The sequence below is a fragment of the Periplaneta americana genome, chromosome 16 (genome assembly GCF_040183065.1).
Source record: "Periplaneta americana isolate PAMFEO1 chromosome 16, P.americana_PAMFEO1_priV1, whole genome shotgun sequence".
NCBI lineage: Eukaryota > Metazoa > Arthropoda > Insecta > Blattodea > Blattidae > Periplaneta > Periplaneta americana.
In genome coordinates this window covers 138,573,153-138,645,241 of record NC_091132.1, presented here as the reverse complement: position 1 = coordinate 138,645,241, position 72,089 = coordinate 138,573,153, and the positions used below count along the sequence as shown (strand labels likewise).

Sequence of the window (72,089 nt, the reverse complement as noted above, 5' to 3'; positions counted from 1 at the left end):
TACTGCTAGAAGTACAGTGTAATTTATCAAAAATTATGAAAGAGAGAAATAGAATATATTTGAGTAGAAAAGTACCAAATTCAGATAATGCAATTAAACCTATTCGTAATATTATTAAATTTAAACTTGTAGATATCCTAAGAAAGAAAATATTTTTTCATTAAAACCAATGATTATAAAGTAGAGGATCCCAAATCTATTGCAAATTCTTTTAACGTATTATGGTATATAGTACATAAATATTATTGACAACTTAAACATTCAAGATTTTGCAAAAGATACTGCAATTGGTTACTTAACAGATGTATTTAATAATTATTATTAATATATGTAATTAGTCAATAACTGCAACTGTGCTTATACATTCAATCATAACATGAATAAAATTGAATGCAAATACGTAGATAAAATAGTTAAAATTAACTGCAGGGGTGAGAATGAAATAATCCAAAGCCATACTTTTAACAAAAATTGTTTTGTGCGAGTGCATTTCTTACACATATGAGAAAGCTATTAATAAATTATTGTAATAATTACCCAACAAATGACATAGCCTAAGGACTCTAAACCTTTGTAAAAGTTTGTCTATTATTATATATTTTTTTAATTTCATTTTAATTGTTAGTTTTTAATATATATGCATTTACATTGTATATATGTGTGTGTATAAATGCATTCATTAGATTAACGTTTATAATATTATAACTTGTAATTTTGTATTGTTTGCGATCATTAACACTTAATCTCAGGACTTTGTAAAACTATATTTCAACGTGACTTAGCTATTTCAACGTTATTTAGACAAAAAAAAATTGTTGTGAAGACTAAGAATCGAACTCGCACTCTTCTACACAACACGCAGAAGTCTTACCGTCTGAGCTATGGAAACGACATGAAAGCTTTCCTTTCTGTGCGGAGTGTCGATCTAGTCATGAAGGTCCATTGTCGATTTAACTACACGATTTATGTATATATTTATATTTTATTTACGTAATATTATAATATTTTTTGCAGCATTTTAATTGAATTTCGGAACGATGCTAGTAACAAACCAAATAGCCTGAATTTAAGTAACTCAATATTCGTTATCTTGTGTATCGGTGCTCTGGTCTCCGATCATGCGCAGTGTCTTACATCTGAGACTTAGGAATATTCAATCGTTTCATCCTTTTCCAGGGAAACTGTACATAGCTTGTAACTATTAACAGAATCACGATAGCTCTTGAATAGTACATAAGCATTTATAGTACTTATGTCAAGAATAGCGAAAAAGATCGCCATTGGCCATCTTCTTGTGCGCCGAATGAGCTTTAATTTGCACATTTTTTATTAAGACTACCATTATAATATTCTATATAAATAATCCGTGACGCTACAGCCCGTGAAGGGCCTAGACCAACCAGCCGGCTGCTGGCCTCACGCCCACATGCCGAAGCAGAGGTGGACGATCATCCAACCAGAATGGAGGTATCGTGTGGTTAGCACGATGATCCCCCCAGCCGTTATAGCTGGTATTCGCAACCGGATTTCGCTACCTATCGTAGCTCCCCAAGTGCATCACGATGCTGGGTGGGCACCGGTCCCATACACTGGCCGAAATTTCATGAGAAAATTTCTTCCCCCATGAGGACTCGAACCAGCGCGCATTCCGTAACCCGAGTCCTAGGCGGGATGCCTTAGACCACGACGCCACGGCGCGGGACTAATATTCTATATGAAGAAATAAAAATGATTCACCCAACAATATTATAGGTTAAAAACTACCAAAACTCCGCTGTAGGAGGTTACTAAACCTTACCATTGAGCTGGAGGAGTCTTCCGCCATTAATCTGAACCACTGTCGCACTGATTGACAAGTCATCTGATGCATCACTGCTATCACTTAAACTTCTAACGAAATTATTGTCAGTTTCACTGTCTAATAGATTATCACTACAAAAATATTGTTCTTAGTTATTTTTAACGTGATCAACACATTTCTGCCACTTGTCTTTTCCATATTCAGCGAAAAGACGGCGACAGAATCGTTCCTTTACGTTAAATGAGATTTTTAGGAATTTTGTAAATCCAATTGAAAAGACTTTAGTCTGGTCCTTAAGTAAATGAAACCATTAAAACAATAAATACTTATTTTTAAAGCAGTGTTGGGTTTTGGAGATAAATAATGTTTATGTACGCTTGCGCTATGTGACGGACCGCGAACACTTAGACATAAACCTTTAACAAGTCATAATATCTTGTAGACTCATTCTAGTAACATGGAGTTTTTTCAATATAAGTATAATGTATTTAGACGATTTCATACACTGCAACTACTCACTTAGACACAGTGCAAGGACATTGAGTATAATAAGATGCAACAATTGTAATTATTAGAAAAAATTGATATAAATCATAGTTAGAAATAAATTAGAATAAAAGTGAGGTGAAAGTTGGAAAGTAATGTAGACATAGAGGCTCGCCAAACTCTAGAATACAGGTCGCCCATACTTCTTTATTTGGACTGCCAATAACTATAAGAATGTTCGATCGAGGGCCATGTGTTACATAAAAGGTAATTCCTCGAAATACAAATACATGTATACCTATATAATAATTTTGATCCTGCCTCAGCATTTTGTTTATGCATATGTCTCCACTATGGCCCACAGTATCCTCATGCATGCAGCAGATCTTATGGAATGTTTCATTTTCGTGCAAGAATGACCTATATTACTCACTCACTCTCTCCAATATAGCTCAATAGACACTATAGCGATTTGAGGAACTATTGAATCCACTGGAGAAAGCAGCTTGGCAAGCATTCGAAAAAGTTACTCACAGTTTATTGAGAAATCGAAAGGCGGGAAATTACCATGATATTGTCAACGATCTTATAAACATTTGGGTTGTAATATGTCCTTAAAAGTACCTACACTTCCTACATTCGCACCTAGATTTCTTCCCGGAAAATCGTGGCGCAGTGAGCGATTAACACTGGGAATACTTTCATCAGGAGATTTCAGCTATAGAAAAAAGGTACCAAGGCAAATGGAATCCTAATATGCTGGCCGATTATTGTTGGACCATCAAGAGGGATGCTCCACAGGCGAAATATAGCAGAAAATCTTCATTTCTTACTTTCTAGGTGAGTCAGAATGTTTGAATATATACTGAATATAATACGAAATATACAAACACACAAAAACACATCCAAATGAAATTCTCAACACACAACTCAATTTCAGAACATACACACTCTTTGATCCACATTACACTACATAAACACACCCCCACAGGAAACAAAACAAAAAAAAATATTTTTTGTTCCTCGGTGTAATAAACATTATTTACTCAAATTCTAATATAATGGTGTTTCCGGGCTGGTGTTACTAACTTTAAGGGTTGATGGGGAAGGACACATGTATCAATTTGAGATAAGGAACCCTGGTCCGAAAATGACTGAGTCGAAAGTTATAAGCAAAAATAGTTGTGTGGAAATGAAATTGTAATTTGGCACCATGTGCCCTCCTTCCGTTAACCTTTGGAACAGCAGTGGAAAGATGGTATGGGTCAGATGTCTCCTACGTGGGTACTTGCCCCGATACGAGCTTGTTTACTGTTCCATTGGGCTCATCCGTATTCGAAAAACATATCTGCATATTCCGCTCTCATGTACTTCTTCTTTCCACTAGGACTGATCGACTGGACACCGCAACTTGTACACACACACTGCTGTCGACAGACGTGCATATCAGGACCGACCATATCCTTTACACATTACGCCATCTGCATTGCTTTAGTGTAGTTTCCTGTCCCCACCCCTTAGACAGCGCACTGAACGAAATACTGTAGGTAGAAAACGCAGTGGCGGCTCGTGACCAAATTATTCATTCATTCATTCATTCATTTATTTTATTCCATAGATCTTACATGAGCAATGAAGCTTTAAGATGTGGAACATGTCAACATTTTACAATATTACAATTACAATTTTTACACATTTTTATAGTTTTACAATTTAGTAATTTTCTACAATTTTTACAATTTTGTACAATTTTTTTACATTTTTTTTACATTTTGGCGAGATGTAGTGAGATGAGATGAGGTCCGAGGATTCGCCAAAATATTACCCGGCATTTGCCTTTTCGGTGGGGGAAACCTCGGAAAAACTCAACCAGGTAATCAAATCAAAGGGGTTGATGCCAAGGACTCGCCATAGACCATCCGGCTTCAGTCCCACGGCTGGGGAAAACCTCCGAAGAAACCAAAGTCCAAAGGGGGATCCAACCCAAGCCCGAACGCAGCTCCGGATCAGCAGCCCAGCGAGTCTGTCGACTGAGCAACATCGATGGCTCTACTAAAAGTATACAATACATAGCCAATCAGATTATTAAATTTACAAACGCAAACGATCATTCATAAGTTGAGCTATATTATAATACAAAACAATTTAATTAAATTTAAGGCATAAACAATTCAACCAGTTGTGATATACAGAAATTGATAATACATATCATGCAAACTACTTCAAATTACAAACACAAACAATTTATCAGTAGAGCTATATAGATTACTATTCAATTTAAAGCATATACAATTCATCGGCCAAATCTATACAAATATATACAATACAAAGTAGCATACTTTCATTAAGCTATACAAATTTGTGCAATTAATATCAAGTAGATTAATTCAATTTATAATCATAAACAATTCATCAGTTGAGCTATACATATTACCATTCAATTTACAGTAGGTCTATATACAATACATCAGTAGAGCTACACAGACTAGTAATCATTTTAAGAACATATACAATTCATCAGCCAAACTATACAAACATATACAATCAAATTAGTATTTTCGTTAAGCTATACAATTCATATGAAGTAGATTATTTCAATTTATAAGCTTAAACAATTCATCAGTAGACCTATACAGTATACTATTCAATTTACAGTACATACAATTCATCAGTTATGCTAAACAAAAAATACAATACATAGTAAACAGATTAAGTCACTATAAAAACATATTTTAGTTGAGCTATATAAAATTGTACATGTCATTTAAGTAGAATAATTCAATTCACTAGCATAAACAATTCATCAATTGTGTAGAAGGTATGAGTATGTAGAAATTTGGTTAATTCTTTTCTGAACCTTTTCTCGTTGTTCTTCAAATCTTTAAGATAATTAGGCAGTGCATTGAAGACTGTTATACATGAATAGCGAACTCCTTTTTTAAAACAGCTTAGACTAACAGAGGGTAGATGAAGATCTGATTTATGTCTTGTATTAAAATGATGAATGTCTTGATTAGTACTGAATTTATCTTGGTTCTTAATATACAGCATCATTAGGGAAAGAATGTATTCACAAGGTAAAGTCAAGATTTCTAAGTTTCGGAAAATATTTTTACATGAGGTCCTTTTATGCACACCGGCCATTATTCTTATAGCTTTCTTTTGTAAAACAAAAACGTGTTTAGCTTCAGACGAGTTACCCCAGAATATTAATCCATATTTCATTACAGAGTGAAAATATGCAAAGTATGACATTTTAAGTAAGTTTATATCACCAATAGTAGATAAGGATCTTAATGCATAACAGGCAGAGCTCAATTTACGAGTAATACATTCTATATGCGTTTTCCAGTTCAAGTGATTATCCAATTCTAATCCAAGAAACTTTGTGCTTATAGATTCTTTGAGATGAGTTCCATTTAATCGAATACTGTAGGAAACCTGAGCACTATTGTGTGTACTAAATTTGACTGCACTGGTTTTATCAACATTAAGTGCTAGTTTATTTGCATGGAACCATTCATTCATTAGATTCAGCACTGTATTAGAAGTGTTTATAAAATGATCGTATTGTTTGCTTGAAATAATCACACTTGTATCATCTGCAAATAAAATTACATGGGATGAATTGTTTATGGTCAAGGCTAAATCATTAATATAAACTAGAAACAACAATGGACCTAAAATTGACCCCTGCGGAACACCAAGTTTAATATTTCTAAATTCTGAATAAGTAACTTTATGACTATTTGGTACATTTAGTGGGGTACAACTTATAACACTAATATTGAATTAATTGAACCAATAGGTTCCTCACTACACGAATATAGGCTTGCCATACGGAATAATTGCTGAAAAGTTCAATAGCAAAATGTAAATATAAAGAATGCGTTATAAACTAACCTTTCTATTTATAGATGAAGTCCATTCTTCGATCCTTAGCTCGAACAAATACTTCGATAACTCGCTGATTGAAGTTGGGTATCAAACGCACCATTTTACTCTCAATTGAAAGCATTGCTAATGCTGTCAGTCTTTCTTGGCTCATTGCGTTCCTGAAGAAGGTTTTTATTCGACTTAAAGTAGAGAAGCACCTTTCACTTTCCACAGTTGACATAGGTATTGTAACAATGATGTTTAGTAATCGAACACACTCGTGAAATGTTTCTTGCATATTGTTGCGCAAAAAGAGTTGCAAAAGTGCTGCAGACTGCCTCCGTGGTCTGTTGGTCAGCATGCTGACTTACAGATCAGGAGGTCCCGGGTTCGGCTCTCAGTGAATTTTTCTTGAAGAAGAAGAATTCCCTGGGTGTCTAGAGTCTGGAAATTTGTATGATTGTGAGTGTGCCCGGTTAATATTAACCAATCATCACAAATATTAACAAAAAAATTACATCAGGACTGTCGCTGGGCAGTAACCTGAACACACGTTTCAGCGTCACATTGTTGACAAGTAACTCCATCTGTTAGCACAACCATAAAGCATCTAATAGATGCTATAGAGGTACCAACAATGAAAAAAAAAAAATTAAAAAAGTGCTGCAGCTCCTTCGGCTACACGCAAGTCTACCCTGGAATATAGCACTTCAAGCTCGGTTCTGAGCGTAGATTTGTTCACTTTTGAATATGTGTTGACAGTTGTCGCAAAATCTTTCTCTGGGAACCGATTACAATATTCTTGAAAACTAGATACACGGAAAAGTTTGGCAACCGCCAAGTGGCCTGTGAAACGAAATCGTTCTTCTGCTTGCGACACAATAATATCACAAGTTTTCAATGCACTGACTCGTTCATGTTGATCGATATTTCGATTTCGTTTAGTAGGGACCGGATTGTCATCATTATGTTCTCCTAAATCAGAACGAATCCTTCTGATGTTGCGTTCTTCTCTTCGCATCCACACAACCATTTCGCTTTATCATACATAGAGCTATTAAATTTTCTGTTGAAATTTCTGTTTTTGCCTTCCGTCTGCTGTATAATGACCATATCGGGCCGGGGTGTGCCTAAATTCTTGGCGCGAACTCTGCTGTCGAAATCTAATTGCTTTCCAATAAATTAGTTCACTAACTTTATTCATATTGAAATGAACAAGCACACAACGAACACTAATGTAACTAACTTCACTACTTCACACTTAAATAAAAGGAAGAGAATTATTAACACCACTCAGAATGTTATTATTGCCTCTACGAATAAAAACGCGGTAATCGAGACATGTATTTCGTACTATTGTCAATGTTGCCAGCACTCTTAATAAAAAAAAAGCAGCCTACGATAATTTTGAATATAGGTAAACTACTATATTAACAATGTTAAACAAATTAATTTTAGTAGTTAAATTAATCAGAAAACATAGTTAAGCATTGCCTCTGATATGAAGTATAACAATTATAGTAACTAATCTAAGAAAGATAGATCTAGCTACAGAATAGCTAAGATGGCAACTCAATTGGTTCTTCGGGTCATGGCAGTGTTACCATCATAATTCATACTTCTATATGTAACGGTAGCTTCAAGAGGCCTATATATATTATAAGCAGTGGCGTATACTGGTTAAAGGGTTTGGGCTACCGCTGACCCTATTATTACACAAAATATATCTAACAATTACTTTAATTTTAATTACTATGGTAAAACTAATAATACAAAATTATTACATTATGTTATATTATAAACTTTTTCTTTTGTAATTTCCTTGGACTACCGCCGGTAGCCCGCAAAATACGCCCCTGATTATAAGTCCTCTTGGGTAGCTTCCGTCTCGTCCGCATAGCGTTCTACACGTTGTTAAAAACATTTGCGCATGTGCAAAGAATGACCACGCGAATTTCTGTGCCCTGGCCGACGCTTCCCCTCTCTTCTTCTCGCCCCGCATCCATCACATCACACCGCTCTCCACGCGCTTGAAACTCGAGTTCTCTGTGCGCATGTGCAAAAGATGGGCACTAGAACTACGGTGCCCGAGAGCTGAAATCATTCACATTTCACAGTATGTTTATACCTCTTAAGTCATTACGTTTTGAGCAGATAATTTTAAACAAAAATTGCTTTATTTTTTTGTAGGAAAATAAAACGAATGGGGGGGGGGGGCAATAGTCGACATCTAGCAGTCTGCTGTGTCTATGCGAGAGTGGAAGAGAGGAGTCAGATACATGACGCTACTCCCCGGTAACCATGACAACAGCAGTTCAACCAATAAGATAGCTGGTTAGAAGAGTGTTTAAACTTGATAGAACGCGCGAGGGGAGCCGATTTGGAGACGTCCTACCCACCGCTGACAACTGTACTGCTTATAGTCATGGCTGGTTTCGGCTATATTGGGAAGCTCTCTCTCTTTCTCTCTTCGTGGTTTTAGAAAATTGAGTCACGTGTTGTTAGGTTTATCTCCCTGCGTAAAAGTTTTCATTTACGTTGTTAGATTTTATCTTATTTGCGGGTGTTCTTGTTATTTTATTCTTTTGTGTTACGAGATGTGTTTACTTATACAGTATTTTAAAAATAACTTATATCGAGAGTTTAGAAACAAATGCAGATTTGTCTCTAGCTTCTTCTAGTAGCAGTTGTTCAGTATGTTGTGACCTATTTGATCGGTTTGCGAAGAAAGAAGAACGTCCAGTTAATTTGCTTTAAAATTAGACTATGTAAGTTAATAGTAATGAGCAAGCCCCGGATTCTTAGGTTCGAATCAATTTTGTTGCTATCTCGTTACTCTCGAAATATTGCTTTTCTTGTTCGTTTTATGTAGCAAAGAGAACATTCTTAAATTCAATATGACCTAAAAGACCTAATTCGTAGGTTAGGACTTGGAGTGTCCTAAAGAGAGGCAATCTTTACCAAGTCGTCGTAATATATTAACAGTATGTGGTTTATTTTTATTTCTTCCCGTAAAATCATATAAATTCCTAAACATAATATTTAAAATCCTAAAACATAAATTGGAAAACCTAATTTTAATTTCTCAAAATCTATAAATTCTGCGCTTGGTAATAAGGTACGTCACAGGTCTTATATTTTTATATTCTCATCATTCACGTCTTGGCCTCCTCAACTTTCAAACCCACCGTCCGCTACTGATTGTAACAGCATGTTGGTAAAGGGAACTAGCTGATCTATCTTAACTTACATCTCTGAAGTGAAGAAATCGTTCTTCTATGTTACCAGTTTCACTTAAATAACTAAGAACTGAAGACAATCTACAGTTCATGGATATATCAGAAGTTTCGTCCAGTAGTAAGGCAACAAATCTTGCTTCTGATATTTCGTATTTCACGGGTTATCATCTCAGAGACACACACTATTAAGTTATTCTGTTTATCGGGCGAAAAACCATGAAAAACTGTTGAGTTTTCAAGTGGGTCCGAAGCTGATTGTCATAACATGCCAACATGTTCAAAATCTCAACATAATCACCTCGGTTCAATAACAGACTGTTTTCATACTGACCCCTAAAAGAGAGTCCCTGAGAGCATAAAAAGTAAACTGCTGTTATCAGGTGACACATAATAATCTGTGTTATGTTTAACAGTTTTACTGAACTTTTTCACCGCAATTTTATGCTGCTAACTTAAACAAAATTCAATTAGCTACGTAAATATTAATTTTTTGGTCCTACAGAATACATCTATTACTGTAACAATTAATATTAGAGGAGAAAAATTCGCTACAGTGCCAAGGATCGAACCGGGTCCTTGGTTCTACGTACCAAGCGCTCTAACCATTGAGCTATGCCGAAGTTCAATCCACAGCACCAGATCGAATCCCTCTCCTCCACTGTTTTTCCCTTTGTGGCCAGACTCCAAATTTGGCTGGAGCAAATTTTTCTCCTCTAATTTTAATTGTTACCGTAACAGATGTATTCTGTAGAACCAAAAAATTAATCTTTACGTAGATTCTTCCCCCAACAGTGCATATTACTGTGGAATCCCGGCCACCAAGTCACTCAACTGAGTGCGCTCCTTGTATAATGGCAGTTGACTTAATATAAAAATGTCAACATGCATGTCGAACTTGGAGCCAGGCCAAAAAGGGAAAAACACTGGAGACGGATTCGATCCGGTGTTGTGGATTGAATTTCGGCGTAGCTCAATGATTAGAGTGCTTGGTACGTAGAATCAAGGACCCGGGTTCGATCCCTGGCACTGAAGCGAATTTTTCTCCTCTATTATTAAAACTCTATTAGGCCTAGTCTGTTTTTACCAAACAACTGGAGCTGTTTTAGACAAACATTATGATTGAAGGAACACTTCTATGTCATTTGTCTGCTTCATAAATATTATTTAAGTCATCATATCCATGAATGTTCCAAGTGTTCCCTTTTTTTTTTTTAAGTACAATCAATTTATTTCAGGCAGGCCAGAAATGAGGCATTGATTGTGCATTTATGTGCGCGGATCGCCGGTCTGTGCGGACTGCAATCATTCAGGCGTTGCTCTTACCCATTCTTAGCTGGAGGGGTGTACAATAATCTCTTCAGTGCTTCTAGTGTTGGATTAAATAGACATTTGGACATCATAAACACACTTAGCAGAAGGAAAAAAAAAAAAAAACACAGTTATTATCAGTGTCTACATTCGATACTTGTAATACAAGAAACATTAGGCTTATTCAGTTATACTTTATAAAGTAGTGGTTTGTAAAGCATAATTTATTAACATGATTTTTATACAGTATTTGAAGAAAAAAAATATTGCAGTAATTTAGAAACAAAAAAGAACAAGTATTTCATTTTACGTAGTAGGTACTAATTATTTTAAAATAACAGATCATACTCTTTCATTGTTCCTCAAGCTTTATTATTTTTTGGGACCACTGGTACACAAATGTTGAACATATTATACTTCCAATTATTTACATGCAGTAGAACATTGTGAAGTTTTGACACTGAAATCATTTCCTTGCTGTATGTCAATATAAATTAACAATAATATTAATAAATAATATAAATTAAGCTTAGAATTTAAATTCACAAGTTAGGAGCGTTACTGAAAGAAATTAAAAGTATAGTTCACAAGCTGTGACGCAATGACATTCTCTTTATGTCAGGTTTAAAGATTTATTAATGAAGTATATTAACATAATATAGATGGAAAATTTTCCATTATATATTTTCCCACCTTGCAAACAGTTGCTTTCTTCACTCCTTACAACCTCAAGAGCCTCGTATGTATTCCTCACTATATTCTCATCACTTAGCAGCTTATGAAATAAAAGTCGTCAGTCGCCTGATCTTTGATGCCTGTGTCAGTACAGACTCCAAAACAACGCCATTGTCAATTTCGTTTTGCCGCAAGAGTACTGATTAAGAAATAAGGGTTGGCAATATCATATTTTGAGAACTTTACTAATCTGATCTAAACTGTCACAAGGCTGTTACTTCGACATAGGCTGATGAAAGCCTATCATTTTAAAACAATTATTGTTGGCTGAGGAAAACATAACAATTACGTTATATGATTCCTCTTCTTCGTTATATCTGTGGACTCCTCACTTTATTTTTCATAATGCATTCACAGTCACAGCTCAATCAGCACCTGTACTGATCTGTGTTACTGAAACAAATGCTGGTCTGCTGCTGCAGATACTGTATAGTCCTGACGCGCGCCCCTCCTACCTGATTCACTCCCTCCAGGTAGGGGAATAGGAACTGCACATTGCACAGAGACAACTGCACAATGTGCAGGGTTTTGGCATGCCTGATTTATTTGATTGTTTGCAACCACACAGTCCTGGAATAGAGTCACAAATGCGTTCGTTAAAATGTCGAGTAAATGATTTGGTTTTTGTTTTTAGATAAGGAATTGGCTTTGGTGGGCCATTTTTAACAATTTGTTCGAAAGGTAACGAAGAGAAAGAGTCCTTACGTAGTTTTTCAAGTCAACTTTTTGTATCCACCGCAACATATGTCACACTTACATCACTTTTGTCCGCTGTCAAGTCATCCATGCTGTGTTTGGGATGTGAGAGTCAGTTCATAGACATGCACGCTATATACACTGTACGTTAATGTTGTTGTTGTTGTTATCCAATGCCGGGCTTTGGCAACGAAGCCATTAGCGTTCTTGCTCTCCAATATTTCTCTGTGGTGGATCAATCAGGTAGAACTTCACAGGTTATGAGATGATCTTCAGTCATTTCTTCTTCTTGTTGCATAGAGGGCAATTTGGATTTGTGTAAATTCCTATTTTATTCAAGTGTTTGGCCAAATAATCGTGTTCTGTAAGCAGTCTGAATTTTGCTACTGCAGATTTACGTGGGATTTCTGGAATAATTTCTGTTTTTTTTTTTTTTTTTTTTTTATTAAAATGCTCCATTTTTTTATCTTTGGCTTTGGTACATAGTGCTTGGTTTTGCTTGATTTTATATTTATTTTTAATTAGTCTTTTGATGGATGTAAAAGATAGACTTGTATTTGTATTCTGAATTAAATTGCATCCTTTTTTTTACGTTAATGTTGATTGTAACATTCCACTTGAACATGTGCTGAAATTGAAGCATACCTCCATCATGTCTGTTGATGTACAACATTTTTTTTCTGCTTATAAATCGATTTACACCGACAAGCACTAAAATTTTTCTCTAGAAAACTTGGAGAAGGTTTTAGTGATTTATTGCGAAGCCAACTATGATTTGAACATATTACTGACAGCTGATATTAAATTGTATAAAGAAATCAAAACTATATCAGATTGTAAGCTACTTCAAAAAGATATTACAAACTTACATATTTGGAGTATTAATAATAAATCGTTATTTAATATTAATAATTGTATACATATGACCTTTTCTAGATTGAAAAATATGTTTAAATTTTATATAAAATAGAGGCACAAGTTTTACCAGCAGAAAATGAACAAAGATTTAGGTATATTATTTAGCAGTAATTTTACATTTCATAGTCATTAATAATACTATAAATTTGTCCTATAAAAAATTTAGATTTTCTTATGAGAAATTCTTTTAAATTTAAAGTCAAAACTGTATTAATTTTGTATAATTCCATAGTTCGATCTAAATTAGAGTATACTGCGGTTATCTGGAACACAGTTACTAACAAATATATTCTGTTACTAGAAGATATTCAAAATTAATTTCTAAAATTATTATATTATAGACTTTATAATACTCCCTCTATCCCATAATAATTGTCCGGTATGCCGAAATGGTATTACAGTAATTACAGACACTGGGGCAAAAGAGAAGTGCACGCATGAGGAGAAGCGCAGTAGATCAGTGCACAAGGTTATGCAAAGCATTAACGTGATTTTATTGAGACAAGCAACACACACCACCCAGAAGATTACCGAAAGTGGGTATTGGTTTTCAACTTACCGGTATGGCATTATATACAAACCAGTGTAGCAAAGCAAGCTGGAAATCGTTAGTAGAGCATACTCCTGCAGTGAGTACGTACGTTTGAACAGACATGGACATCCTGGGAACACAACTGGTGATACTGAGTGACAGGGGTAGCAAGAACCTTACAGACAGTGAACAGCAGGCGGTATAGGAGTTTTTGTTGAAAAACACTACGGCTGACATAGTGAAGAAAGGTGCCATAACAGGTGCGGCCGAGAAATTTCATGTCAGTAAAAGAACAGCACGCTGCATTTGGCAATGGGGGCGGCAATCTTTGGAAAGTGAATTCATGCCCATCACCAAATTAATCCCAGCAGTAAATGCAAAATTCCTCCTGGACCGCGTACAGGGAGAATTCAGGTGTCAGTTCAGCAAGACAATGTGCGTTCGCATATCGCTTCCAATGACCGCACCTGGATGGACACTGCAGCAGCCAGTGGAATCACTTTGGAACTCGTGTGCCAACCGCCAAACAGTCTGGATATGAATGTTTTAGATCTGGGTTACTTCTGGGAATTCAGTCTCTCCAGCATCAGTCAGCTCCAGAAACTATTGATGAGTTGATTGCCGCCATTGGAACAGCTTTCTCTCAGCTGACACGCGACAAGCTCAACAATGTCTTCCTTACTTTGCAGTCCCTTCTCATTGAAATAATGAAAGTCAATGGCGGGAACAACAACAAGATTCCCCATATGCAAAAGGCGCACCTGGACCACCTCAATATCCTGCCATCTCGCTTGGAGTGTCCTCGGAACATTTACGACGAGGCTACAGTAGCACTGCAGCAGTAGGTCTGTGGTTCTAGGCAAACTGTTGAAATGACAACCTTTCCGGTATAACAGGCAGTTTTTTCGTCTTTACTCATAGGAGAATGTCTTTCTTTGTTTCACTTCTTGGTCAATTTTTATTACTCCTGGAGATAATAAAGTTGCACTCCTAGGAGTATTTATTTTCGGCTCAATGACTAGCCAATTTGTACTGATCCTGAAGTCATAAAGTTGTGCAAGTAGTATTCATGTTCTTTTTTTTGGCTCAATGATTGACCAATTTATACAGATCCCGGATTAATAATTTTTTTCTTTTGCTAATTGAGTGACAATTTTGTACTGATTCTGGAGTAATACAGTTCTATTGTTCATTCATGTGTTTCATTTTGCTCCTATGTAAACGCCAGTGTAAAATTATGGACATCGGACAATTATGGGACAAGAAATAAAAGCGTACAGGACAATTATTATGGGACAGAGGGAGTAATATATTATCCTACTTATAAGAGTTATGCTACAATGCTTCAACATTTCCATTTAACTACCTTGCAAATTAGACGAAATTGTCAATCTTTAAACTTTCTTTATAAAATTATTAACAATAAGTTGGACTGCGTTGGTTTACTTTATTATATAACATTGTATGCACATAAGCTCAATACAAAATTTCGAAATTTATTTTTCATACCAAGGCAAATACTTAATCGCACAAAAATTCTCCAGTTTTCCAAATGTTACAATTATACAATAAATCACATCCTCATCCAAATGTTGATATTCAATATAAATTTTTCTAAATACAGAATTATTTGTTACATTTTATAGAATGTTGTTGTTAGTTAATTTCAAGCTACTTTCACATCTTATTTTCAATTTCTCTTTTTTTTTTCTCTCTCTTTTCTATTTTGTTTCAGTTTTTTAATAAGTGTATGTTTCCTTTTCCTTATTTATGTTTTATAAATTACTTTGTCAGTCTTGAACACTGTAATAAAATTGGGCTTTGCCTGTTATGTTAAAAAACAAATAAATAAATAAATAAATAAATAAATAAATAAATAAATAAATAAATAAATAAACAAATCAACAAATAAATAAATAAATAAATAAATAAAGAGTTGAAACAAAATTGTTTTGGAGTTTTAAATGCATTTAGGTGTGTGTGTGTGTGTGTGTATATATATATATATATATATATAAAACAACAACAACACATATATATATATATATATGTGTTGTTGTTTTCTAATGCCAGGCGTTTGACAACAAAGTCATTTGACCTCTTGCACTCCAATAAATATATATATATATATATATATATATATATATATATATATATATATATACTTACTGGCTTTTAAGGAACCCGGAGGTTCATTGCCACCCTCACATAAGCCCGCCATAGGTCCCTATCCTGAGGAAGATCAATCCAGTCTCCATCATATCCCACCTCCCTCAAATCCATTTTAATATCATCTTCCCATCCACGTCTCGGCCTCCCTAAAGGTCTTTTTCCCTCCGGCCTCCCAACTAACACTATATGCATTTCTGGATTCGCCCATACATGCTACATGTCCTGCCTATCTCAAACGTCTGGATTTTATGTTCCTAATTATGTCAGGTGAAGAATACAATGCGTGCAGTTCTGTATTGTGTAACTTTCTCCATTCTCCTGTAACTTCATCCCTTTTAGCCCCAAATATTTTCCTAAGCACCTTATTCTCAAACACCCTTAACCTATGTTCCTCTCTCAAAGTGAGAGTCCAAGTTTCACAACCATAAAGAACAACCGGTAATATAACTGTTTTATAAATTCCAACTTCCAGATTTTTTGACAGCAGGCTGGACGATAAAAGCTTCTCGACCGAATAATAACAGGCATTTTCCATATTATTCTGTGTTTAATTTCCTCCCGAGTATCATTTATATTTGTTACTGTTGCTCCCAGGTATTTGAATTTTTCCACTTCTTCAAAGGATAAATTTCCAATTTTTATATTTCCATTTCGTACAATATTCTCGTCACGAGACATAATCATATACTTTGTCTTTTCGGGATTTACTTCCAAACCTATCTCTTTACTTGCTTCATTTACGGTGGACAGGTGGCGACCCTGGCAGTTGTTCTCTTCAAAGTGCTGCCGATTTTAACATAGGGATGAGCAATCTGTTACACATATGATCTAGGGTGAAACTAACATTATTTATAATATCAAAACATTTTGTATAAATACAATAAGCAAATGTAGCTTCATTGCGAATATTACACAGTGTAAGAAAACTGTAATAATGAATGTTAAATTCTTATGTAAGCAAGTTTAATTTATTTTTCAGGTGATATATTGGATTATAAATAAACAAAGCTGTAAGTTGTGATAAAATATGACAAATTTATTACAGGTACCAGTACCTTTGACTGTGATTAGACAAAGTTCAATTCAGAGAACAGCTCCACGAAACATCTCACAAACATACAGTACCAATATGTACTGGTACCAGTATAGTACGAATTTCTACAAGTTTTATTAAAGTGTTTCCAGCACTTCAATCTTTTTTTAAACTTGAATTTGTTACACTTGGTTCATAGATCTCTATACATTTCTTGGTAATAAACGCACTGCGTCCAGCACGTCTGTTACAATCTTTATTATGTGGGAATTTTAAGATGTGAATTATCGGTACAATAAATAATTTGAATACTGAATCACTGAGTTAAATTACTGAAATTAAGCTATCAATATATGAAAAGATGTAACTTAAAATGTCAATAATTTGAAATTAAAATTGTTCATAACAATTAAGATCTTTGAATTTAAAAAAAAAACTGAAAACTTTAAAGTACCGGTACACTGTGTACCATTTTCTGTGTATACTTACAGTACCAGTATACAGGATAAGTCATAACTATGTTTGAAAAACGCGTGAGAGTGCTCCTGGATCAAAAATAAGAACAATTCCTTATATGAAAATTTGATGGAAAATGCTTATTTATTGGAAAAAATAGTAATAGTGGCTTTTGTTTTCATAAGTCTGTTCATATTATTGTATTGCTTTTGTTTTGATTTTGTACCATATTACTGTGTTTTTGTTTTGATTGGTCGTAGTGGTCCAGTGCCTTGGCCACCCAGATCACCCGACCTCACCTCATTAGAGTTTTACCTTTGGAGTCACTTGAAGGCTGTCGTCTAAGCTACACCAGTGAATGATGCAGAAGAGCTATTGCAACGTGTTGAAAATGCATGCCAATTGATCCGTGATGACAACATGGTGTTTGAGCAAACTCGCCAGACATGTGTACGTCGTGCTCAGGCATGTGTAAACAGCAGAGGGGGACACATTGAGCACCTTTTGTAAACGTTAAATGACACGTTTCCAAACATGTACTTGTGACACAACAATAAGGGAACAAAACATTTCTCCAATAAATAAGCATTTTCTGTCAAATTTTCATATAAGAAATTGTTCTTATTTTTTTATCCAGGAGCACGCTCACGCGTTTTCCAATCATACTTATGATTCACCCTGTATAAAAATCCAATGAAAAATTGAAGTGTCTTCAAACTTATAGGTTGTTCATAAAAACTTCGTTGCAAAAATCAAACATTATTAGAAATAGTAGTTTTAAGTATTTTAAAAATTTACTCAGTTGTATTATTATTGATCTATCTTTGTTGTAATACCACCTCCAATGTGGTATAATAATAAACAAATTATTAAACAACCTACATGTTGTTTTAAGATTTCACTACTTAATGACCCAAGTATTCGGTGGCTCTATGAGAAGAGAATAGTTAATTTGCTAAATACAGAAATAGGAAGTAATATTGAGGAAGAATGGAGTAATTTGAAGTCTATTATAACTACAGCAGCAAAGGAAAGTCTAGGAACTAAAAAGAAATGGAACAGAAACGTGGTTTAAGGAAGTGGGACGATAATGTAGCCAAAATTATTACTGATAAGAGGGAAGAATTAAAAAAATTTCTATTAACTGGTACACTTGTTGATGAAATGGAATATAGGAAGAAAAGAGCATTAGCAAAGAGGGAAGTTAGGAAAAATCATAGAAAATGTTGGAATGACTTTGTTGTTCAGTTGGAAACAGATATTACTAGACCAGACCCAAAAACATTTAAAATTTTGAAACAATTGAATAGAGAGGTACAAGAAAGAGTTAAAATTAATACAATCCATTTGGAGGCATGGGCTCATTATTTTCAATATTTATGGCAGCAAAAGAATGCAATTTTATGCTCTTCAAATTCTTATAATGATGACATGGAAAATTTTACTTTGAATGAACTACAAATAATGCTATCACAATATAAAAATAATAAGGCACCTGGGGAAGATGGTATCAATTTGGAATTATTCAAGTATGCAGGAGATGCCTTTAATAATAGATTTTTACTTTTCTTGAACAGAATATTTAATGATGAGAATCCTCCACCAGAAAGTTGGCAAAGAGCAATAGTAATTCCAGTACACAAAAAAGGTGTTATAAGCAACTGTGATAACTTTAGAGGAATAAGCCTTCTCAATTCTAGCTACAAAATTTATACCAAATTACTAAAAATTAAATTGAACCAATTTTATGACACTACACTGGATGAAGCACAAAATGGATTCCGAAAAGGCAGATCATGTGCAGATGGATATTTTACACTGAAGCTTTTGATCGAAAAACAGAGAATTTAATATTGAAACCCACCTGGCATTTATTGATATGAAGAAAGACTTCGACAGAGTAGATAGAAACAAATCATTGAATATTTTAGCACGTGATGGTATTCCAAATCAATTAATAACAGCTATTTACACTATTTATAATAATAATCATATACAGGTTAGGATTGAAAACAAATATTCAGAATGGAAACGAATAAATCAAGGAGTGAGACAGGGTTGTAGTTTATCTCCTCTATTATTTATAATATACATGAATCACATTATTAAGGAATGGAGATTGAAACCACATGGAAGTATACTGATAAGTTGTTTGTCCCAAATAGATACTTTATTATTTGCTGATGATATTGTGTTTATGGCAACTTCAGAAGATAATTTACAACGTTTGGTTTACAACTTTAATCAAATGGCAGAAAGTCTCAATATGGAAATTTCAACTGACAAATCTAAAGTGATGGCTTTTTTAGGAAAGTAACCAGTCTGTAGCAAAATATGCATCAATAATAAGATCGAACAAGTCAAAAATTTTAGTTATCTCGGTTACCAAATTTCATATGAAGAAGAAAAGGATTTGAATGAGAAAATTATTAAATTCAACAGAGCAATGGGGATAATTAATCAGATATTCAAACCAACTTTAGTACAAAAACACATGTGCACCAGAATTTATAAACATTGGCCAGACCTATCCTCTGTTTTGGTAGTGAAGCTTGGATGATTCGTAATATTGGTTCACAAAGATTAACGGCGGCAGAAATGAGATTTATGTATCATACAGCGGGATACACGAGAATGGATCACATTAAAGATTTTGACATTATGAAAGAACTGCAGATTGAACTGATTACGGAATACCTACAGAAATACAGACAAAACTGGAAATCACATGTCATCTGAATGCCTCGTTCTAGAATTCCACGCCAAATTTTAAATTACCATCCTGTGGGCAAGAGATCCTTGGGCAGACCATTCAAGCGTTGGCAAGAGACTGAAATGGGCCTAGGCCCAATACATGCAAGGACAATGATGATGCTGATGACTAAGAAATTAATATACAGTAGTTCTAATGTAAACAAAATTAGATTTAGTTCTAATATGAATTATAATTAGCTTCAGTTCTCCAATATTAATTGTAATTAATCTAATTTGCTATGACATTAATTATAATTGATTTAGTTCTTTTTAATTTTTGAGGACAATGACAAAATCAATTTACACATTACTGTATCAGAAAGTGAATAATAAAGTAAGCAAACAAGTGTAGAAATAAAATTAAAGATTCCTGAAAGTAATAAACATAAATATGCTGGTAGACATGCAATATAGCTACCAGTAGAATGAATATGAGGAATAATGTACCGGTATACCCTATACTTGGAAAGGGGTACCGGTAATCGAAATGTTCCAAATATCACGAGTCAACAATTTTAAGTATTCTAAGACGAAGTAAGACGCAAAACCTGCACTACACAAAATTAAAATCCCAACTAAACATCAGCGTTTCCAACCTAGCAGCTGTTATAATCAGAAGACATTTGCTTTATAACGATGGAGATTAAAGTAGACTTTCAAATTTTAAATTATTGATTATTTGGACATAAATTGAATGATAAAAAAATAATTAAAATTACTGAATCTTATCTTCGTGATTGCACATATAAAATATACTATTATGAATCAGTGAGTAAATACCAAATAGCAAATTGTTCGCGTCCATTTTCAGCAAATACTAGTGCGTGCTTTTATAGGGAAGTTTGTAATTATTAACAAATTCAGATATGGAATTCCTCCCCAGTAAGGTCCCACTGACTGGATCTAAAATAAAAAGATGTAGTGCATTTTACCGGCATTTTTTTGATAGTATTAAACATATGAAAGAACATTGTCTATAAGGTCGTAAGATGTACAAGTATGAAGATTCTTAAACAAAAACATTTCTGCTGCGAAGTGAAAATGTTTGCCTGCAACATCTGTTATTTGCATTTTTGTTTTGGTTTGAACACAAAAATATGGGTGTCACCACTCTCCTGGCAATCTCAAAAGCTCCACTATCTGTAAGTTTGAAATGATCTACCATAAATCACCTATCATAAACCTATATAGACAAAAGTTTCTTTTACTTTATTCCGTTGACAATTGAACATGCTTTCTCAATAGGGATTATTCTTAGTTAAGTGATTTGCGGATGTGAATATACTCAAATCCTCATACTTAGTTACAAATGTTTTTTAAGGAACCAGGAGGTTCATTGTCGCCCTCACATAAGCCCATCATCGGTCCCTATCCTGAGCAAGATTAATCCAGTCCCTAACATCATATTCCACCTCCCTCAAATCCATTTTAATTAGTGTTGTGGGATTTAATTGATTGTCCACGAAGATTATATATTACAGTATTAGCGAACATATATTAAACAAATATTAGAACACGAGTTCAGAAGAGGTTATTCTTGTTATGGTTGTACAGTATATTCATTATTCAACAGTCGATGGTGTCACTTGTGACCTTAACTTGTAACTATAAGGTTACAACCAGTCTTCGGACTCTCGACTAAACATACATATTTTCATGTTATTTGTGGATTCCGAAAAGACATTTAATGAAGTACTACGTAATAAGTTGTGGTCAATAATGATAAATAGTGGATTTCCTAGCTACATGATGAAGCAAGCCAAAGCCTTTTACCAAAATATGCTAGAATAAGTATAGACAATGGACTAAAGAGGGGTAATATGGTAGTAAACAAACCACGAGTAAAACAAGAATGTCTCCGCTGAGTCCTGCTTCCAGGGGAACCCATCCTAAATGACATATCATTAAAAAAACTGTTCTGATACTGTGTTTCTTTATAATTAAAATATGTCTTTATAGTTTTTTATACATAAAAATATTATTAATTGATTAGCTAGCGGACTTACTCATGTTAATTATGTAAGATTTGTGCGGCTTACAGCTGTTTCAGTGCTTCACGCACCATCTTCAGAGCCTACTAGATCTCGGCGTCATCTCGAACTTCTCTGCCTGTTATGTGGGTGTGTTTGATTGTTTAAAGGTGTTAAAGAGTGGAGTCAAATAGTGTGTGTGTACTGAAATTGATCTGTGTGCTGAGAATTTGATCAGGGTGTATTTTAGTGTGTTTGTATATTTCGTATTTTCTAGTGTATTGAGTTTTTGGTTCTTGGGTTGTATGTGTAGGATTTCCATGTCCGCATTTATGTTTTATGTTATTGTATGTTTGGGGCTACGATAATGTAAACCAACCTGGAATAATGATAATGGACCTCCTAAATACTACAACCGCAGAACTTGTCTACGGAAAAGAAGATCCCTCTACTTTCATTCATTATTCTGGTTCTGGTACAAATCCAGACTTATTACTAGTAACATCAGATATCCATCACGAAACCAAGAAAAAAATAATTGAAGACCCTGGATCTGGCCATAGAGTCATCATTGCTTCTATCCATCTCCACCAAAACCGAAGACAGACACCCTACAATAACAAAACATGGAACTTTAAGAAAGCGAATTGGAAACTATTTACAACAGAACTCGACGAACACCTCAAGGTCACCACACCACTAATGGAAAATACAAACTCAGATAGATTGAACAAATATTTCTGTGAATCTGTTCTTAAAATTGCAAAAAAAGCACATTCCACGAGGCAAACCAAAAAAATACACCCCATTCTGGACAGAAAACCTGAATTTATTGAAACAAGATAGAGATAAAGCAAGAACCAAAGCAGAACATAGCAAAACACCAGAAGATACTCAAGATTGGAGGAAGAAGACTGCCATTCTTAAAAAAGCAATCATAACAGCAAAAAAGAACAGTTTCAATAAATTTATTGAAAATATTAATTACAGAACCGATAGCGCTAAAACATATAAATTTCTGAAGAATATTTCCAATACACAGGAAAATACTAGCCAACCTATTATTCATAATAACAAAACACTAACAGATAGTAGAGATATAGCAAACGCATTTAATAAACACTTCTCAAACTCTCACAGATTACATCCCAATATCAAAAAAACTGACAAATTTATCAAAAGAGAATTACATAAAAATAATAAAAACAATATTACTAGTACAAAACCCGAAATATTTCATAAAAAATTTTACTTCCAAAGAATTAACTCTAGCTATACAAAATTTAAAAACCAAGAAATCTCCTGGCCCCGACAACATTCATTCCGAATTTTTTAAACATCTGGGGGAAAAAGCCAAGTCTGTACTTTTATCCATTTTCAATTTATCATGGAACACCCCAATTCCTGCAGCTTAGAAAAAAGCAATCATTGTACCAATTCACAAAAAAGGGAAACCTGCTCATGATAATAGTTATCGACCAATAGCACTATTAAGCATGATAGCAAAAACCATGGAGTCCATGATCTCCAACAGATTAACTTAGTATTTAGAATCCCAAAATCTTTTATCACCAAGACAAGCCGGTTTTCGACAACTACACTCTACCAATGAACAAGTCATACACCTCGGCCATGAAATAAAAGACAGTTTTAACAAGAAAGAAGATACCTTGGCAATATTTATTGACTTTCAGTTAGCATATGACTCTGTTTGGAGAAATAAATTATTACTAAAACTCCATAAATTAGGTATCTCCAGCAATATGTTCAGATGGATATCAGAATTCCTTAGTCAAAGATTCATTGCCACTAAATTCAATAACTTACTTTCTAGTTACAGACAAACATATCAAGGTCTACCTCAGGGCGCTGTCCTCAGCACAACTTTATTCAATATTTATATAAATGACTTACACTCCCTATTAGAGGAATCAAACATGAAAACAGCACTATTTGCAGATGATATAGTTTTGTGGACTTCCGGATCTTACAGACATAGAGACAAAATTCAAAATTCTGCTCTTAAAACTCTAAATCAACTACATGAATGGAATACATCAAATTTGATGACACTCAATTTAAGCAAAAGTAACTACCAAATATTTTCACTCGGTAAAAAATAAAGAGAATTCAATATCCAATACAATGGCCAACACCTTCCTAGGACTTATGAATCCAAATATCTTGGAGTTATTTTCGATAGTAAGTTAACATGGAGCAACCATTTGAAATACATTTCTGAAAAAGCTCGTAAAAGATTCTCCCTTCTAAAAAGACTAGCAGGAAAGAAATGAGGATGCTCTAGCAATACTTTGAACACTACATACAAAATGTTTATACAGCCAGTGCTGACATACTGCGGAGAAATTTTAATTACTTCACCTTTCATAAACGACATAGAATATGTTCAAAACCAAGCCCTCAGGCTCATTACTGGTGGAATCAAAACAACGCCAATAGATTCTATGAGATTCCTCACTAATATTAACAGCATCAAAATGACAATAGAAGAAAAAGCACTGATTCAGTATGAAAAACTTATCAGATTACCAGGAAACAATTGGCATTCATGCAGTCCTCTTTGTAGATTGAAAACTCAAAAAAGTTTCATATCCATTTTTCAAGAATTAAAACAGAAAATCAATATCCCGAATTTAAAAGAAAAATTAAACCAAACCCTTTAACTCTATTAAATATAGAATATAATCTAAATTTAACAGAAGAAATACTGAAATCAGAAGTAAACACTGAAAAGCTGAAACAATTGTCTTTAGAGACAATTAATATTAGGTACCCTCCACAAAACTGGCTTCATTTATACACTGACAGATCCTTGATCTCCAGAGAACAAGGTGCCGGTGCAGGTGTTACGTGCTGTCTCTTCTCACTTTATAGATCTCTTGGATATGGAACAACAAGTTTTGATGGTGAAATCATTGCAATAAGTGAAAGTCTCAGGAACCTTCTATGCCACATCAATAAATTTAGGAATGCAGTTATATTGTCAGACTCCAAAGCAGCTATTCTATCAATCGTCTCTAAACACACACCTTCATCTCAAACAGCAGAAATAACTAAAATGCTCTCTCAATTATCATCATTCAATAAAAGAGTTGTGTTCCAATGGATACCATCCCATTGTGGAATCCTGGGAAACGAGAATGCGGATGCTTTAGCAAAGAAGGGCAGCACTGCTACTTACAGACCTGTTACTAAATCTACGTATTACTCTGTGAAGAGATTTATTAAATCTACATACTTAGACTTCAACAAACAAAATTTGATAACTCAATCCCAAGGGAAAAAATGGAACTCTCTACATCATAATCCACAGTTAATTCCCGATTTACCACGAAAATCGTGTGTAGCTGCATTTAGATTGGCAACAGGCCATGATTGTTTGGCCAAACACCTGCATAGAATTGGAATATATCAGTCCCCTAACTGCCCCTTGTGCAACTCAAACCAAGAAATGGATTCGGAACACCTCAAAATCTGTGCTTCAGTGGCTAGTCATGATAATATCTTTGAAAAATATTGGAGTGCAAGAGGTCAAATGACTTTATTGTCAAATGCCTGGCATTAGAAAACAACAACATGTTATTGTATGTATATGGTTAGCATTGGTTATGTGATCGGCGTATGTAGATGTATTGTGTCCTCTGGTTATTGCTTTAATGTGTTCTTTGTAGCGTGTTTGGAATGATCTGCCTGTCTATCCTATGTAGAACTTATCGCAACTATTATATGTGAGTTTGTATACACCTGTGTTGTCGTATTTATTTGTTTGTGTTTTTTGTGTGTTGAGATGTCTTTGTAGTGTGTTTTCTGTTCTGTATGTTATGTTGTATTTCTGCTTTCTGAATGAAGATGCGATCTTATGTGTGCTTTTGTTTTCATATGTTAGTGTGATGTATTTCTTGTGTTCTTATGTTTGTGTTGTGTTAAGTTTTTGTTTTGTCTTTCTTATGATGTCGTCTATTATATTTGGATTGTATCCGTTTTCTTGTGCTATGTCTTTGATTGTGTTCACTTCTTCATTGTAGTGTTAATGGCTCATGGGTATATTGAGTAATTTGTGTACCATTGTCCTTAATGCAGCATGTTTGTGTTGTATGGGGTGGTTAGATGTGTTGTGTATGTGTGTGGTGGTGGTTGTTGGTCTTCTGTATATTTTGTAGGTGTGTTTGTTGTCAATTTTTGTTATGGTGATGTCTAGGAAATTTATGGAGTTGTTGTTTTCAAGTTCTAGTGCGTATTGAAGTTTTGGGTGTAATTTGTTTATGTATTGGTGTAGTTTGTGTATTTGTCTTTTGTTTCCTTTGTATAGTATGAGTACCGGTATGTCGTCTACATATGCCGATCACATAACCAATGCTAACCATACATACAATAACATAAATGCGGACATGGAAATCCTACACATACAACCCAAGAACCAAAAACTCAACACACTAGAACAATACGAAGTATACAAACACACTAAAACACACCCCGATCAAATTCTCAACACACAGATCAATTTCAGTATACACACACTATTTGACTCCACTCCAACACCTTTCAACAACCAAACACACCCACATAACAGGCAGGGAAGTTCGAGATGACGCAGAGATCTAGTAGGCTCTGAAGATGGTGCGTGAAGCACTGAAACAGCTGTAAGCCGCACAAATCTTACATAATTAACATGAGTAAGTCCGCTAGCTAATCAATTAATTATATTCACGTGTTAAAAGTAGTGTACGCAAGATTCAAAATGGATAAAAATATTACACCACATTATTTTTGCTATGTCGTAGTTAAAAATAAAATATTTTAAATTGTTGTCCTTATACAGCTTTTTTTAAAAAAAATTACAGTATGTCATTTTATCGGTATTAATTGAGTAAAATTAAAAGTGAGATATCGAATGTTTTCACTTTATTTCACTTGCATATATTAACCCAGGGACTCAACTTCATAAGCTTCAACAACTAACACAGTACGGTATGTAAGCCTTGAAAGTTGTTACTTTAAGGAATTTTAATGTTTCATCATATTTAATATACTGTATACAAAAATGTAACTTGATAGTTGTATTTTATAATTTTATATAATACATTTTTCTGCTTGTTGAAAGAATTCGTAATAGTGTGTATTTTTAGTATTTTAAGAAAATTAGCATAAAAATTAGCACCTTCAAGATATTTATGACATATTCCTCTAAGAATTACTGTAGTAGAGCGTCAATATGAAATAGAAACAAGGAAAGTGACCGTTCAAAACTTTCGAACTATTAGGTACAGGAGTAATTTTAATCCCATTTGTTATCCAATATGGACTTCAAGTATTGCTTATTGCTATAAACAATTATCCAATATGGACTTCAAGTATTGCTGTAAACAAACGTAAGATATCGTACTCCATTGCACTCATCAGTTAATTTTAAGATGAACATATAAACTTAATTAAGTATAAAAAACTTTAAGTTTAAAAAATGGTCACATTCAATGCAGCATTGCTTAAAATATTTTATGAAGTCAGAATTAGATAAAACATCATATAAAATAATTCAATAATCTTTACCTTTGGATTCAGAGTTGTTCTTCACCGATTGATACTGAGTTCTCCTTAATTCCAGAAAATTTAACAAATCAGGAATCAAATTATTATTTGCTGGATCTTCCATTTCTAAAGAAGGGAAGACTGCATCCACACTGAAATATACAAAAAATTAAATTACAGGACTTAATGAAACAACACAAATTGATGATTTGAAGTGATCATAGTGGTTTTATTGTAGTCATTGTTATATAGTTAATTTTCGAAGTTATTGATTCCTTCTTAAGCAGAAATTGATATAAGAATCGAGTCAGTTAACAATATCGTCAATAACATGTTTAAAGAAAAAGCAACTCATTTAAGTCCTCCTTTTAAAGAGGAAAAAAACATACAGGTACAATTTGTACCCTTAAAACATTTTCTTTGCAATGCCTGTAATACTCGTATCTTCTGATGTATGCTTAATACTGTACTAAGCTAGTCTTCATTAATTTTATAATCATTTATGTTAAATTTATTCCTCTATTGTAATAAACAGTATTTGAAAATGTACCTGCATTCTTCATCAGTGCTCCTTTCTTGTATGTGTTGATTTACCTTTCGCAATTCCTCCACATGCATCTGAAATATTACAAATCATTTGCATCAATTGCAACATTAGCAAATTTATCTCAATTGACTCGCAAGGGTGTCAACAGGGAGAAGGGACCGGCAAGAGGCAGTTGTCCTAGACAATTTAATGATAAAAAAAAAAAAAAAAAGGAAAAACAAAAATGGAGAACGATTTACTGCTTCAGGATAAGGATAATGACGAGAGAATGCTGAAAAATGTATGCCATTCACGAATAGGTACGGGAGACCAATCACTGAAAAAAAACATGTTTAACATGGGAAGAAAAATGCCACTTCAGATTCAGAATGAAATCGTTTCTTTATGTGGTACTACTATAAAGGAGAGATCATCGTCATTAAGATGAAATATGCGTGTATGTATAGCTTATTAGCAGATGAAACCGCAGATATTTCGGGAAAGAAGCAATTATCCGTAGGGTTGCGATATTTTGACAAAGAGGCTGATGAAATCAAAGAGGAATTTGTTGGCTTTCTTGAACTGGAAGTGCTTGACGCAAAAACAATTTGTCACAAACTAAGAACTGGATCCCGAGAAATGCGTGGGCTCGGGTTTTGATGGCTGTTCTACGATGTATGGCAAAGAATGTGAGGGTCCAAGCAATATTGCGGGAAAAGTATTAAAACTCATTGTACTTTCATTGCTCTTCACACAAACTAAATCTGGTCGTAAATGATCTGAACACAATACCGGAAATCTGTAATACTGTAGGAACCATAAAGGACATTATTACGTTTTCCGCGAGTCGGTATTGAGAAGAAAATTGATACCAAACATCCCACACCTATGCAGGACCAGATTGTTTGAAAAACAAGTGCATTCAGACAGTAGCGGCTGGTGACCAAAATCCTCGGAGAGGCCTGTAGTAAGTAGTTCAAGCAGGCTGCCTTCTGTATAAAATGTTTATTATGGATGACACTATTATGATTGACATTATTACTATATTATCATCATCATCATTATTGAAAAATAATATGTCAATCTTCAAATAATTGGCTATGCTGTGAGTTGATTTCAGTAGGCTTAACTATTTAATTTTTATAAAGCAACGAATATTATGCTCAACTAAAGAAGTATGTGTTGAAATTTCCCTGAAAATATTTTTCAGATTGCTGAAGTATCTGTACACACATTGTTCTCTCTTTTTTTGTTTGTTTTCGTTTTGTTTTTTGACAGCAACAAGCACGACCAACAGAAAAGTTTATTTCTCACCACATTACCAAAGACCCATTTATGTTACTCACACCAGGATGCATTAAAAGCTCGCGTTTTAAGGTTATCTTTCTGAAAAATTGTCAGTGAAGGCGTAGGTCTGTCTTAATTTAAAACTTTCCTTTTTTCAATTTATTTCCTATCAATAACAATACTCTAACAATGAATTTATTACAATTATAATCATTATTTCTCGCATATCTTTCGATTTCTATTTTCTCGAAACACATAACCACAGTGGATCACACGACGATTCACCACTGTTATTCTCATCCCAACTGACACTTGAGACCAGCATTGATAAAAGACCGGGTTCTGAATGGGAAAAGTGAAGGCTGATGGGTGGGGGAATATCTGCTAGGCCATGAGGCCACAAGAAATGTGCCTCAGTTTCAGCTTTCCGAGTGTAACCTTAAAACCTGTGGAAACATACAAAATGCAGAAGTCAGACCCGGCATGAGCGATTCTGGTCTCAGGAACAAATTTTACTGCACTTCTATAACTCTATATGCTTCAGTGAAATAACTAATATAATATGTTATATACGACTAAACACCACTAAAATTTTGAGTTTAAGGAAGCAAAGTGGCTGAGGCCCGGCCTCACTTGCCTCAGCCAATCAGTCGCCACTGGCATCAGAGTGTTTAAGAAGCACTTGGTACAAATAATGCAGGTGTTAGAAACCCTTTCCATCGAAGAAAATGCCGCCACAAGAAAAAGCGCCTTTCAGTTACATTCAGTGGCTTGTAAGTCGTTATTCATCATGGCTGTCATTTTGATCGCGAAGTACTCTACAGCGTTAGAACTAGTAGTGAATGCTTTCCAATCCAAGACCTTGGATATCGTCAAAACCTGCAGCACATTCGACGCATTGTGGAAATTGTTAGGCACTATCGCGAGGATCAAGAAGAAAATCGCCAATGAAGAGTTAAAAGAATGCAATCAAATCGTCGAGCAACTGGGACTTGATCTGAATATACCACGAATTTTCGGTAGGCAGCAGCACCGCAGCAACATGAATTCTATTATTTCTTCTTTAGAATTACGGTTTTCTACTGACAATACACCTGCCTTTGCACTGACATATATATATATATATATATATATATATATATATATATATATATATATCCTTCACACATGTTACTCATGAAAAGATAGCTTCATTCTATAGCTTTTACCATTTGGAAGGCCTAGAAGCAGAATTGGAACTTTTGTACAAAATAAAGAAAGACAAGGAAACTGAGTAGTGAAGAACTAAAAGACCTTGTCCTCTCCCAAGTCTTAAAGGAGACGACCTTTCTTTCTGGCGACGAAAAAGGCTCTGATGATATTCTCACCCAGTCATATACCACCAGTACAGTAGAGCGTTCTTTCAGCAGTCTGTGAAGAATCAAGACATGGCTACGAAGCACTATGGGAGAGGACCAATTAAATGGACTGGCTGTGATGAGTGTATTTACAAATTTGTGTTTGAAAACTACGATTACTCTATTCAAATAATAGTTGAAAAAATTTGCCATGAACCCAAGAAAATTACTTTTTCAATAATTATAAATTATTTGCAACTCTTCCATATAGTGAATTTTTCGTTTAATATTGTATTGTATTTCCTATTCTATTAATAAAATAAAAATTAATTAAATATCAATTATTTTCTTATCAATACAAATGTTTATAGTTTATTATGTCTGCATCTTTTCCTGTAAGCTCTTTAAAATCTTAATCTGCCCCACTTTCACCTTGGAAGCTGGCAATGTTCCTGCTGACTTGTATATTACAATGGACATCAACACACATCGTGAATGGAGATTTTCATATTTCAAGTATCGATAATCGTATTGATATTCCACAGAACAAAATCTCTGTGGTAATTACATATCTGTAATACTTACTTACTTACTGGCTGGCTTTTAAGGAACCCGAAGGTTCATTGCCGCCCTCACATAAGCCCGCCACTGGTCCCTATCCTGAGCAAGATTAATCCAGTCTCTACCATCATATCCCACCTCCCTCAAATCCATTTTAATATTATCTTCCCACCTACGTCTCGGCCTCCCCAAAGGTCTTTTTCCCTCCGGCCTCCCAACTAACACTCTATATGCATTTCTGGATTCGCCCATACGTGCTACATGTCCTGCCAATCTCAAACGTCTGGATTTTATGTTCCTAATTATGTCAGGTGAAGAATACAATGCGTGCAGCTCTGCGTTGTGTAACTTTCTCCGTTCTCCTGTAACTTCATCCCTCTTAGCCCCAAATATTTTCCTAAGAACCTTATTCTCAAACACCCTTAATCTCTGTTCCTCTCTCACAGTGAGAATCCAAGTTTCACAACCATACAGAACAACCGGTAATATAACATATTTGTAATATCCTTATTAATGTAGAGACTTCAATAATTCTGAGAAATCACCAGTGAAAAGTAGTAGCGTTTCTTTTACTAAAAGAGGGGCATTATTTCGAATGCAGGGTAAGAAACCTGACATTGTTACAGCTCAAACACAAGTACATAATACTGGTACTTCAATTCTGAAGAGAAAATAATGTGAAAATAAATATTCCCTTGCTCTGTTTCGTTCGCACAATGATTTACTCTTAAGAATTAAGCAGAAGAGTGGTCGCTGTGTTGTATTAATCGCAAACAGAACAGTTTGTATAGGTAAAAAAATTTAAATACAATGGAAATAGGAGAAAAGACAATCATGACTAGAGGGCGGATCTGTGTGCGTTGTCCCTGAAGTTGAGTATGGATGGACTGTGTTGCTACTGATCGCGACACGTCTAACCTGTTTAGTTTTTATATTTATTTTAGTTTTATTATTTTTGTGAAATTTGGTATGAAATTAGGTCAGTTATAATTGTGATAATTAATGGTAACAATAGAAATAATAACAATAATTGTTGTTTTACTATTTTATTATTAGTAGTATCCTTTTGTTTTCCTTGAAAATGCAAACTGTGCATAGTTACAGCACGAATGGCCATATAGGCTCGTGCAAAGGATCTTGTGTACATGAGTTTGTATAATTGTGTATCAATAAATGCACTTCATTCATTCATTGTTTCTTTTCTAACCGCACACAGATCCGCCCTCTAATCATGACCAATGCACAACAAACACAAGAACAGTTTCATTTTAGGCAAGGCAAGGTCCGTGGACGGTCTGTCGCTATCGAAGGTGCTGTAAATCTATGACGTCACCACGGGAACACACTCCACTCTCATCCCCTTGGCTTGTGCTGCTTTTATTAGTAATTGCTGGAATTTAGGAAACGTGGAGTGTGTTTGTGATTTTGGTATAGACTTTGCTAGTGTGCTGTTTATAATAGGCCTATATTGTTACTATTATAGCATGAAAAATGCCAAATTGTGTGGTGAGCGAGTGTCAGGAAAATTAAAGGCTCGAGTGTTATTTATCATAAGTTTCCCTCTGATCCAAAGCTGCGAAAGATTTAGAGATTAAGTGTTACCGAAAGGACAAATTTAATCTTGAAACTGCACATAGTTGTTCCGAACATTTCACATCTGATTTCTATGAGCGTGATTTGAATGCCGAGCTTTTGAACATACCAGCAAAGAAAAAAATGAATTTAAATGCCCAACCGTCGCTGATTTTACGAGTGTGCTATGTGAAAAACAGTGAGATAAACAGTGCTAGAAGTAAACGTGTAGAAGAGAGAATTTGTAGAAAAAGGTTTTGTCTGAGGTAAGTGAACAATAATTAGATGCAAAGACAATAGTGCGTCAGGACGATCCATTGGGTGTGTTATATTTCATCTGTTCATTAGAAAATGAGGAGGTGAATCTCAAAAGAAGAAAATGAAGAACTAAATAAAGAAAATGAAAAACTTAAATTAGACATTGAAAAGTTAGAGTCTAAATTAGAAACATAATTTGACAAAGAAAGTGTTTAAATCACTTAGTAAATGGAAAAGTAAAACATTTATTAGCTAAAGTGTTCACTCCAAGGCAAATAAAAATGCTTATTAGTGGGAAAAAGGAGCAAAGATGGGAAGAACAATACATGATCCCTGAAATTAGCCTTACAATCCTTTACCAAGCGTTGCTACCCTGCAGTGTTGGACAAAAAAATTGCCCTTTTCTCCCGGTATTCTTACACAGTTACTGAAAATTTTAAAAGAACAGGGGTTGTCTTTGAGTGAAATGGATAAGTTATCAATGTTACTGTTTGATGAGATGAATGTCAATGGTGTCATTTGTTACAATCGTGAGGGTCCTCACAGAAGTGCTTAAATTGTAATGATCCGAGGATTGACAGGTGAGTGGAAGCAGCCCATCTATTATGATTTCGATAAAACAATGAACATAGAGCTATTGTTCGATATTATATCAGAAATTGAAGCGTCAGTTTTCAGAGCAATTTTCTGATCTGGGTGGCGACAATGGAAGACTGTGGAATAAGTTACAAATAAATGTAAATCAAACCTGCTTTTCAAATCCTGCTTGAGACAAAAATATTTGGGTTTTTGCAGATTTGCCCCTCCTGATTAAGTTGTTAAGGAACCATTTTATTGACAGTGGGTTTCAATTGAATGGCAAATGGCAATGTAGTAGAAAAAATGTAATTGGACGGATTATTAAATCCAATTCTTCAGAGTTGCAACTATTCCCGAAGTTACAGTGGGGTCACATTACTGTGCAAGAGAATGATAGCCAAAGAGTTGCACCTGCCATGGAATTTTTTTCACATTACACTGCTGCTCTGATTAAATATTTGATACCCGAATGTGAAGAAGTACATGAATTTTTTCAACTCATAAATGACTTCACAGATGTAATGAACTCGGGAATTCCGAAAGATCCTATACACAAAAAACTGAAATGTGTCTTCGGGATTAACCACAAGGAACAAGTAGAGATATTAGATAGAATGGAGGAAACAATAAAATAACTGAGAGTCAGAAGCAAAAATACTCTTCTACCTTTTCAGAATGGCTTCCTTACCTCTAGCAAGAGCTTGAAAGTGTTATAGGTCTATAGCGATTTAAAAGAAAAAGGAATTGATTACATAATGACCAGGAAACTCAATCAGGACGCCCTGGAAAACCTGTTTTTCCAAATTCGAGGGATAGGACTTTTTATAATAATCCTCTGCACGTCGAACTGAAAAATCGCTTGCGCCTATTAATATTAGGATGTCGCCTTCCCCACCCTATAAGTGCCCCAGTAGAAGATTCAGGTGGAGTAATAATAACAGGATGGCTAGAGATCGTTTTACGTGGTGGGCTAGTTTATCCCTGTTCTCAGTGGATGGCAACAATTTTATTGAAGAGTGTAAAGTTATAATTAGAAAATTTCATAAAAAATCAGTCAAAAGAAAAAAGAATGTTATAGGCCGTTTATTAGACTTTTGAGGAAAAAGCTTCTAAATGAAGATCCGGAATTATTGAAGTTAATCAGTAGAGCACGAACATTTTTTAGAATTCGTTACCTAAATAGAAGGAAACAGGACATCGCGTCCTTCACAAGACTAGGTCAGTCAGTTTAAATTTTGTGAAACATTCTTAAAATAAATTGTTCTATTTGTAAAATCAGTGTTAAAATTGGGATATTTTCATTCCCCGCTGGTATTGAAATCCCTCCTCAACCACTTCACTGAAAAGGTTAATTTACAAAATATTTATTTACAATTCTGTATAAAATTAATTATTATTAACTAGTTTAGTGCACACTCTACTCCAGTGTTATTAAGGGAAATGTAATACATTTTGCATGCGTAATGTAAATTCTGTCGTTCACATGTGTAGTTTTTATTTATTGAATACTACTTTAATATAGGCCTAACTAATATTTTGAGGCTCGGAAACAGAAATTGAAGTGTAAAATAAATTAAATCTATTGTACAATGCGTATTCGTTAATAACTTTCTTTAAAATTGGACTGAAATATTCTACAAAGGTTAGAGATAGAAAAGCAAGTACAATGAAGCATTCATAATAGTTTTTATATTGCTAAGAATTTGGAAAGTAAACCATCATTGAATTAAAAAAAAATGAGATATTATAGTGGGAGTTATACCCCTAAGCCTTTACTCCTCCAGTGTATATGTGACCCTAACAAATATATAAATATAGATGTTTAAATCACTTGGTTATCGCTAGAAAATGCAAGCAGAGGATTGAAAATGAGTATAGTGTTCCCGTGGTGATGTCACAGATTTACAACCCTCTTGACTGTCCCTTTAAACACTGTTATGAAGGGACCTGTGAGAACGACAGTGACCGACTGTCCACAGACCTTGCATTTTAGGCCTTCTCTAGGTTTTTTATCTTTTATTCTACCTTAAGGTATATGTACACCTTTGCATACAAAAAAAATTTGTTTTGCCTAATTTTGCTCTGTAAATTGTTTATACAATTGAGAATGGTACCAGAAAGAGGATGAAGTAAACAGATCCCTTGAAATTATGTCTAAATTGTTTATAAAAATTATTTTGTTCATAATTTTGACATACAACTTGAAACATGATAGCTCATATAGTTTTTAACATAGAGCCACAGTTTCTTCACAGTTTTATAGCTAAAACTATTCTTTAGTGCCTGACATAGAGCTATTTTTTATTTTCATTTACATTAATTAAATATTACCATATATGTAACTTATACTAATATTTTATGTTGCATAAATCATGTAAAAATCCATAGATAATTATTAACTATATTAATGTTATTTTACTCATTGTCAGGCACTAGGGGGACATTTCAAACTTCAAAATGACACCAATATCTTCTTGATATCACCATATTTGGCTGAGATATCATGTTTAAAAGAATTAAATATTCTAAAATTACTATTTGCAAGAAATGAGCCACAAACTTTTAGAGCCTAGAAGACTCCATCATCATAAATGTCACCCCTTAAGCAGCTTCATGTCGGTCCAGTTTCAGCTTCTTTCTGTCTCTCAAATACCTCCTCTTTGTTTTAACTTCAAGTGTTGAATATTTTTTTGGCATTTTTGTCCTTATTTTCCATTGATGCAACAAACCCTGCAATGGTGTTTGTCCCAGGGTTTATGCCCATCCTCCTCAGAGTTTTAATTTATACTTTTGGACTCTTATTAAAATGACGTAAAACATCACTGACACACAAATTTACAGTTTTATGACTAACAGTAAAAGATTATAAATTACTTCATTATGTAAAAAAGTGTTTTCAATCTAATGATCATGCCCTGATATCTGTACATCTATTTTGGAACTAGAAAGAAGTTTATTTTACAAGCAATGCTGGACGAGGGGATTGACAGCTACGAGGATCACTCCAAAAGTAATCCACAATATTTATTTAAAAATTACATTTTTATCCTACAGCTTTGCTATTTTCATAGAATGTAGATACATCCTTCAGAAACAATACGTCACTTTTCCACATAATTCCCGCACATTTAAAATGACCTCCATAAATTGTAAAGGTTTAGATTAAAAAATAAATTTAAAAAAAAACGTGCATTGCTTTTGGAGTGATCTTCATGGAAGTGACTGTGCCTGATGACTCAGAATTTTGGAAAATGGGAAACCATAAGGCATAAATAGAAAATTATTATATCAAATTAAAGGGGAGAAAATTCTCTATTAAAATAGTTATATTTTGAAAATTCTAATTTTTCATCATTTTTTTGCGTTTTGTGGGTGTACATATACCTTAAATTGATTTTTAAAGCTTTCTTTCGTTAGACCACATATTAGAAATAGTGAAGCAGATCTACAGAACGCATATCGCAGTGACATTTAAAATTTCAACTATTAAGATTTCAACTATCATCCCACTGCAATGAGTAGGAAGCCAACCCAATAAGGAATCAGTCTTTTATAACTACTTATAATCAATATCCCTGTACTTCATTGGAACTGGCCCATTTGAGTGTCACCATGCTTCCAATTGTGACTGGTTGGGATCTTATTTTTTTATAGATACTTGTCTGAGCTATATATATATATATATATATATATATATATATATATATATATATATATATATATATATGGGATGTTTCAGAATTCAACTGAAGAAATTTATCTCGTTATAAGAGGGGTTATAGACAAGCAATTTGAGGTAGGAAATCCAGAGTCTCCGACGAAAAATAGAAAAATTTCCGAGTTACCAAATTACCAGCTGTTAAAGTACTTTACATATTTTAAAATAGTAAGTTAACATGGAGCAACCATTTGAAATACATTTCTGAAAAAGCTCGTAAACGATTCTCCCTTCTAAAAAGACTAGCAGGAAAGAAATGGGGATGCTCTAGGAATACTTTGAACACTACATACAAAATGTTTATACAGCCAGTGCTGACATACTGCGGGGAAATTTTAATTACTTCACCTTTCATAAAGGACATAGAATATGTTCAAAACCAAGCTCTCAGACTCATTACTGGTGGAATCAAAACAACGCCAATAGATTCTATGAGATTCCTCACTAATAATATTAACAGCATCAAAATGACAATAGAAGAAAAAGCACTGATTCAATATGAAAAACTTATCAGATTACCAGGAAACAATTGGCATTCATACAGTCCTCTTTGTAGATTGAAAACTCAAAAAAGTTTCATATCCATTGTTCAAGAATTAAAACAGAAAATCAATATCCCGAATTTAAAAGAAAAATTAAACCAAACCCTTTAACTCTATTAAATATAGAATATAATCTCAATTTAACAGAAGAAATACTGAAATCAGAAGTAAACATTGAAATGCTGAAACAATTGTCTTTAGAGACAATTAATATTAGGTACCCTCCACAAAACTGGCTTCATTTATACACTGACGGATCCTTGATCTCCAGAGAACAAGGTGCCGGTGCACGTGTTACGTGCTGTCTCTTCTCACTTTATAGATCTCTTGGATATGGAACAACAAGTTTTGATGGTGAAATCATTGCAATAAGTGAATGTCTCAGGAATCTTCTATGCCACATCAATAAATTTAGGAATGCAGTTATATTGTCGGACTCCAAAGCAGCTATTCTATCAATCGTCTCTAATCACACACCTTCATCTCAAACAGCAGAAATAACTAAAATGCTCTCTCAATTATTATCACTCAATAATAGAGTTGTATTCCAATGGATACTATCCCATTGTGGAATCCTGGGAAACGAGAATGCGGATGCTTTAGCAAAGAAGGGCAGCACTACTACTTACAGACCTGTTACTAAATCTACATATTACTCTGTGAAGAGATTTATTAAATCTACATACTTAGACTTCAACAAACAAAATTTGATAACTCAGTCCCAAGGGAAAAAATGGAACTCTCTGCATCAAAATCCACAGTTAATTCCCGATTTACCACGAAAATCGTCTGCAGCTGCATTTAGATTGGCAACAGGCCATGATTGTTTGGCCAAACACCTGCATAGAATTGGAATATATCAGTCCCCTAACTGCCCCTTGTGCAACTGAAACCAAGAAATGGATTCGGAACACCTCAAAATCTGTGCTTCAGTGGCTAGTCATGATAATATCTTTGAAAAATATTGGAGTGCAAGAGGTCAAATGACTTTATTGTCAAATGCCTGGCATTAGAAAACAACAAACAACAACTTATTTTAAAAATCATAATCCAGTACATATTATAATGAAATAGGAATATGGAATGGTTTCGGAATTTATTAGGAATTAGATGAAGACCAACTGTTAAGAACTAACTAACTAACCATGTTTTCAAAATTAAGCTTTTACAGAATCTGTAAAACTGCAGGTAAATAATGGGACAGTACCAGTACACCACTGCACTGTTTTTTGTTTCACCCTCATTTACTTTCGTTACTGTGCCTATTTTAAAGAGAATTATCGGCATGAAGCTGTGGTATATGGATAAAGAGTCTGTTCTCAGACCAAAAGGTACCGTAGTATGTTCTAGTCCCACCGTCATAGTATAGTTTTCTTTTAATCCCAATACCTCTTTCCAAGGGGAAAGGAACTGGCCACCTTACCCCATTACCTCCTGGCCTAGTTTCCTCATGATGATGCCTTATTGGTGTTACTTATAAGGTTCAAACCTGTCTTCGGACAGTTTACTAAACAACAACAACCTCTTACCAGTATTTCATTGCTTACATCCTCTAAGAAAGACGAAAAGAGACATTTTTTTTTTCTCGTTTATCCATTTTGTTGTTATATTTTCTATTAAACTTGTAACTGATACCGTTATGCACAATTACAAGTTAATTGATAAACATACTGAAACTTGTCTAGTGTAATGGATATGAATTTCTCTAACTACATTCTTTCTTCACTCTTCTAAACAAAATTATTGTCATTACATTACAAAATAACTATAGAGGGCATTTTAATGTTACAATACAAGTTTTAAGTTACATACCTTAAGTAAAAAAAAAAAAGTACGTGCTGAAGTTTGAACGTTCGGCCTCAGAAACAATCTACAGTGTTCACCGATTGTGCCACAGGGACATAGCAATATTGTATCCAACACATTTCCAAATCTACCGCCATGCCACATGCAGATTCAATCAGTGGCATACTACCCCAAAAAATACTTCACGCCATTACATGCAAGTTCGAACCGGCAGACCCTGGTTTCCTATCTCAAAATACTTGCCTAGGACCCCTCCACAATCCCCTAAATTTCTTCGGTAGAATTATGAAACACCTTGTATAATCTGAGACTATTTTGGTTGGTTAGTAAAGTTTACACAAAATGTATATTCATGTTGAATCTTTCGTTTAACACTTGAATATAAATAATTGATTAAATGGTGATCTTACTCGTGTTAATTATGTAAGCATGTGTGGCTTACCGCTATTTCAGTGTTACTTGACACCATCCTCAGAGCCTACTAGATCTCGGTGCTATCTCAACTTCGCTGCCTGTTGTGAGGGTGCGTTCGTGTGATGAAGAGTTGTGTCAAATAGTGTGTGTGTTCTGAAATTGATCTGTGTGTTGAGAATTTGATCAGGATGTGTTTTAGTGTGTCTGTATATTTCATATTGTTCTAGTGTGTTGAGTTTTTGGTTTTTGGGTTGTATGTGCAGAATTTCCATGTCTGTATTTATGTTATTGTATGTGTGGTTAGCATTAGTTATGTGTTCGGCATATGTAGATGTATTGTGTCCTCTGGTTATTGCTTTAATGTATTCTTTGTATAGAGTTTGGAATGATCTGCCTGTCTGTCCAATGTAGAAACTGTCGCAACTACTGTATTGCATGTGAGTTTGTATATGCCTGTGTGGTTGTATTTATTTGTGTTGTTTGCGTGTTGAGATGTCTTTGTAGTGTGTTTTCTGTTCTGTATGCTATGTTGTATTTGTTTTCTGAATGAAGATGCGATCCTAATCAAATTCTCAACACACAGATCAATTTCAGAACACACACACTATTTGACACAACTCTTCATCACACGAACGCACCCACACAACAGGCAGCGAAGTTGAGATAGCACTGAAATCTAGTAAGCTCTGAGGATGGTGTCAAGTAACACTAAAACAGCTGCAAGCCACACATGCTTACATAATTAACACGAGTAAGATCGCCATTTAATAAATTATTTAAATGTATATTCCTTAATTATAGGACAGAATAATATCAAGAAAAATTGTACGCATGGTTGCTTTAGAGACAGCACATGGTTATGAGAAATTAACAAAAAAAATGGCTTACTTGATTATCTTTCCTTCTGCCCACTGGCAAATCCAGGTTATGCTTTGCAGAGTTCACCTGCTGTGTAACTTGCACTTCTTTGGTTACATCTGCAAACTTCATGACATGCTGAAACCAACCACCGATATCTTAAAAACAATGAAAGTATTTCCAGTAAATCAGAGTCAGTATAAAAATATAAAAAATGCAATTAAAATTTATTTAAAAGTTAATTATAGAACTACAGCAATAATTCCCGAACTGCTTATGTTTACAGGCATTTTCTATTAAAGCCAACACAGAGACTAAGAGATCGAGCTAGTAACTTGAATTAATATGAAATGAAAGGATAATGTTTATTAAGTAAATCACAGGTCTACATGGTTCCAGGGAGGAAGAGGATGAGCTGATGAACTCATTTTATGAAGAATTCCAGTCTCAGCAGACTTGGCTGCCTGTACCCGTCAAAATTCTTATTTGAGTTTGGACTGAAGTAATACTGATAATGAAGAAACTAGTCTACAGGAAGGCAACCCAAAAATAAAGTCTTCTAGCTTATGTGAGCTTTGGATCAGAATCCCAATCAGTAGCTGCTGCTCTTAAGATTTTTGTTTGGTAGGGCTGGACTAGAAATTTCAGTCTATAAAATTATTATCAAATATCACAGAGCAATTTACCTCTATTGAAGTTAAAACTATAACGAATCTTTGGTGCAGTTTTTGTTTGTGCTGATACTGTTGAAGATTATATATATTTTTATACTAAAGTTACGAAACGCTATACCAGCATTTTTCAACCTCTTTCAACACGTGGTACACTAAAGTTGTAATTTAAAATTCCACAGCAAGCCCATAAATCTAAACATGAATGGTTCATAAAAACATGTAAAATACGATATTTTTTAAGTTGGTTCATAGTGATCTCACGGTGGAAAGGCTGCAGTTTGGGTTTTTCTCGGGGTTCTCCTATTTCCCCATATTAGGCATCTATATCATTCCGTCAACATCTCTCCATTGTCATAATTCCCCAAATGCCGGCTGGTGACGTAAGGAGGGGACTGGCCTAGGGAAGAATGGGGTTGCCTGCTCGAAACCTGGATAAGCAGCAAACCTTAGTGTGGTCAGCTGGTGGGGGTTGGAAATACACATAGCTTGAGGATCAACTCAATAGATTTAATCAGATTGCAGCAATGGATCGTAGTACCCCCTCCCTTAAATTAAAATTCAATTCAAGGTTGGTATGATATTCTAACATTATTGATCTGGCAACCCTGGCTGCACGTCAATCATTCTCATCTTTGCCGCGTGCACACCTACTCTGTGTACTGAATGTTGACTGTGTCACGTTCACAGAAAGCTAACTCTTGTTGGCTCACTTTTACTTACTATTCTTTTCACTTTTATTTTCTAATTTTTACTATGACAACCATCACTATTTCATCCTCTGCCAGCACACCAGAGGATCATTGGCGGCACACGGTTGAAAATGGCTACACTATAGAAACAATTCTGCTGCAGACATGTGTACTGAAAGCTACTTCTGCCTGTTAATGATATACACTCCTATTTTGTAAAGTTAAGACACTGCAAGTCTCCTTTCATTTTCTTCACAAGAGGAAAATTCATGTTGATGGTTGATGAAAGAAAGTGTTTCATTCTTTCCCGATCTCCCTCAAGAAATGTAGACACTAGTGGAGTTGGCATTACGATGCTGCTGCTGGTTGTCTAAAATATCCAAACGAGACATGATCTGATATTCTGTGACACAGTACATGAGGGTAGGCCACCAAATGGGAACAGAGAGGTAGAACTTAAACTGAGACGGATTCAATCTGGCATTGGAATTTGAATCCAGTGTGGCTTAGTGGATAAAGCGTCAGTAGGCCTACGTAGAGCTGAAAACCCAGGTTCGAATCCCAGTGCCGGGAGAATTTTTCTCCGTTCTACCTATTCTTCACCATATGATAATGCAAAATTCCTGCACGGAAACATCATATTTTTATGTACTTCGGTACATCACAGTAAAATGATGGAAAAATGCTAGCCAAAATTTGAAGTCCTGGTTGTCCAACACACGTAGAATCCCTGTAACTACTTGCAAAGTGGAATGACCTGCAATCTGAAATTTTTAAAGCATTCTATGAGGCCTAAGATTTCCTTTATTTTAAAAAATATTAATTACTCTGCTAAGGTGAATTGGACGATCCCAGAATGAGATATTTGCGTCTTTACAATGAGATAATTAACACGATAGTTAGCTAAATGGAAAACAGATTTCATGACTTAGAAGAGCTAAAATTTATCAAACTAATTGATTCGAAAAAGTTTTGAATCTTTCAAAACCAGATTTCTCAAAATTTTGTTTACGTCCCTAAAATCAGGCTACAAAAATTGGTTTCATTTCGAGAATTTGCGAAGTGAGTTAGTGGCTGTTTATAGGTTGTCAGACTTTTCAGGCAGGGCAGTGACTGAGATAGCAAAGTTTTTTAAAGACACCGAGTTAGCAGAAGAAGCATTTCCAGAAGTTTATAAAATATGCTGCCTAAAAGCTACAATTCCAGTGAGCACCTCCACAGTGGAAAGTACTTTTTCCTGTTTAAAACGCGTAAAGAGTTATGTACGAAACACTCAGTGTGAAGACAGGCTTTTGTGACTTTCACTGTTATCAATCGAAAGGCTCCATTGAACAAAATTCAAAGCCAAAGACATTTTTACAATGTTGTCATAGAAAAATTCTCCCCGAAAAGGAGGTGGATTCCATTGATGTACAGATGAAGGTGGTAACTGATAAGCCTTATTTTCATTGTAATACGTACTAGCTAACATATTTTTTGTATTTCTCCTGTTTATTGTTAAACAGTGTCATGACAGTTCCATTACTGCTGGTCCCCCCTGAAAAATGTCACCATTAGCCACTACACTAAATGGACACTCTGTCTTAGGAGATAGATCAAATATGAAATGCATTTAAATCTATAGGAAAATTATGGAGCATTGGCAGAGCCTTGACTTACGATGACTACAGACCCAAGTACAAATCCCGGCATATGCAGAGTCGTATTTATGATAAACAAAGCCAAAATTCCTAGGTGGTTTTCTCGGGGCTCTCCCGTTTCCATAACTCCACTGTCACTGTCCATTAGGCCTACTATATAATACTGTATATTGAATTTATTAACATAGAGTTATATTTACTCTGTAATTTGGCAATTATAGCTACATTTTACATTTTTGGCTATGATATCTATACTTAACTATTTTTCATTTATTTTTATTTGGTATTTTTCATTTATATCTATATCTATGTCTTTTATTTAGGTAGTATCTATTTGTTTTGTTTTGTTTTGTTTTTTTTTTCCATTTTTAATTTGTAATTACACCTTGTATCTGTTTTATCTCTTTTTTTCATGTTATGTATATGCAATTCTACGTTTTTTAAACAAATATCTGTACTGTTTATTGTAATTGGGGCTTTGCCTTGTTATAGACATAAATAAATCTATACTAATAATAAATCTGTAGCCGAAATTTTTCTGGTAATTTTCGATTTTCCAAAAATAATTGGTCCTGACATATATAATTAACCACCCTGAAACTGAAAATCGCTTTTTTGAAATTTTTGTTTGTATGTCTGTCTGTCTGGATGTTTGTTACCTTTTCACGCGATAATGGTTGAACCGATTTATATGAAAATTGGAATATAAATTAAGTTCGTTATATCTTAGAATTTAGGCTATATGGCATTCAAAATATTTTATTTAAAAGGGGGATTATAAGGGGGCCTGAATTAAATAAATCGAAATATCTCGCTTATTATTGCTTTTTGTGAAAAATGTTACATAACAAAAGTTTCTTTAAAAATGATTTCCGATAAGTTTTACTCTATGAAAAATTTTGATTGGACTGATATTTAAGGATATACAAAACTTTTAAAATAACAATATAATACATTTTCACCGCCGCCTCAGATTATAGTGTTGTTGTTCCTGCAGTAACTCCTATATGCAAAATATAAAATTTTTGAGTAGGAAGAAAAAACACATTTATTCATTCCATTGCAATGGTACATAGGAGATCGTGAATTCTTACATTTTCGAAAGAAAGAAATATAATTACATATCACTATATATGCTGTATCACTAAGTTATTTGAAGGGTTCAGAACCATAGAGGGCCAAGCGCCATTTACTGAAGACGTAGAAAACAAGGGTTAAAATTAAGTTATTACCATAATTCCATGGAAACATATAGCAAGTAACATAAAGTTTACACATTAAAACTAAATGATATGTCAATCTTCATTAAACTATGGTTACATGTAATAACAAATAAGAAACTTGTTCAAGGAATTGTCATTGCACCAAACGAGTGCTCTCTGCACCAAAATGACCGCATTTTAATTATTTAAATACAATTTAAATTAAGTAACATATTATCCTTCTATCAAACATTAATGTTCCCTGGATCAAACTTCCTTTTTCAATTATGTGATTACTTTATATTTATTTCTAATGGGTGCAGCAGAGCGCACGGGTACGGCTAGTAACTAAATAAATAACTAAATAAATAAATAATTAAATAAATAACTAAATAACTAAATAAATAATTAAATAACTAAATAAATAACTAAATAAAAAAATAAATAATCCTTTCAATAGCATCTAGTATTGTCGTTAGTATACAGGTGCCGTCGACTGACGAGGCATAGTACTCTACTTGGGACGCTTAGAGGGACTTCACTCGACCCTGAGTCTACATGGCTAAACTTAACCCATGGCATCACATAACTGATTCACGATACCTGCAGGAAAGTGACTATTCAGACTTAAACAATCATTCTCACAAATCGGAGTGATAAACAAGCCTCAGGTCCTCCTCCATTAAAAAAATGATAAGAATATGTACAGTACTTACTATTGTCTCATCAAAATCATCAGCAGTAGGATTCACGCAAATAAGAGCATGAATTTGACTCTTTCCTTCGAAGTAGTTTTTGAGAAGATAAGTAAGTTTTGAGTCACGGTAAGGTACTAATTTCCTTGTTCCTTGTAACTGGTTTTCCCGTAGTATTTCTAGACAGGATTTCAGTGTCATTAGAGAGTTGTTGATATTTCCTGGAGGAAAAAAAGAAATTGTTACAATTACTGCTAACCACATAATTTTAAAATGCAAGCAAACAATTTAGCATTATGGTAGCTAAAAATTTATTCGTAACTCCCTTTACAACTGAAAAATAAAGTTGCTTTTCTCCCCAAATAGCTAAATAAATAGATATATCACAGAGTTACTGGTTCATTGGAGAGCATGACTCATAACTGAATGTTTAAACTTTTACTGCTTCGAAGTTATTATGATATCTACTACAAATTCATGTATTTATCAATAGGGCCTATATGTTGTACGGAATTTGGATTATGTGGATTCATTAGTTCTGAAGTTATTAGCATTTATTACTTTTAATTACCGTATGTGTTGATACAAAAATTCCCTTTGTAACAGTTTTAATAGGACTGAGCTAAAATCTTTAAGAAACAAACTAGCGCTGAGTTACTTCCGGTGATTTCAGAAATAAAATCGTTGAATTTTTAAGGAATTTTTTGTGGAGATGCAGTTGATCGTATATGCAAGGCATAACAAAAATTTCTAAACTAACCAAACCTAACTTGTTACAGATTCATATAATGCAAGGTGTATTAGCGGAGTAAGAAGAGAAATACCTCAGTCCTAGGTCAGCTAAAATATACCTTACACTTATGTAAATAAATTATTCGACTTTTAATATCTTATGTATATTTTATTGTCCACAAATTTGTAAACTTTTCTTTTTATTATTTTGATATTACATTATTTACTGTAATTCAACCTATGAAAATTTATAATAAAACTCAATGGACATGAGAATCTATAGAAAGTTTTAATACTTATATTTCTAGTAAAACATTCTTAAACATTTTCACCTGACCTGGATAATAACTGTTGTAAAGAGCATTTAAAACACATTGAAATTCTGAAACATTTCGAAATAGAGAAAATAGCGAAGGAGACAAATCTTTAAATACAATGCGCATATATTTTAAAAATGTCCGTCAAGGCACTTAAAAAAATAGGTCAGGTAAATTGATACCATTTTCTGATAGAAGGATTTTATCGTTTTTAATAGAAAAAGCTGAAAACTATTTTTTTATAGACAGTATTCAAATTTCCATAATTAACCATCATTTATGTTCATTATAAAATATAACTTGTATTGTAAACTGTCTGTTGCATTTTTAATAATTTTTTCAATGATAGCCTACCTGACTAGGGTTTCTATTGTTTTCAAAACAAAAAAGCACAAAAAAGAACTCAAATGTAAATTATTCATTGAGAATTGATTAGAAGGCCTTTTATAAACCCTGGTTGGGACGGCTATCAAGTATATCTATTTTTAATAACCCTTTAAGGTAATGTGAGGTTTATAGTGCTATGACAGAATAAAAGTAGCAATGGAAGGCGAATTATTAGAAAAAAATCTTGCTTGCAATCACTTTTGTTCAGTAACAAGTCTCATGTATAGACGCTCAAGTGACAGTCCTATTGGCGAGAAATCATAAACTAACCTACCTACTTAAAAAAAAAGATGAAATTAAATTTTATCACTACTTGTATTTGTTTAATCTAATTGGATTATTTCTTACAATTTGATGTACGAATAGATAGCCCTATAGTAGGTGGATTTTAATAGTAGTTGTAACAATAAATAGCAATAAGAAATGAAAAGTGAAAAATTGATTTAGTGTGCGAGATGTTACCGAGTTATGAAATGAACCTTGCTCCTAAATAAAAAAAAAAAAATATATATATATCAAAGGAAAAAAATCTTATTTATAATTGATAAAGTAAAGAACAATATATTTGGATATTTGCAATAGGAAAGGTGTGAGAGAATATTTAGGAACCTAAATAGAATTTATTACTGTGAGATGATAGTAAGATAATTTAAAGTAAATATATCGGTATTCCGTACTAGTATGATCTTTGCAATATGTGAAGATAGCAGCCAACATCCAAACATTTTCACTTTTCTTACACAAAATTACCTGACTCCATTAGTCTCTGCCCACAATTCTTAGTGCGGTTAGATCTCTCACTGCCTGCCAAGTCAACCAAGCAAAGCTGACTTACGTGAATAATTTGTTTATCTTCAATCGGAAACTCTCCATATCGATCCAATGGGGCCTGCAATTGAATATGTTTAATTTAATTGGATTATTTCTTACAATTTGATATATTTAGTAGGTGAATTTTAATGGTTACTGTAATCTCCGTTATCAATTTTTTGTATAATTTCATTCCATGTGTAATTTCTTGTTTACAATCTTTGTTGTTACCAATTTTTTTTGTATAATTTCAATCTAGCTATACTTCACTCACACTGTAATCTCTTATTTCCAATTAGTTATATAATTTCAATCTATACAGGGTGTTTCCGAGTTTGTGTTACAAACTTTCAGGGATGATGGCGAAGGGCACATGTATCAATTTGAGATAAGGAACCCTGGTCTGGAAATGACAGAGTCTAAAGTTACAAGCAAAAATAGTTCTGTGGAAATGAAATAATTTTATTCTTCTGTACATCTTGTTTATGTGTATTTGTCTGTACATCTTGCATATACTGTATTCATTTGACGTTGTTTACGTTGTCTACCTACAGTATTTCATTCAATGCGCTGTCTGACGGATGGGGACAGGAAACTACACTAAACAATGCAGATAGTGTAATGTGTAACAGACATGGTCGGTCCTGATATGCACGTCTGTAGACAGCAGTGTATGTGTACAAGTTGCAGTGTCCAGTCGATCAGTCCTTGTGAAATGGAGGAGTACATGAGAGCTGAATAAGCAGACCTGATTTTCGAATCCGGATGAGCCAATGGGAACAGTAGACAAGCTCACAGATTATATCAGGCTAAGTACCCACGTAGGAGACATCCGGCCCGTACCATTTTCCCACGACTGTTCCAAAAGTTAAGGGAAGAAGGGCACGTGGTGCCAAATTACAATTCCATTTCCACACAACTATTTTTGCTTATAACTTTCGACTCAGTCATTTCTGGATCATGGTTCATCTCAGATTGATACATGTGCCCTTCGCCATCATCCCTGAAAGTTTGTAACACCTCGGAAACATCCTGTATATAACTTACCCATATTTATGTCCAACTTTTTATTCGCTTATCACAAGTAATTGAATTAACATAACAGGATCAAAGTAGCATGAACTAATAGTCCAGTCATTAGGATTGCTTAAAATTTCACCAATATTAAAATTCGATGTAAGCATCAGCATTTGCTGCACATTTTTCGAGACATGGCTGAACGTTCTGTACTGCTCTCAAGCATTTCATTTGGCATCCGGCTACACTCCTTTCACCTGACCATAGAATGTGTCGCAAAAGGTTAGGTTACTCTTGAATCCATGCTAGTAGGACTCCACAAACTCCATTCTGATATCACAGTCCTCATATGACAGAGCTTGCATAAACCATGGCCAATTCATTTCCTTTAGCAACCGCTGCACGGACCCACAGAATACACCAGATTCCCGCTGATACTGTCGAATGGATTTCTTAGGACTTCTCTGAAAGGTCTTAGTAGCGGCTGCTTTGACCCCATCTGTGATTACTGTTTTTGGTCGTCCAGCACCCTTCTATTGCGTAATTGAGCCAGTGCGAATCAAGTTGGCGTGAAGTCTCTTGATGGTCTTGTAGTCCAGTGTCGCATTTCTTCTTTTCACCATTCTCCACCATCTCTGCACCATAATTGGGGACTGCCACACCTCCATTCGAGCAGCAATTCCTATTCGATCGTACACAGTCTTATGGCCATGGTTAATATTTTAACATTTACACTACTTTTTATGATTACATTAAACGTTTCGGATCATACCAAGAACACAATAAAGTAAAATCAAATGACAGCTTCTTTTGTGATTTTAATGGTATGGAACACGGTACATTTAAGCGGTGGAATCGGTCACTTAACCTGATCGGTTTCGCTACTACAGTGTAATAAAAAGTTGGTCATCCTGTACATAGTTCACTATAATTGTTATTCTTACTTATAATAGCATGTTGCGCTATTATGTTTCGAAAACTTTGTTTCTTTCAGGAGGCTTTATTTATTAAAACAATTATTTTAAATGTTTCAGAAGCTGCACACCTAATAATACATCATTTTAATATCTACATAATTAATAGTACGGTAATTTCAAATACAAGACACACATTGTATTTGAAAATACATTTTATACAATCCTAGCATTAAAAACCGCTTGTTATGACAATATAAATCGTGCAAAATTGGCCCAATTCTGGCACTGGTGCCAGAAAAGGTTAGGTATCTAGCAATTGACGTCATCACCGCCTTCACAACACAATTTTATACAGAGTGTCCATAAAATAAGGAACTATTTTCATGAAAACGATATAGTTCATGATATTTATATTCATAAGACGATTGTACACTACAAAGACGACAGGGATAGACTAAACTCCAAAATATTCAGGACTCAGCAAATTTTACCAACGCATGCAATGAGAATATATTCGACCTAAAATAAATAATATAGCCTATAAAGGGATTAGAGACAGGGACAGACGAAACTCCAAAATATTCGGGAGTCAGCATATTTTACCCACACATGCAATGAGAAAATATTTGACCTAAGATAAATATAAAAAGGGATAAGAATGAGATAGTCCAAAGCCCCAATTTCAACAAAAATGGTTTTTTGTGAGAGTTAATTTCTTACACATGTGGGAAACTACAGACGTGGACAAATTATTAGCAAAATTTAAGATTTTTATTATATATTTTTACAAAATATGTTTCTTCAATTTAGACTACAGTTGACATTTTTGTGTATTTCCAAATTATTAGCAAAATTGAAGATTTGTATTGTATATTTTTCAAAATTTAACTCCTCAATTTGGACTACAGTTAATATTTTTGCATATTTACAAATTATTAGCAAAACTGAAGGTTTTTGTTGTACATTTTTACAAAATTCGATTCTTCAATTTGTACTACAGTTGACATTTTGGATATTCCGAAATTATTAGCAAAACTGAAGATTTTTGTTTTATATTTTTACAAAATTTGACTCTTCAATGCAGTTGACAATTTTGCTAATTTACAAATTAGCAAAATTGAAGACTTTTATTATATATTTTTACAAAACTTGACTCTTCAATTTAAACTACAGTTGACATTTTTGCATATTTCTGTCTACTGTAATGATGGAAATATCCAAAATTGTCAAATGTAGTCTAAATTGAAAAGTCAAATTTTGTAAACAGAATTATCATAAAAATCGTCCATTTTGTTAATAATTTGTCCACGTCTGTATTAATAAAATATTATAAAAATTACTCAATGACGTAAGTATACGCCAAAGAAATTAATAATACTGCACCTAATAGCATTGGACTCTAAGGGTGCTATTCATAGACATTTCGCAGCACGCGCTACGAGCGTACTAAGCTAGCCCCGGCTATCGACTGGTTACTTGTACAGAATTCAAATCATATCTTATCGCTAACACTGGTTTATGAATACGAAAAACGCTGATCATCCACCGGAAACCCGCGCTAAAAATGTCTATGAATACGGCCCCACACCTTTAATATGCTCTCCTGTGAAATTTTGTCTGTGTGGTTTAGGACTTTATCATTCTATTTACTGAAATACTGTATATTAAACAATATTAAATATATTGTTATGTAATGCAAACCACGCTCTCAGAGACACTCTGTGCTCTTCACTGAAGCTATATAGTGACAATTATCTTGAGATGCGCAAGAAAATATAACAACTTATTAATCTAAAAAGCACACTCGAACTTCTTCCTGCGATCACTTTTGTAAACATTATGACAGCAGTCGCAGCAACATAAAAGGAATCGAAGTCTTAAAGACTTAAACAATTCTGACTCTGTAAAAAACTTAGGCGCCATGGCAACCTGGCGGCCAGGATTTGTCCATCCCTTTGCACATATATCTTTAAAAAATCTACAAGTATAAAGATAAGTCAACAAACTTCATTTACACTTAAAAAAAGTAATTTTAAGGGGAATGAAATTCCTCACCAACCTGAACGAGACGAATGGTAAAGACTGCATGTCCGCGACTGGAGCCAGAATTGAGCAAGGTAACTGCAACGCGCTTCCTGCGCATGCCACTGTATAACACCTCACATGCTTCCTTACTAGACTTCACCTCAACCTCCACCACTCCGTGGACGTACATGTTGTGAGCGCTATCCTCCCGAACTATTTTTGCCTGTAGGTTTCTGTAAGCAAAAATTACTTATGTACCAATTAAAAAAGGGGATTTTTTTTTTTTCAATTTCTAATGTTCTTTAACTACACTGTATCAGCTGCGTAGTTGTTTGGAGTTGATATCAAAATTATATTTTGCGAGATGATTGAAGAAATCACCATGGGATTACCTGAAATTTGTCTTACAATTGGGAAAAACCTCGGAAAATAGCCAATAAGGTAATCAGTCCAAGCGGGATTCGAACCCATGTCAATGTGCAGTGCCACGTTAGTGAGAAAACACACTACCGCATGAGCTACATCAGTCGCTCATTAGGCTATACAATAATGTATTTGTTTTGTAATATTATAAAATGAATTACTGGTACTGCATTCAAGGGCACCGTTGAAAAGTTAAAAGAAAAATAATGACATTTGATCAACACTTGTTCCCTACACATCGCCAACAAATCATGGATTAATTTCATACAAAAATAGTTTTGTGCAATTTTCGTCCAGTTCATAACTGAACTTCATTATTAGAGTACAGGGAGAAATGTTACAGGCTACTGTCCTACGATGTAAATATTGCTCCCTCACCTAGATCTGCCTGCATCATCTGTGTTACTATCCAACAAGTCATAGACTGTATTCTTGTAAATTTCTATGTAACTGACAAAAACTGCGTAACTGTTGTCTTCATCCACATCTTCGAGTTGTATGTATTCTGGAATATTCTTGAATTCATCTATATCATCCTTCCTGAAACAAAAACAATATGCGTACGCGCGCCCACACACACATACATACACACACACACACATACACAAACACAAACACACACACATACACAAACACACACAAAACCTGTGTGCGCGCGCACAGTGGTGAGATTTACTGAAACAGATGGCAAAATGTATTCTGTCCTATAATTTTTTTATTACCCAAACTGAAAATTTAACAAGGAACTAATATGATCTTCTAATACTCACTTCTTCGGAGTTTTTTGTGGTCTGGCAGATTTCAAATATGTTTGTAACTCACGGTGACGCTCCTTCGAGGCGTCTCTATCACTCTGTATCTCAAATTCATTCATTTTGTCAGGCTTGAAAACATATTTATCTGCCTGGAGATGAGTGATATTATTGAATATGATATCAAGTGAACGGGGGATTATACCACTATCCTGAGAATCCCCTGTCATAGTGTAGGTCTTCCCACTTCCAGTAATTCCGTATGCAAACAGAAGACCATTCCTACCGCTGAAGAGATTCTTGATGAGAGGTAGAGCCACTTGTTTGAAAACAGTCTGCTGGCTGTCATCTCCTTTGAACACTTGTTGAAAAGTACAGTGTAATTCCTTGGGTCCTGCTCGGGAACTAGCAGGATTGTGTGATGTAAGAGAAACTTCTTTGTCAGATAAAATTCTTAGACAAGAAGTGTAATTTTCATCTTGTGGTGATCTAATTCGACAAAACAATTTCACCACATCTTTCTCTTCTGCTTGTCGGAGATGTTCAACATTTTTCATGTCAGGAGTCTTTCTACTGGAATAAATTGAAATGTGTATTAGGTTTGTTTTATTGCTTGCATGAAGCATTTTTTTTTACTAACCTTTAAAGTTTGTCTATGATCATGTGTATTGTACTGCTAACACATAGTTCATAATCTACAATTCATTATATTCTGTTTTATTGCATGCAGGCATGAAATAAGGTTGCTCTAAGTTAGAAGCTAGAGCTTAGAATATTGCTTAAGCAAAAGTATTTGTGATGGATATTGTATATTCCCATGAGTAATACCGAGTAATGCAGTACCCTAACTTGATCATTAGGCTTCGTATGCCAGCTACCTAAAGACTGAAGTTGAAGACACATTGGATATATAGTACGCCGAACACAGATGATCCAACGGATGATATAAAAAAAAAAAAAACTCGTCGCTGCGTGTTCGTGAGGTACAGTCAACTCCCGACATTCTGAAGCTATACTAGTAAATACATGCTTGAGCTGTGATGTTCATTTTCGTCGTGATCTTTACAGTGAATAGGCCTAATAACGTGCATTCGTAAGTTACGGAACTTGAACATATGCGGATGTTACTTGAAATAATTTTGTATCGCAAGAAATTCTTTCAATAGCACCTGACGTTATTGGTGCATGATGTAGTACAAGATATTCCTATTGTATGATATTTTTCCGTGTTTCATTAGGATATTGCATCTCGCTCATCGCTGAATTTTCTATGTGCTTTTCTAGAAATTCCCTAAAATGGAGATTATTTAATTTATTAATTGAGATGTTTTCATTGAACATCGTGGTAGGCTACACAAATCCATGCTAAACGTCGAGTTAATATCTTCATAATTTTTTAGATTTTTATGGTGCTGGTTCTTTTTTATTACGTTCAACACACTTTCTAACACTTCTGGTATTTCAGTGTCTTTCAATGCACTGTTTTTTTGTCACTTTTACGTTTATTTTACACAATTATTCCCTATTATTTATTTTTATTTTATTGGGTTATTTACGACGCTGTATCAACATCTAGGTTATTTAGCGTCTGAATGATATGAAGGTGATAATGCCGGTGAAATGAGTCCGGGGCCCAGTACCGAAAGTTACCCAGCATTTTGCTCGTATTTGGTTGAGGGAAAACCCCGGAAAAAACCTTGACCGGGTAACTTGCCCCGACCGGGATTCGAACCCGGGCCATCTGGTTTCGCAGCCAGACGCGCTGACCGTTACTCCACAGGTGTGGACAATTATTCTCTATATTGACAGTAAAAATATTAGTTCAAATATCCTCAACTATGCCCCGCAATATTACACGCTCTGCAATGAACCTTCAATCAGCCACAAAGGTGTAGTTACTTAAATAGCCCTAATACGATTAGTAAGGGCAGTGATCGATAAGACTACTCACTATAACTGCGTCCCGATTTCGACTTTCTAGAGGAAAAGGGCAGAGGATGCGTAACTATTTTGTATACGAACGTACTTGTATCTGCGCTGTGACGTCACATATACTTTGAATCAGGCAACTTCATTCCAGTTTATACGTAGCTGGAATACGGAGCCTATTGATCATATTAAGTATTTTGTTCGTACAGTACATACAGTGTCTCTGACTCAAGCCGTTCATAAATAATGTTTTAGGCATCATGCACAACACGACTAGGGTTGGGCACTATACTTTTCGTCGTTGAAATTCTGTAACTCGCAGCGCTTGTATTTAAGTTTAAGTAACGATTGAGAATAGGTAAAATAATAAACAGACATAGGTTCGGTGGGCTAATACATTAATTCATACGATGTGTCTGAGTAAAGAAACAAAGATTTATAATACGCGGATCTCTCGAGGGTAGTTGATGGCCCTTAGCTAGAGTGATATGTTCGTATGAATGTTTCTTCTGCTTGAGAGGGTTCGATATCCGGTTCTTCCTTTTGTACTTTTTAATTTCGAACTTCGATTCCAAGTGGTTCTATAATATTCTAATTAATACTACTTCAAAATGGAAATATGCAATCCATCGCAATATTATATGAACCAGAATGTTAAACAGCAGTAGCTATGAAAGCTCGAATTCTACCGTCGGTAATCATTCACGGTTTGAATATCTAAAGCTCGTAACAGCAAAAGTGAAAGAAGCGAAAAAATAATTAAAAATTATAAGATGTTCCAGCAAGCAAATTACGTCGACAACGTCCATCTAAATGCGGCTGTTATCGATCTCGTATGTCTTAGACCATTGGCCTTTCACAATCTGAAACTTTTTCCCGCAGGTTTTTTACCCAGGTTTCGACGTTCTCATGGTAGTGCCACTAGCCGTGACATTCAATATATATTCAAATAAATTAATAAATCATGTTAAAATTCTGCGCTGCTATTCATTAAAGATACGTTGCTTATTCCGAATGAAACAAAAATTAATTTGAAGGATTGGATATAACTAGAGTATAAGAAAATGATGTTATAGGAACCATAGGAGAGCAAATGACTCGATAAAACATTATCCAAGACAGGAATAAACGTTGGAAAGGAAAAATAAAATTAACATAACAGATTGATAGCACGTGTTTAACATAAAATTATCATACAAAGACTAATATTCGTAACATTCACGTGGTGATGTCGGTAAACGTTATACCCACCCCTGATTCCGCCCACGAAATCATTAAATACCTCCCACATGTCTCGACTGTGATTTGGAATCCCCAAGCAAAAATGAACGGCTTAAGTAGAACACCCTGTGCATTTCGTAACAGACTTTTGAAAAGTTTTTATAGTAAACTAAAAAGTTTAAACAGTTACATTCATAACTGTTGGTGCTGAAAACCAATTTAAGGTCAGATTTATATAATAGAACTCTTACCAGGAAATAGGTTTCCTTTCTGGTAAATTCCATCGGTCTTTTACCGTTATACTGCTGAAGAAATATCGGTAATTTGTACATTTCTCCTGCATCGAGCATAGGAAGTGTTGCGCAGTGTGGAAATAAGCTGAAGGAACGTCAAGCTTAGAGCATTAGTATACAGCTGATTTCCATTCAGTACAGTTCCAGTTTTTAATTCTGACTTACATTTGTAATACAATAAAATATTGATAAATTTCGATTTATTTAATTCAGACCCGTTAGGTTAGGTTAGGTAACGGTGGCTAGGGGCGCGTTAGGGACGACCCTTTACACGTCCGCCATACTGAGGCCTATTAAAAATTAAATTATGGTTTATTTAACGACGTTCGCAACTGCCGAGGTTATATCACCGTCGCCGGTGTGCCGGAATGTGCACCCCGAATTTATGGACTGAATGAGGATGAGTTGTACCAGCACATCGGCCGCATGTGACCCCTCACCCAATGAGGGCCCCCTACCTTCCCCCCGTACTGTGTTCATACCGCCAAAGTGATCAAACAGCACAGGAATCCATTCCAACGGCCCTTCCAAGGTGTCGAAGCGCTCTTGGAAGTGCTCTTGAGAAATGAATCCTGGCAGAGATATTGCTGAAGGCTAGGAACCCAGGGACGGTTGCGGACAGTACGCCCTCCCCGTAAGCAGACGAAGACATGCGTCTTGACCTGAATATGTCTATGGAATGAGATGAAGAGACGAATGATATGAAATCTGAATTCTTTTCCTAAACGGGAGGGGAAGGGAAATGGACCATGACAATGAAAATTCCAACCCGGCATTTGCCTAAGCAACTGTCAAAACCACGAAAAAATCACAATCAGATTGGTCGGTCTGGGAATCGAACCACGAACTTGCCGAATTCGAGTCCCATGCGGAACGTATGAACCATCTCGCTCGATTCAGGCCCTCTTATAACCTCCCTTTAAAGTAAGTACACCGTGTTCCGCTTATAAGTATAATAAAAGAAATAGTTATAATTTCATAACAATGCATGCAAATGGGTTAAGATTGGTACCATTGTAAAGAGGAAATTGGGAAGCTTTAATCCATTGTTGTTACTTATTTTTAGAAGACTCACGCATGCGCAGATCATTAAATAAGAGAATTCGTATCGTATCTTTAGTCAGTCAGCATGTGGACGCCACAGCAGAAAGCCTTTTGTGTGCTGTCATTAGCAGAACATAGATCCATAATTCGTGTACAGCGCTTGTTTCGCCGTCAGTACAATCTTAGACCGAGGGAAGCTGTACCGACGTACGTCTCAATAATGAAATGGGATAGGCAGCTCAGAGAAACAGGAAGTTTGTTGTCTAATGCAGGTAAACATTCCAAGCGTAAAGTGTCTGACGAAAATGTCGAACGCATTCGCGAGGCATTTCAGAGAAGCCCGCGGAAATCCATTCGACAGGCTAGTGTGCAGTTGAACATCCCACCAACAACAGTGCATACAGTGCTCCATAAAAGATTGCGTTTGCGAGCGTACAAGCTGCAACTTCATCAGATGATTACGCCGAATGATAAACTGGAACGAAAACGCTTTGCAGAAACAATGTTGGATAAAGTGGACGATGACGACACATTTCTAACTCGAGTCTGTTTCTCAGATGAGGCAACCTTCCACGTCAGTGGAAAAGTAAACCGACACAATTGTCGCATCTGGGGGTCGGAAAATCCAAGTGTCGTAATTGAACACCAACGGGATTCCCCTAAATGGAATGTTTGGTGTGGGATCATGCGTGACAGAATCATTGGTCCCTATTTCTTTGCTGAAAAGACAGTCACTGCAAACACGTACCTGGATATGTTGCAACTGTATGCTGTGCCACAACTCCCAGATGGAGCAATTTTCCAGCAAGATGGGGCTCCACCACACTTTGCCAACATGGTTCGCACATTCTTAGACGAACAATTCCCTGCAAGATGAATCGGAAGAGGATCACCGTACATCACATGGCCTGCCAGATCACCAGATCTAACACCACCTGATTTTTTCCTGTGGGGGTTTGTTAAGGACCAGGTCTACAGGACGCCAGTACGTGATTTGGCAGACTTACAAGAAAGAATTTATGCTGCTGTCAACAATGTTACACCCCAGATGCTTCATAACACTTGGGTCGAGGTTGAATACCGGTTGGATATTTCCCGTGCCACCAATGGAAGCCATGTTGAGGTTTATGGAACATAAGGTAACAAAAATTCCCAGTTTTCATTCTTTGTAGCAGTTGGTTTCAACTATATACTTGTATTAATTCAGAAGTTATAGCTATTTCTTTTGTTATACTTATAAGCGGAACACGGTGTATTTTAAATGCCATACAGCCTAAATTCTAAGTGGGACCTAACTTAATTTACATACCAATTTCACAGAAATCTGTTCAGCCATTATCGCGTGAAAAGGTAATAAACATAGACAGACAGACAAACAAACAAAGATTTCAACAATTATTTTCGGTCTCAGGATAGTCAATATATTATACATGTTAACATCAATTACTTTTAAAACAGCGAAAATTATCAGAAAAATTTTGGTTACAGTTTTATTATTGGTAGGCCTATTCCGTAGATACAGATTTAAAGATAATGTAGGCTAATAGATTATAAACACAATTTAGATTCTAAACCCACACATCTTCGAAAAATTGTTGAACAATTACGGCTGCATGTTAAACGTAATCAGGAAAAGACAACAAAGATCAGCTGATCAGGAAACCCAATGTTAATTTCATAACAGCATTACTGCTAATGAAATTTATTGAAACAACCACTGCCACGCGTCAGACCAGACAATGTAGAAATAAGTTATTTTTTCTTATGTCTGTGAAACACAATCTGAACCGAATGAAAGAACATCTGATACCATTGTTGGATTATGGGTACTTCGACAGATTCCACTCAACTGCAATGCAATAAATATTGTCACTAAATGGAACAATAACTAACATAGAAGTAAACACATGAGGAAAACCACTGTTTAACGAGCTGGCTTTATTCGCATTATCAATGCTCATTCTATCATGGACTAACAGGAAAGTTGAAAAGTTAACGTATTTAGCCATAAATGAACATAGTGAGGAATAAAACATTTTAAAAATAATGTACTGTACACTAGACTAATTTTGAATTAAAGTTTTTCCTGAATGACATTTTGTGTAAAAATGTCTTGAAACCTGTAGGGTCCTGTTATTCAACATATCTTGTGACTTCTTGATTACACAACTTTTAACACTATATGACTTCGGAATATGTGTGATAAGACTTTCTTGTGTTAAATTCTAACGTACATTGTTTACATGTTTCGACGTATTTATGGATCATCTTCAGAACTGGTCGTTGTTGATCTTGGCGCCTCTTGTTCTGTTTCCTGTGAAATGAAATATAGAGACACACGAAAACACACTTCAACGAAATTCTCAACACACAACTCAATTTCAAAACACACACACTCTTTGAATCTACACTATACCACACGAACGCACCCTCACAGAGGGAACAAGAAGCGCCAAGATCAACAACGACCAGTTCTGAAGATGACCCATAAATAGATCGAAACATGTAAACAAGGTACGTTAGAATTAACACAAGAAACTCTTATCATACATCTATTCCAAAATATCTTGTGAATATATTAATATTCTTAAAATTATTTATATGGAGGAATTGATTCGATGTTGATCCAGATTGGAGACAAACTGAACTGAATACGACGAAAGTGATTGTTCGGGACAAAAAGAAATATTATAATTTCTCCCTTCACATTTAGATGGAGTGAGTGCTGGACAAGCCACATTTTGTTAGTTTGTAATAGAAGTTAATAAAATTAAATTTGTCTCTTTGTAACTGAATCATTTACATTTTACCTTCTTTTCACTTAAGAACTACCCCACATTTTCTTTAAAAATGTGCTCAGGTAAATAGCTACGAAATTGTTACACATTTTTACTAAAGTCCAAGGCATCGATTTTATATTTTTAACAGAGTTGTTAGCTTGGGAACTAGTGACCTAAATAATCGACTTTGACGGTGGATCAAAACATTAGAATATTTATCTAAAATGTCGAACAGTTATTTCTAAATAACTCAAATCACTGATTCTGACGTACGGTTTTGTTTCACATTTTGAGAGCTATTTTTGGAAATTCGGTAGAAAACGTTGGTTAATATGGCGGCATAGGCGGAGAGAGAACCGTTTCCTTGGGGAGGGGGGTCCAAGCAAATCTATAGAATCCCGATATAACGAGATTATGTGGGACATCATTTATCTTCTCCCCCCGTTATAGCTTGACCTTGGTACAGTATATCGGAATATAATCATTTAATAAAGATATTGTAAAATAAAGTAAAATTGTAACAAAATATACCTAGACCATTTTACTTCCCCCCCCCCTCTTGTACGGAGGAGGTACTCGAAGGCTTGCACTGAGGCTTATTGTGCTTACCATTGCTATTCTGTGAATGATTGGGTAGCCGAACGGCCGTGCTCTTGTACAAGTACAGTACGCCGCATCGTGAACTTAACTCAGGCTTTTGTATGGATGTGAATTAATGATGGCGAAATGAGGTCCAACACCGAAAATTACCCAGCAATCCTGCTGCAATTGGTTGAGGAAAAACCCCAACCAAGTAACTTGTCCCAACCAGGATTTGAACATGGGTCCACTCCTTTCACGACCAGACGTACTAACCAATGCTCCACAGCGGTGGGCCAATAAGTTATTCATTTATTTATTAGCAAGATTTCCTACGAAATGTAAATTCTAATTATTTTATTTAATCTCGTCTTTAAGTTTAATGATCATCAATTTGAGCACAGAAACTTAATCATAAACAAAAGCAAGAAAAATCTTTTGAATTCAATATTTTGTAACGTTAATAGAAAAAAAAAAGAGAAGAGAGTTCGGCCACGTTTGGGGAGGCAGTGCCCCCATGCCCCCCATAACTCCGCCTATATGTATGGCGGACATCGAGGATCCGTGATAGGTTAGATTTGGTTTGTTCAGGTTTTTGGCACGCCTACCAAAAAACGTAATAGGCATAATATGCAATGCAAACAAAAAAACCTCAACAAACCAACCTAACCCGACCTAACCTGTCACTGATCCTCGATGCCACTGATGTCATATTGACTAAGTTTGGTCAATGTAGAGTATCCACCGCCCACTGAACGAATATTTCACACTTTTATCACTGCCAATGTTGCGCTATAAACCAATTTTCGCAAATCTAATGTAAAAGACTGCCTACAAGCAACAAGTTATAACTTATTAAATGTTTAGGATTAGTGTAAAACTGGCCTATGTCTCCTATAGTGGGCGAGACATAAGCAACATTCACCCTAAGTTTTCTACCGAATTACCCTATTTTTTAAAACTGAACACAGTCTTACTTCATTTTAAAAAATTACACCTACCACATAGGACACGTGCACGCAATATTCTCACATACATGCCTTCGCTTTTCAACCCAGGGTTTCATAAATTGTTGTAGTAAATACCGTGGCGTCGCGGTCTAAGGCATCCCGCCTAGGACTCGCGTTAGGCCCACGGAATACGCGCTGGTTCGAGTCCTCATGGGGGGAAGAAATTTTTTCATGAAATTTCGGCCAGTGTATGGGACCGGTGCCCACCCAGCATCGTGATGCACTTGGGGTGCTACGATAGGTAGCGAAATCCGGTTGCGAATACCAGCTATAACGGCTGGGGGGGGATCATCGTGCTAACATCACGATACCTCCATTCTGGTTGGATGATCGTCCACCTATGCTTCGGCATGTGGGCGTGAGGCCAGCAGACGGCTGGTCGGTCTAGGCCCTTCACGGGCTGTAGCGCCACGGATTATTAAGTACCTTGGCACAAATGACTCATTGTGCGCATCGTAAACTATAATAGACTCAGGAGAGCACGGTGGTTGACCAACTTAATTTGATTGATTTACTCGGGGTTCTTATTCTTACGTCGCTTTACTACTGTTACATTAGTAGGCTTACACGCGCTACTGAATGTACGTACAATACCAGAAAACGAGATAATGTTGGGGAAAGACCCAATGAAGATCCCTCTACCAGCAGTGATGTGTATTTGATAATCCAAACTACTACTGATCCCAATTAGTTCAGATTAACGAGGTTCTACTGTACATTTAAACTATTTTATTGACAAAATTTGAAGTTTGTTTTGGTTTTTTCCCTATTGTTTTGATTTTCCCCTATTGTTTAGATTTTCCCTTATTATGATTTTTCCGTATTGTTTTAAGTTTTTCTAATTGTTCAACCTAGGCCTATATGTTCGCAAACTGGCGCTAATACTTACGTCCGTACGAAATAACGACGATGAAAAGATTTCAAGTTTAATATTTTTATAGGAATCAAGTAGTTAGGCAAATTAAACAGTAACAAACTGGATTGGATATTGAATATCACTACATAATAACACAAATGGCATACCACTTCAATAACCTATGCAATGAAAGGTAACACTGTTCTGCTCTCCGAAGTTTTTGACAAGGTTAGAGTGGATTTAAATAGAGTTAGCTAAGTGATAGACCGAGGTCTGTGAAAGATTATTTCAGTTTCATACGCATTTTTAGTGTAGCTGTATTTCATTTTTCAACGTGCCTTGATAGATTGCTGTTGAGCTAGAGGAAGCAGTATAAATGCTCTTCAGGTTTTCAAGTGTCGTTTAAAGCAAGGAAACATGTCATAATTAAAATAAACTAATTTAACTGTTTAAAATAGACCTAACTAAAGCCAATCTTTATGCCATAAGTATTAACAAAGAACACTTTATGTTGGTGCATCTCTGACATACGAAACGCTTTAAACTATGACTTAATTATTACGTTTTCATGGAGTATTCAGGTCGAACTAAATACACTTACCGTATTGAAATCTTCATGAAAACGGAGATTCAGTTCGATCTGAGTCTTAAGGTCGAGACACCTAAAAAGTGGGATCGGATCGTATTCAATACGCTAAGCGCGTGATCGATCGTCATTTGTTTGATGTGTCAGCTGTTTAACCAACAGCGTGGGACATTATGTATGTTGAAAAAGATAATATTTCGTGTTTTCCTGAAAGTCAATATTATCATTATTCATCAACAGCCAGATTATTAAGTTTTCATGCGCCTCATTTGGAAAACACAACATTGTTTATAGCTAATGTCTACAGGGTGACCAACACGCTAATATGTCTATAAGTTCACCAACATAACTACTTTCGAAACTTCAGCTTCCGTATTCAGATCGTTTTTAATACGTATCGAAAATTGCATGAAAACAGGGATCGTATTCAGTACGGATCGTATTCAGATCGAACTGAATACTGCATGAAAACGTAGTAAATCTTAATGTCTAAAAATCCGGACGCATGTGAATAAATGTAGGCCTAGCCTACTCTTAAAAATTCTGCGAGCAGATGCAGGATATCAAAGAAGATGAGAGAAAATTAAACATAGTACATTTATAAAATTAGCATTGCGAAACTTTCCACAACAGACCTATTGATGTATATAACACACATTAAATACAATAAATACTTATTCAAAACGAAACTAAGCCACTTTTAAAACGTCTATTTTATTATAGACTTGCTTCAGTTTCTTTCAATCCAATGCATGCGTTCGAGGGTTTTTTTAATAATGTTTGTATTAATATTGTTTTATTGCAATGTTTATTAAATAAGAATTTGTTAAATTTATCCGAATCATTTTATAAATGCATTGAAAAAATAAGCTTACTAATAACACATCAATAGGATGGTTATTGCTTTATTAGGATTTTGAAATTCACTATGGACAAGTAGGCCTACTAATGTAAACATTTAGACGTAAAAGTTTTACTCTTTATTTAATAACCTTCCGAAACTCAGGAAGATGTTCAGAATTAGCCAACAGAAATTATGTCCATAAGATTTATATCTGAAAACTGTACAATCAAAATAATATGTTGCACTATTGTTCTTACTTACATCATTGCTGTCATTACTGGCTTATTACCCGATGTATTCCACACAACGATTTATTAAAGACTGAGAAGCAGAATAATTCCCGCTATCGCCATTGCGCATCTAAAGTATCCGTTTCAAAATGGACCAATAACTATGAAGTATTCAATAATTAAGCTCTCCTAACAGCCAATAGGGGGCCGAATTTGTTGTCGGCAGAGCAGCTTAAAGCAGACCAGGAGTGAGAGAGTTTTTTACATTGTAGCAAAATCATGATCGTATGAGGTTCGACCGAACTCCGCGCAATTATATACAACTATTTACTGAAAGAAATCCATTTATAATTAAATACAGAAAAAGTAATTAAAATTATAAAAAAACGCAATAAACTCGCCACATAAAGTATAATAAAATAAACGAAATGGATAACAAATAGTTAAACCAGTAGAAAAAATTATTATTGACATGCCACGCAATAGATTGCCTAAATTACTTAAACACTACACCCCATCAGGCACAAGATACCAAGGAAGACCATTGAAGAGACTCCTCGACATCTGATTTGAGATCGGATCAGATCAACAGTGGTCTAAACTCCCTGAAAGCTACATGATGATGATGATGATGATGATGATGATTATTATTATTATTATTATTATTATTATTATTATTATTATTGACAAAGTATAATAAAATAAACGAAATGAATAACAAACAGTTAAACTAGTAGAAAAAAATAACAGTTCTTCGATAATAATTGAATACAATCACATTCAAATATTATTGACTATTTTGAAATATTTGGGGGGGGGGGGGAGGACAGGACTGCTTTTTCCTCATTCTTATACGGAGGAGGGGCCCGAAGGCTTACACTGTAGCCTGAGGCTTATTGTGTTTACCACTCCTATTCTGTGAATTATTGGGTAGCCGAACGGACGCGCCACGAAAAAAATGTCCTTATATATTTTACAGAAAATAACATCGTATGATTTTTCATGTAATATCCATGGAAATTGCTTAACCCAAGATAACTAGTTGAAAACTACGACACTTTTTCCCTTTCACTTTTATCCTTCGTTGATCCTTGCAGCGATAGGCTATGTGTTAGATGAAGAACAATTGTTTGTACACATCTGAAGTCTGATTACTGGAATAATGTTACTAGTCAGCGATGTATGCAATGGAAAGGAAAGGAACTGGCCACCATACTTCATTATCTCCTGGTTTAGTTGCCTCATTAGTAAAGCCCAATATTTGGTCACATTAAACAAAACTTAGGTATGCAGTGACTATACCTATGCTCAAGACTACGGAAAGAAGTGCTAGGTACTTCCGTTTCTCTGGTGTATCTTATATGGAGGTACAATAAATAAAATTGTGTACAACTGCAAACAATTCTTTCAGTAAATGTTTGACATACGAAATAATTCTACATAATAAAGTCTAGGCCTATACAACAGAGTATTATTGTAACAAAAGAGCTCCAAAAATTATATGACAACAAAAACTTAAAAACAGAATTTAAAACAAACACAAAATTCTATGGAATTACAGTGGACCTTTATATTTTGGTTTTTATGTAATATACATTTGATGATCATGTTGTAGTGTTTCCAATTAAACATTTCTCCCCTTCATTAGAAAATGCTTGTATATAGAAAAACTCCTATCAACCTAAAAAATTAGCTAGTACAAACTGAAAATGTGAAATATCAGGTATGTCTACATCCTTATACTATTATCACTTGACGATATGTGTCAGAGGAAGAACAATAGTTGTTTGTATACATCTGAAGTCTGATTAGTGTAATATGTAGCTAGTCGGCGATGTATGTAATGAAGGGGAACGAAACTGACCACCCTACCCCATTATCTCCTGGCCTAGTTGCCTCATAAGTGGTGTCTTCTTGGTATCACTTGTCTGTCTTCGGACAGTTCACTAAACAACTATAGTTCAATAATATTAACAAATTATTTGACTGTAATAACAAATTATTATTGTTGTTTAGTCAACTGTCTGAAGACAGGTTTGAACCTCATTAAGTATGGAATATCACTCATAACTTCTTAAATTTTATTTGTGTTATACAAAAGCTGTTGAAGATAAACCATACAATATGATACTAGTGTTCGAGAAAAGTTATTCAGGCATATAGAATGTGACAGTAAACTTTATTTTTTTAAATGGTATTCTATTTTAAGGTTTACATATTACGAATCTCCATTAAATTTTATGTATGAATATGTACAAATTTTACTCATTTACTTGTTTCATGGTCATCAAACTTGAGACAAATTTAAGTATGCAAAATCATGTTGAGTAGACCATAAAAACAAAACACTATCATTAACCAAACTTTGCAAGAGATGCTGAAAATGAGAATCATTCACAGCCAAACAATGTCTATCACGAAAACAGTCCATTGTCTTCCTCACAGTTACATGACTGACCTGTTCCATCTCATATTATAATTATTCCTTTAGGTCTTCAGTATTTTTCGGTTTATCCCATAGGCCAGTGGACGTCAGCACTCGCTGAAATGTGCAATGGGTACGCGGTGCCGTCCTGTGTGCAACGGGAGAGATAGAGAGCATACCCGCTAGCAGCTACGAGAGCACTATAGTGCACTGCGTTTTCCGCGGGTAAGAGAGGCTAGCCCCAGCGTGCTCTGTGCTGACGACCCCTGCCATAGGCGAAGAGAGAATAGTTTCCTTGGGGGGGGGGGGAGAACCAAAACCATAGAATCCCGATATAACAAGGTTATGGGGGACATTATTTACCTTCTCCCCCCGTTATAGCTTGGCCGTGGTAGAATATATCGGAATATAATCATTTATGCTCGATCATGCCGAAATGTAGTAATTATACACCTGGAAGTAGCCCTTTAATACACCTCATTAAAGTACACCTATTCATTATAGTTCAGTTGTTCAGCCAATGAGAAATCACCATTGTAGCATTATAAAACCGCAAGTATCGATTATTCTCGGATATGCAATCGAAAGACAACTAGCGAAACGTCACGGAGGCTGGAAATCCAATACTGTCGCAGAAGGTTATGTTCTGTTACTATAATAATTAGCGTTAATTGTAAATAATATTCAAATAAATTTAATTTGTCATCTCGTTTTTCAATTCTAAATCAATTTCCAGGTTACATCAAGATTAATGTTCATGTTATTCTCTAGTTTATATCAAGGTCAATGACATTCGTTCCTCGGAAAAAATCAATACTTTCTCGTCTGCGCACATCTCACAATTTAGAAGGTCAGTTCCGCTCCTCACTTCGATAACCATAACATGAATACTTATGAATAATTTCAAGTTAGAAATATGGTCGAGCATAAAATGTCGTATGAAACTTGCCTATAATGATAATTAAGACGCTCGTATGAAAATTATGAAACTCGCTTGCGCTCGTTTCATAAACAAACATACTCGCGTCTTAATTACTACCATTATAGCCTCGTTGCATAATGTACTATTTCGAGGGGCATATCTCTTACAGTGTTACATCCATATCCGCGATGTTTTGGACCGAGTTGTATAGGGCTTGAACTGTAGATCTACTACAAATTTTAATAGAGTATCATTTAAAACAATCTCCCTATTTTTCTCTCTCATACACAAACACATGTATAGCTACATCAATAACACTACGTAACGGTGCTAACAGAAACTTTTTTATCTGAAGCTTATTGTAATCTCTAATTATTTTACTTAATCTCTCGTTTTTAAGTTTACACATTATACCAGGATTACTTTTCTTTTTTCTGCATTGTTCTGGAGTATGTCATTCATATTTCTCCAAGTGGCGGCCTGAACATCTGCAGACTTCTAACATTTGATTATAGGCTGTTACAAAAAAAAATTGCAATGCTTCCATTTCTCAAATGAGTATAGAAATTCTTACACATTCAGAAATTTAAACTAAATACAGTAGGCCTATTACAGTCCAGACACATGATCTGAAAACAACAGAAACATAATTATAAAGAAAAGCATGAAAAATCTTTTGCATTCAATATTTTATAGAAAACAAAAGAGTTCAGACAAGTTTTGGGCGGCAGTGCCCCCCTATGCCCCCCATAACTCCGCCTATGGTTTATCCTGATACACTCTGGACTTTAAATAACTTCAAAGAAAGAAATTATAGGCCTACTGTGGTGTGACCAGATTTCTCGAATGTCAAGTACATAAAACGTTTCACGTTAAAAGATGACAAAAAAGACTTTAGTGTTGTTGAACTGAAATATAAATAAAAAAAAATGAGGTGCACTTATAACCAAGAGGTTTTAAAAATGGGGGGGGGGGAACATCCAATAAGTCTGGGAGTGACTCGGCTATTGTGTACGCTCCCAGCATATAGTGGTTTGCACCGAGGGACTCGTTTTATGGGGAAAAAAGTATAATCGCCGGTTAATAGTCAGGACAATACAACAATACGACGACGTACAGTGTATTTAGATAGTCTAGCTGGCCAAAAGTCATTTCTCGAAAACTAATTGCTCAATTTTCATAAAATTTGGTATGCAGCTTCAATTAATGACAGTGAGTAAAGTTTTTAAACAAAATAACAATTAATTCTATAAAAAATAGCAATTATTGTAAAAGAATATTTTTTTTTCGATTTGAATGAAAAAGTAAATTAATATTCATAATGTGACATGCACCTAAAATTGAAAGAGTAAGAGGAAGGAATCTTCCTATGTAGGCTACCATACTCGTTCAGAAGTAACATGCGTCGCCATCACAATCTGAATCCTCGCTGTCAGTTTCTCGTTCGACAACACCGGGTAATGTAGGCTCGGAGAGTGTTGCTCCTCTTGAAGTCGACCGCGATTTTCTCCCCTTAATTTCCATAAGTGTGATATAAGGGTCCGAAGAAATAAGTAGCCTATGGAAAATATCGGTATTTGTGTCTTTCTTGATGTTTTCTCGTGAAGACTTCTCTGAAACGTGTATTATTATTCTTTCTCGTCTTCTGGGCTTCCTCAGATAATATGTAGTTGACCAATAGGTATAATAGAGTGTCCTATGATCTTCTCTCCATAAGGCAAGAGTTTGTGAAGGGTTGCATGAATATGATAGCATTTGTACAGGGACATCATTTTATTTTTACTTCAATTTTTATTGTACTTGAGTTTTTTAATGTACAGGGACATCACTTTATTTTTACCAACATTTTTAACATTAACCTGGCTATACTCGGAAACACTGTTACCCCCTTCCATTACAGGAGTTTGATGTTACTAGTGCAATATGTAAACAAATCATTTTACTAGGTATAGGAGGAGAGAAAAGTAGTGTATCCATTTATGTTGTAGGGAAATACGATATTACGATTTTCAGTTTGATCATCACTTTTACGGAATTTATCAAAATACAGTAGAGTAGTAACTTTTTTTTTTCAAAAACTCAACTTTTCAGGCGGCTATGTTCGTTATGTAATGTCTACTTTATTTAGCATATTAATTATTGATGTTATCATACAATATAGAGAGTAAATTTAAATTGAGGGGGTCATAAGTAAAGGGCTGTAAGTGCACTTAAGTTACTTTTGAGAAAATGGGGTTTAAATATTTAAGCTTTCGTATAATCGGTGAAATTTTTTATTTAAATTTTAATGTGTGATGCGATTAAAATATCCCTTTGCCAATAAAATTTTAGATACTTTTGCTTACACTGGATGCACTTAACTCATGTTATTACAAATGTCACTAGCATTCCTTTGCTTCTAGCCACCTCAATTCAAAACAGGCTAATCTGAATTTTTAAACAAGTTGCTGAAAATGGTTGCCGTTCATTACAATGCAGGCTTCAATTCAGTACGCATATTATTAAAAACATTTTGAAGCATATTCTCTGAAATTGAATTTATCGTTTCTTGAATATAATTTTTTAGTACGATATTATTAATATAGGTTCTTTCTTCTATAGAAAACGCAATCATATTTATGAAACACACTATACACTGCAGTGTTTACTCCACTGCTTGAAGACTTCGAATGCAACAACGGCCGTAAGTTTGTGTGTCTGACGGGAGCAAGGACATTAGTGAAGGGGTGAGAGTGAAGTACATTCAGAAATGCAGGTACAATAAAAATGCAAGTAAAAATAAAATGATGTACCTGTACTTCACTCCCACCCCTTCTACTAATGAAGTTTAACCGTCCTCCACACAGATCCAAGACCGCATAAACAGTCATAGTAGCCTTACGGTCATAGTAAACAGTACGTTCCAAAAATACGAGTATAATCGCGTTTTCCTGTGACGAAAGAGCTTTCAATATTGTATCACTCTCCATTTGCCTACGTCGCATCCCGGTTTCCCCCACCTGCTTCTATTCGCCTCTCTGTAAATGCTAGTGGCTGGGCTGTCTTAGCTCTTTACTGAGAACATTAATTTCTGTTAGGAATTGGACGTCTACGTAATATTATATCCATACAATTGTTTAAAATAACTTAAATAAAACGGCCTCGTTAAGTAATTAACTGTCACGTGATTTCCTCCCTTTTTACGATGCTGCGACGTAACCACTTGGACGGACAGTAGATAGCATGTCTGAGTAATTTTATCTTTTCGGATCGAGCAGAAGTGAAGATTAAATTTACAGTACGTAAGGTACTCTTTTATAGAGTAGGTACAGAATTATTTCAACATGAGTTACTGATACGAAGTACGAACCTGGTAATTGGAATTACGTACAATAGTCTATAGCGCGATAATATGCACATTAGAACTAAAATCTGTATCGAAATGAAGTGCCACCATTTTCAAAATTGTGTTTAAATATCCATATTATGATTATTTTTCAATTTAACTTCATTCTCTATAGTGTACGCTAATGTGCTGTAGACAGTATAATATACACTGCATAATGAATACGTCCACATGAAAAGCTCAGTTCGTGAGTAAAAACACATTGTTAATACTGCACTGTATTTTGATTAAACAAAACCTAATAAAAATTATCAAACTCAAAATCGCGATATTTCCTAGTTTACGTAAATGGATGAACTACTTTGTTTGTATATTACGCCAGTATCATCGAACTCCAGTCGTGGAAGGGGGTAGCAAACGGTGTTTCCGGTTCTTAATCGTTGATCCAAAGGTATAGCCAGGTTAATATTAGAAATGTTAGTAAAAATAAAATAATGTCCCTGTACAAGTGTAGACATATGTTTACATTTGATATAGGACCCTCACAAGAGAACGAAGGTTGCATTTCTCCGAAAAAGTAATTTACCACTTCGATATTATATTTTGTAGAGTGTTATAAACACGCCTATCCAAGAACTGAGCATTAAAGACAGGATTGTGAAATATGATTTTGGCCGGCTAGCTGCTTGGACTGTTCGACGGCGTGCAACGTTCATTGTTAATCTCCCTCCCAAACCACTAACAAAAGTGGTAGAGTAGAGTTGTCTGGAGAAAAAGTAGGCTA

At 34.9% G+C, this 72,089-nt stretch overlaps 1 protein-coding gene across 1 annotated transcript; it reads right to left on the bottom strand.

Annotated features, from left to right (window-relative positions):
* Positions 1-27,515: 27,515 nt before the first annotated feature.
* LOC138716396 (kinesin-like protein KIF23) lies at positions 27,516-64,926 on the bottom strand. Its single transcript, XM_069849435.1, has 9 exons — positions 64,665-64,926; positions 53,280-53,834; positions 52,888-53,049; positions 52,121-52,319; positions 48,068-48,206; positions 45,903-46,102; positions 41,012-41,119; positions 28,074-28,141; positions 27,516-27,675 (listed from the first exon to the last, which is right to left on the bottom strand). The coding sequence occupies exons 1-9, from the start codon at positions 64,676-64,678 to the stop codon at positions 27,531-27,533; spliced, it is 1,590 nt and encodes a 529-aa protein (XP_069705536.1). The 5' UTR covers positions 64,679-64,926; the 3' UTR covers positions 27,516-27,530.
* Positions 64,927-72,089: the final 7,163 nt, after the last annotated feature.

What these genes read in the sequence shown, in the direction of transcription:
- LOC138716396 (XM_069849435.1), bottom strand. An exon ending in CCACAAAAAACTCCGAAGAA is followed by an intron (nt 53,050 to 53,279) that starts GTGAGTATTAGA and finishes TTTTTGTTTCAG; the next exon opens with GAAGGATGATATAGATGAAT. An exon ending in GATGATGCAGGCAGATCTAG is followed by an intron (nt 52,320 to 52,887) that starts GTGAGGGAGCAA and finishes TTTTGCTTACAG; the next exon opens with AAACCTACAGGCAAAAATAG.